Here is a 72,089-nt window from a genome sequence, read left to right on the forward strand (position 1 = left end):
AAAAAGGTTCAGTGCATTCAGTTCTGTCTCTATTGCTCTCCTCTCCCGTTGTCTCTCTGTTACTGTCCTGTTGTCTGTCTCTCTGTTACTGTCCTGTTGTCTGTCTCTCTGTTGCTGTCCTGTTGTCCGTCTCTCTGTTGCTCCCCTCAGCTCTAAATGACAGAAATGAATTAGCTAATTAGTTGGCATGTAAACATATAGTTAGGGTTGGGTACAGTTTGGCTTTTATTCGATACCGGTGACAAATCGATACTTTAAAAACGGTACCGGTACCGAAACATCATCCTCATCCTCAAATCCCAACATATCCTGACGCTACAGCTGCAGGCTACTCATTTCACCACATCAACAGCCCCACATGAAACAACAGCTATAAAAGCGATAGTCACACATGTATCTCGGCCAATAATTGTGTTATTTTTGCTATACAGAAGGAGCGAAAAATACATTAGGTTAGTACACTAGGTTAGTAAAAAGTAAAAGCCACCTTACCTTTACGGAGACAAGATAGACCAAAGTGGTCTGTTTTCAGTAGGCTGCGGTCGCGGTAGTAGTAGCAGTAACAGTAGTAGCAGCAGGGCTAACGTTAGGTGTCATAGCAGGTTTCTTTGATAAAAACCCGAAATGTTCTAGGCTTGATGACCCGGTCGGCAGCAGTGGCCTTTTTTTGGCGTCATGGTAGCTACTGTATGTATATACTCCTGTATAGCTAATGAATGAATGTTTGCTTCTCAATAATAGGCTAGGTGCACGATCTCACTACTTCCTGAAAGGCAACTGGTGTCTCACTCTATTGGTTTAATTGATTAATCAGCTGTGCACTGTGTGTTCCAACGGTTTACCGCACAGCTGATTAATCAACCTTTTGCTGTTGCACAATATTCTACTGCGCCCCATGGTGTCTTGGTGGTGAAGTGCAGGCAGTCAAAGGCATACTGTCATTCACAGGAGATTAATGGTGCGCGTAGTTCTTTTGGAAAACTTGTTTATTTTACAATATTTATAATATAAATTAAATAATATTCATTACATTGACATTTTGATCAAATAATAGTTGTGGTAATGTATTATTAGCGACCCCCACAGATTTTAGATTTTACTGCCTTCATCGGAGCTCTGAGAGCCTCAGACCATCTCTATGGGAGCTCAGCTCCCATTGGCTCCCACATAACTCGAACCCTGGTCGTTGCTAAAGTGACGGCACATAAGAATCGTTTTTTGACTTGCTAATGTCTGCTAACGTAGCACTTGAAACTGGCGCCGTTCTCTGGACTGCAGCTGCTCCCGCGTTAGCATTAGCATCCATCTTTTCTTCTCCCTTCTCACCGTCACGAGCTCAAATGACACTTGTCGGCCGATCTAACTCTTAACACTCACTTACAGGACTTCTGACACCATGTCGTGTTATTCTATTAAACATACACGTGAGTCCTTCTGTATTTCAATGTAAGTGTCTTTATTTTAACTCGCTCTGTAAGCTCTACAATACCGGTCTCTTGTTGTCTCGTCGTAACCTGCCCACCTGACCTGTAGGGTATTCCATCAACGTCGCTAAAGGAAAATCCTGGCTTATTTTTGATAACTCTCGCGAGACCTATCAGAATATGCCTGGATATTTTTAAGAACTCTCGCGAGATTTATCAGACTAAACCTGGATTTTCCCTTTAGCGATGTTGATGGAATACCCCCCTGATGTCACTACGGTGGCCTGTACACAATAACAATAATACCACAGTTCACATTTAGACCAATCAGGAGCCCTTGTGTCACGTCGTCAACTGAATGTCATTAATCTGATTTTGGATCAGCGGTTAGAGAGAGATGGGCGTGGATTTAGGTGCACTTTTAGTCAACATCCATTATAGCGCTGATCTAGGATCAGATATATTTTAATCAGCTAAAAAAAAAAAAAAACTTTTTTTTTTTTTGAACTTTTTGTTTTGTTTTTTGTGGACTGAATCAATTCGTGGCGGAGGAAATTCATTCGTGGCGGCCCGCCACCAATAAATGCATGTAGAGGAAACACTGTTATAGGGGTCCTTTGTGAGGAGAACCTCCCACAGCTCAGCATAGCTTTTGTCGCTGAAGTTCTCGCTTACGAGTACTTTCAGCCCTTCCCATTCCTGTTGCAGGGCAGGAATATCACACCCCGCTCTGAAGGATAGAAGAGAGCAATTGGGTTAGCACATATGCAACTAGTGTCTCACGTCTGTCAATGCAATGTCTTAAAATGCATTCTTACCCTGTCAGAGGCTCATGGAAATGCCTTGCCAGATCTGCAACGCTCTCATTTCCATAAGTGAGTAGGCTGGCTTGGTCTTTTGGCCAGGCATCAGGGTTGAAGACTTTGAAAGAGTCCAGCGTAGACTTGACGCCCTCATCTGACACCAAACTACCAAACCTAAAAAAGAAGATTTATTGCGATGTCAACACAATCGATTTGTGATTTACCTTGGTGTGATGCTTTTAAAAACAAAAGAGAGCACAGAGCTCCTTTAGTGTTTGTTGCCCATACCTCGCTTTGATAGCATCCATGCTGATGTCAATGGCAGCATCCACATGTCGCTTCAGCTGTGGATGTGTGAGGCCGTTCATGTTCCCCTTCAGGGTCATTCCCTTCAAAAGACACACACACACACACACACACACACACACACACACACAAAATCTTGGTTGTGACCATAGCAGTATTTCATCCTCAAACTCTCTCAACCCTGCATAATCCTCAAGATGATCAATGTTAAACCCTGACATCACAAACACTGACTTATCCTAAACTAACCTGGAATCTCATCTCATTTCCCTGCTGCTGTGCGAATGTGGCCAGGATTCTCTCAAACAAGCCACCTTCCTTTGGCTGTGTCTTGAGTGCCTGAAGCTTGGTTAACGTTTTTCTTATTTCTGAAGTGGCTGTGGGGAGGATTAAACTGTTCCTCTGCAGTGTGAGGCTGAGGCTGGCTAGCAGGCCAAACAGGTCACAGAGAAAGTGGCAGAATACACAGAAAAGTGTAGTCTCCATTTCCTTCTTTATCTGTTGAGTAGTTGAGTAAATGGATACGATAAAAAATGGTTAGCTGTTGAAAATAAACTTAACCATCTAACAACTTGATGACAGTAGTGTTTGCGTTTTTAACCTATTCTTTAAAGCCTAACTTTAGTTTATTTATTCATAGTGGTCAACACAAGAAAACTGACCTTTTTGGCCCGTCCTTGCACTTCCACAGAAGTGGACTGTGAGGCTGCCAGATGCTCCATATGTTGGAGAACCACAGAGTATTGATCAGGATCACTGGCAAGGTCCTTCCCCTCTCCATACTGCAGGAATACCTTCAGCGACCGGTGAATGTGGGGGATCCACCGAGTTCCCTTAATAATAGTTATTATTATTAAGTGTTTTACAGGGTAAAACATCTGAATCATGTCCATAACAAAACAACATTCCAGATAAGTATTAAATACAACACCTTGACACTGCTGGGATTGTGGACATCCACTCCAAGCTCCTGTCCAAGAGCACAGAGCTCTCGTTTAGATTTTCCACTGTAGTGGTAGGTCTTCCAGATGAGGTGCAGGAGATCATAGACTATCGACACCTTTGGCTCTGTCTTCTGTAGAGTGAGTATGGCAAGCTCCAATCTGTGTAAGAAGCAGACATATTCTTCCAACACAAGAGACTCAAACAAATGTGTTGCCACTTAATTAAAAATGTTTTCAAGGTTAAGAGTATGGAGATTGTAATGCAACTATGAATGGTTGTGTTCATGAGTATTTATTTAAAGTGTAGTATTTATTAAGTGTATAGTATTTATAGTGTACAGTATTTATGTATATGGTAGTGTTATCATAGGCTTATTTATTTAGTGCATAGTATTTATAGTTTACAGTAGGTAGTAATTATTTATGTATAGTGTAGCGTTATGCATTTACACTCACCTGTGTGGCATACAATGGATGGGTATGATGTGAGGCCCTGCCTCTCGCTGAAGATGGGCTATCACCCCCCCTGCCTGCCCATGTTCACTGTGGCCCCATCAGCACCAAACGACACACACTTCTGCATCCATGCCGCTCCATCACCTTCACAAACAGCTGCAAAGGCAGCCTTTGTGGCCTTCAGAACCCCTTTACAGAAAAAAACACAATTAGAAAAACACAATAGTCTCCAAAACCAAATAGACTAATTACAACTTACATAAATTAAGACTATTAAAAAAAAACTTACCAATGGCATGGGCATGTTCGAGGGCTTGTTGTCCCACCAGAAGGTTCACAGGCTTCCCGTTGTCAAGAAGACGTACATATACAATCTCACACTCTGTGTTCGTGATGTCCGTGTCCCCGTCTATCAGTACGGCGAGATAGTGTGCGGAATTGATCTTCACAGCAAGGTCTTCTCTCATGGCATCCGCTATCTGCCCGATCATGTCAGCGCATCGTTTGTCATTACTATAGGTTGGATTTAATTCAACGCCATTTTTCTTGTGAAGGGCGAATAATTTGTGGAATTTAATAAATGGGATCTCTTCTTTTGCCACGTAGTAAGCGATGTTAAACTTTAACTTGAGCTGTCTTTTAATTTCCTCACTGGAGCTAGCCTTCTGGCGTCCAACAGCTTTCTCAAGTGGCTTGTTCTGAGCTGACATGAAAGCTTCCCTGCATTTCACATGTTTGCGAGACAGACCATGTTTTTTCACTGTGTCGCGTTTCAGCTGTGCGTCTCCTGACACAAACGCGGTCTTTCCAGCTAACTTCATGTGGGCGACACACCACTTGCAATACATCTTCCCTTCCTTCAGCAACAGCCACGGGAAAGATGTTTGCCACTCGGCACTGTACCTGTAGACCTTTGTCACTTTTGTCAGACCAGACTTCGCGTTGGCAGTGGCACCGCCATTATCACCGCGCGGATAATGACCTTCCCCCTCCCCTGACACACTTTCTGACCGGGCGCTCTCATCCTCGCTTTCCCCGTCTCTGTTTTCTTCGTCCCTCTCGTCTCCAGCTGTAATGTTGACTCCACTACCCCCCTCTACCTCCTCTCTGTCTGGAACGCTGCTAACATTAGCCTTGCTAAAGTATGCCGTAATCGGATTCATTTTAACAGCGGTCTTTTTCTGACAGGATTTTCAAATGTAAAAGCTTGTTGTGCTTGCGGGTCACGTGTCTGTCACGTGTCTGTTGCATTGGTTTAGATGCGCTGTGATCTTATTAACGAACATAAGATTGACTGCGCATGACAGTAGTTCAGCTTTTTTTTTTGGGCGCACTGGTGCGATTGAATGCATTTCCAAGTCGCACAGAAATATATTCACTCGCAAATGCGACCAAAACAGTCGCACTGTCGAACCCTGCACTGAGCTACAAAATCCAATAGCTATTTCGTTTTGATATAGCTAGAAACAATTTAGCACTCAGCAAATGCTAGCAACATGCTAACGTAATTATGCTAAGCTAACCGCTTGCCGCGATGAGCTCTACAGTCAAATATAACATACTACAACGAGTAGATGTAGCTTATAAACAAACACCAGGCATATGTATTTACCTCTGGTAGCTTCAATGTGTACCAACATCCAAAGGAATAACTGTTCGTTGATTCCCGAATTGTTACACACAGCATACAGGTCTTACTTCACTCGAAGATGTCCTCAATCATTCTGACACGTTACTTAGTGCAACCTATCGCTATTAGTACAAAGTCCCGCCCCCTCTATCTCAGCATACATTACAGTTGGCTAGCTCTTCCCGATGGACCAATGAAATAAAGAAATGAATGAATGACATTCATATCACGTAGTATAACCAATGAGCGAACTTACATTAGAGCTTGTAAACAAGTACACATTATAAACGTATAACAATGTTAATAACCGTGTACATAACCATGAAATGATGCTTATTTATTAAATTGACTTATTTATTTAACTTATTAAATGGACTTATGTTATGAAATGCTCATAGCTCATTTTAGTAGCTGGGCTACATGTATATCGGCACTCATGGAATGCCTCTTGTCCAATCAAATTACTTGGTCGGAACTAACTGTTGTATAATAGATAATTATTAAGTACAATCAAATACAATGAGTCAAATCTAGTTAGTTGTTCCTAGCAATTCACAATGGGGGTTTTCGTAACAACTAGTGGACAACAACAGAGCAGTACTATTCCATGTAAGATAGATAAATGGCACAAACTTTTCAGTTTTTTCATACTAATATTTTGTAGTGGATTTATTACAATTCACTGATTATCCTCTGGTGTTCAGGCTGTGATACGCGTCATGGTCAGATTTAACCAAACAACAGACAGACTAGGGATGCCCCCATACCGTTTTTTTGCACTGATATTGATCATCTATAATCTATGAGCAATATCGACCGATATAGGCTACTGCCCATACCGATCAAATAATAGCCTAATACTAATAGACTAATAAATAAATATGAATCAAAATAAAAACTAAAATGAGTGTGGATGAGACATTTAACATTTAGAGTATCTGATAAAGAAAGGCCTCGACCTAAATGTTTTAAGAGTCTTTTTTTAAAATGTCCACAAACCTTTTGATGGCTGATAGACCTTTTGATACATTACCTCTACCCTGGGCTTACTGTCAAATCGATCTGTTTGTCAGTATTGTGTTTGTGTTTGCTCAAACGTTACCTAGCGTGTTGACGCTTCACTCACCCAAGCCTCTGCTACCGCTGTTCGGTGAACGTAACGTCTGCCAGTTCATCATGTGGATCTACAATCTCGCTGTGAGCTTTATGCTCCTGTGGACTGTCCTGTCCTTCTTGATATATCCAGCGTCAACTCTGATCCAATACATGAGTGCGGAGCTCCACCAACTCCGTTCCTACCAATCTGCTCCCCCGTCTGTGCTGCATCGTTTTCCGGACGTCGCTCGCCTTCCCCGTCGGAGGTACATCCATCGCGGAGCCGGACGAAGCTACCACATTGACGACTCCACTGCAATAAGCTCCATCTGGTCCTCCACCCGCCGCCACCCTCCGAGAAACACCTGCAGGAGAGTGGACCGTGGCGCGCTGGCTGGCCTGGGCAGGTCGGCTAGCGTTGGGTTCTCCAACCAGCACTCCGATCTCAAATTTGGTTTATTTAACATCCGCTCCCTCACTGGCAAGGGACAACTACTGCAGGACCCCCTCCTCGACCACAAATATGACTTTCTTTGTTTAACAGAGACTTGGCAACAACCTAATGACTTCTCTCAGATGAACGAGTCTACTCCACCTGGGTTTGTTTACAACTGCCAACCCCGTCTCACCGGCAGAGGGGGGGGTCTCGCGATAATCCACCGCGAGTCCTGGAAGGTCTCTTCTGTCACTCTGCCAGTGTCTCATTCTTTTGAGTCTGTGGCTCTACAACTAAATGGACCTACCCCAACTGTTTTAGTTAATATCTACCGCCCACCCAAACCAAACAAGGATTTCTTTGATGAATTCAACACATTTCTCACCCACATCTATTCACTCTCATCCAACATAATTCTGTTAGGTGATTTAAATATTCACATGGATAATACTAATCATGCTCTCACTAAGGACTTCATCTCTTGCCTGGACAGTTTTGGTCTCCAACAATATATTGATTTCCCTACCCATTCTAAAGGTCATATTTTGGACTTGGTCTGTTGCTCAGGTGTCACTCCCCTCAACTGTTCTGCTGTTGACCTCCCCATCTCTGACCACATGCTTGTTTCATTTAATTTAAGTTTGTCTCTATCCAAAACCAAACAGTCACGTACTATGTCCTTCCGCAACATCAGACACATTAATTTATCAGACCTCACAACAGGCATCGACACTTTCCCCATCATCACCCCCCCATGCACCCCTGATCAGCTCGTCTCTCATTATAATGATGGACTCCAAACTCTGCTGGACTCACTCGCGCCCCTCAAAACCCGGACTGTCTCATTCCCCCATTCTGCCCCCTGGTTTTCCCCTCACCTACGTCTGCTGAAAGCCAAAGGACGTCAGCTGGAGCGGCTTTCAAGAAAAACCGGTCTCACTGTTCACAAACAGATGCACCATGCCCACATCCTCCTTTACAAAGACGCCCTCTCCTCAGCCAAATCCCAATATCTTACAGACAAAATCACTGCTGGTGCTGGGAACACCAGGGCCCAGTTCTCAGTGGTCAACAACTCACTCCGCCCCCCCGACTCCCTTCCCCCACACTTCTACTCCACTGACCACTGTAACTCCCTGATGTCATTTTTCAACTAAAAAATAGCCAACATCCACCAGCAACTGACCCCTCTTATGTCCAGTTGTCCATCTCCCCTATCTCCCCATCCCCCCCTCTCTGTACCTCTCTCCTGCTTCCATCTCCCCTCTGCTGCCGATTTATCTAAACTCATCCGGAAATCCAAGCCATCCACCTGCCAACTTGACCCCCTGCCCTCCTCCCTGGTCATAGCCTCCCTCCCCTCTCTCCTGCCCCTGATAACTACAATCATCCATTCCTCCCTCACCTCTGGTTCTGTCCCATCATCTCTCAAATCCGCAGCCGTAACACCAATTCTGAAGAAACCTGGTTCAGACCCCAACATCTTCAATAACCTCCGTCCCATCTCCAACCTGCCTCCGTCCCATCTCCAACCTGCCAAATCTTGGAAAAAGTGGTGGCTTTACAGATTCATACTCATCTCTCTAACAATAACCTCTATGAACAGTTCCAGTCTGGCTTCCGCCCCCTTCACAGCACAGAAACAGCCCTCCTCAAAATCACAAATGACCTCCTGATGGCAGCTGACTCCGGACTCATATCCATCCTCATCCTACTCGATCTGAGCGCCACTTTCGATACTATATCGCACTCCACCCTCCTTAACCGTTTAGCCTCCATTGGTATATCTGACACCCCTCTACACTGGTTCCATTCCTATCTCTCTGGCCGCACTCAGTTTATACAGTTAAAATCATTCACATCCTATCCGTCCCCCCTCTCCTCTGGTGTTCCCCAGGGCTCTGTCCTTGGCCCTATCCTCTTCATCATCGACCTCCTCCCACTTGGTCTGATTTTCCGTAAATACAACATCCATTTCCACTGTTATGCGGACGACACCCAGCTCTACGTTTCCTCCAAACCCACTTCCACCCTCCCTCCCTCCTCCCTCTGTGCCTGTCTACATAAACTTAAATCCTGGTTCACTTCAAATCTCCTCAAACTAAACAGTAATAAAACAGTGGTAATTCTCATTGGCTCCAAATCCACACTCACCAAGCACCCCAGTTTCACCCTCAACAAAGACAACTCCTTGGTTTCCCCCTCCCCCCAGGTTAAGAGCCTGGGTGTCGTCCTCGACAACACCCTTTCATTCCACTCCCACGTCAACAACACCATCCGTTCTGCTTACTTCCATCTTCGTAATATCAACCGCCTCCGCCCTTCACTCACTCCAAACAGCGCCGCAATCCTGGTCCACTCCCTCGTCACTTCCCGCCTGGATTACTGTAACTCCCTTCTCTTTGGTCTCCCCCACAAACTGCTCCACAAGATCCAACTGGTCCAGAACGCTGCTGCCCGTATTGTCACCAGAACCCCTGTCATCAGTCACATCACCCCCATTCTACACCAACTCCACTGGCTCCCCATCAAACACCGCATCGATTACAAAATCCTTCTCCATACTTTCAAGGCCATCCATAACCTCGCCCCTCCATACCTGTCCGACCTCCTCCACATCAACATTCCCACCCGGTCCCTCAGGTCTGCCTCCTCCATCAACCTGACCGTCCCCCCAGCCCGTCTGTCCACCATGGGGTTTAGAGCCTTCAGCCGCTCCGCCCCTCGCCTCTGGAACTCCCTCCCCCCCGACATCAGGAACATTGATTCAATCTCCTCATTTAAAACCCACCTCAAAACCCACCTGTTTACGCAGGCATATCCGTGTTGACTTACTGTTCCCGTGCTGCTCTGCTGCTGTTTATGTTTTATACTGTGTATTTTGTATTTTACATTTTGTGGTTGTTTTTAGATTTGTTGTTGTACGGAGTTGTTGTACCTTGAGTGCCATGAAAGGCGCCTTATAAAATAAATGTATTATTATTATTATTATTATTATTATTTCTTCACTCTTGTTTTAATATTTTGATCATCTTTATTCGTAGGATTCCCTGCACTGTGAACTCTCCATCTGGGCAGAGAGATGGATGCTTCTGCTTATTCAGTGTCAGAGAGCCAGAGGACACACCTTGGGTCCCCTGATGCAGAGACAGAAGGACAGAACCACCGGAAGGACAATCTTATTAGGCTCCAGCCACCACCACTACCACCACCTCCCACCCACAGTAGGAACCATCACTCTCCCAACATTAAAGACGAGTATGACACACCGTGGGATAGGTTTTTACGGGACTACATCAAAAACCAAAAGGCCAAAGATGAGATGCTCAGCACAAATGCCTCAGGGCAAGATGCACATGCTCTTAAAGAGAGGCATCGACTCTCTGAAGCACCGAATTACATGGATAGTGACAGTAATGACATGGATAGTGACAGTAACGCCAGTTCAGAGGTCAAGACGAGAGGTCAAGAGGTCAAGATCGAAGAGTGCTATGGTAGGAATTCCTCTCAACAAAGGCCAACCACAGGCCGCGCTAGAGCTGACCAATCACATCCTGGATGTGAGTCAGGTGGTCACAAGAGCAGCTCAGTGATTGGATTACAGGAACAGCAGAGAAGGACAGCGGCAGGGCAAATCTCTGGGCAAACGAAACATGGTTGTGGTCATGACGACATGCGCCAGTGCTACGTCCAGTGTGGGAAGAAAGTAAACATGGCGGATATTGTGACAATACAGCAGCAAATTAGAAGACGAGAGCAACACCCTTGTGCTCCAACTGATCAGTAAGTCACACACATGCTGTGAATCCTGTCCACAAGTATTGTGTTCAATAATTCACCATAGGGTGCCAGGTGTCAAGTATGCAAATGGTGGTCATTGAATTGATATGGTGAATAATACTGCCAGTTGCATGACTAATAAGTTGATTTGTAATTGAATTAGCTCAGTAACACATTTCAACAGTAGCTAAACAGTTGGTAATTAAAGGGCAGAACTATAAGCACATCTAATAGATGAATGTCATGTATGATATCGCAGCAAGCTAGCTTGAAAGGGAGCTGCCAGTCAAGCGTGCAAAGTCCACAACCATACAGCCCTCGGAACTGTCTGACCAGGAAGTTGAGCCTAACAAGAAGCTTATTTCCATAGTTTATTTTGTGTTAACATTTTTCCTGGACACAAAATACAATTGGAACCATTTAATGTCTACTTTCCAGACCCTTTAATTACAACAAATGCAATCAGTAATCCATAGATTATTGCATTTGCAGGACGTGTCCTGTCAGTCTAGATGGGAGTTCAGTGAACTGTTTGTCTGTCATTTCTAATCGACCCTGCGTTGTTTGTGCCTCCAGTGTTTCTAGCCGCAGGTCCTCTTCAGCTCATGTAACCATGTATGAACCAGAATGCACCGAGTCCCCCGGATCTGGCTGTGGTTCTCCAGCCCTGAAAAGCCCACAGTGGGGTCCAGAGATGGTGGCAGTGAAGCTGGAGGAAGAAGATGTAGAGGAGAATGGTGTGATGGTAAAAGAAGAGGATGGAGGAGACCAAATGAGAGAGGAGGGAGTGATGGTAAAAGAAGAGGACAGAGGAAGAGTGGAGATGAAAGACAGTGAGATGGATGGTAAGTCTTTGTTATTGGTGAGTGTAATTGCCCTGTTGTAAAATCAGTGCTACCAGTGTATGGAAGCATATAGTGGACTAAATTCAAATGTTAATGCAATTTGAGATTGCAATTGCATGTTCCACTTTTGCACGCATTCTTCCGGTCAATATTCAAAATCAAATGCAATCATATTATTTGCATTTGCATTTTCATGTAGCTGGTATGCAAGTTCATTCTGAAAAAAGTTCATTCTGAACTGAAAATTACTATGCAATCCCACAATAGCATTTTCCACTCTTTCCTGCATTACTTGAGTCAATATGACAATTGTAATGCAATAATGTGATTAGCGTTTGCATTTCCATGTTCTAGTAAACACATCCACTTCGTAGCTGACAACATTAAAATGTTGACCATTTCATGCAATAATGGTATTGCATGAAACACACGCTTATAGGTAGGGATGCACGATATGCATTTTTTCCAACCGATAACTGATATTTACCCGCTTCTCGTGGCCGATAACCGATATATTAAAGTGGGAAAAAATCCTGTGCCTGAAACTTTTTCTTGGGGAGGGGGGTCACAGTTTGAGATATTGGGAGAGCGGGTACAGAAGACAGCTTCTTGTCTCAATGTTTAAATGCATTAATACTATTTTATAGTCAATACAAAATATATGTCTCAATGTTAAAATGCATTAATACTGTTTTATACTCAATACAAAATAAAATAATATATTTAGATGTCTTTAAAAGAACAAACTGATTAAATCACTTAAGGCCAAACTGATTGCATCACTTATTAAGCCACTATCACTGTAACAATAGATCAATAGATCTACATCAAGTAGAATACTGATTACTAATGACCAGTCAAGACCATTGGACTCCAGGATATCTTTGAGCTCCTGCATGAGGGCTGACGAGTTGGCGATGTTTACTTTCCTGCTGACTAGGTGTTGTGTTACTTTGGCCAGATCATCATCAAAAAATCGAACAAGGACATTGAGGATTTTGTCCATGTTAAGATTAGTAGCTTCGTCGATATTAATTGAAAACGTTGCTTTTTTAAGCTTTTCACACAGCCGTTTTTTCAATTCCGGGACAAAGGCCATGTGTGTTTAAATAGCTGGCGTGCTGATTGGAAACGGACAGCTTTGTCAGTGCATTTTTGTCTTCTGATAGCTTCTTGCACAAATCGACGAGTGGCTGAGCCATTGTGAAAGACAGATCATGTTCAGCTATAAACGCGCACACTCTGATCTTTTGCTCGCAATCTCGGTCGGCCATTGAAGATGAAGTGGTAGGCTACCTGTAGCCGTCGCTCCCGGCAAGGTTGTTGTATGAGCAAGGTTTAAGAAACTTGGCTTCCATTTTAATAGACTTACTAAAGTTAGCGAGATAGCGGGGCTGCTAAAAGCGAACGTCTCTACAAGCTAACATTACACTCAATCAAACTTCTTAAGGCCCGCCCCACTACTCTGCCTCCGATTGGCTAGAAGTCGTTGGTTGGCTTGAGCAATGTGATACCATTGGTAGGCGGAACTGTCTCTTTGCTGAAGATGACTCTTTAAATTACGATGTAAATAAATAGCATGTGATTTTATTTTATTTTATTGCTCAAAATTCCCCCGTGCCGGAAATCCGGCACCATGCCGGAGAACTTTAAGCCCTGCATCACTATTGTTAACACAACAAAGATAACACTTCTGACTCTTCAAATGTTCATTTATTTTTTAAAAAGGAAATACATTTCAACATTGTTGAAAATCACATCACACTCGCTAGTCAAGCCAAACTATTGCAATGCATGGATTGGGTGAGTAATCCCCACTGCTATCTAGTTAACTAGAACACTACTTTACCTTGTTACCTAGTTAACTAGAACACTACTTTACATTGTTAGCGGGCTCACAAAACAAGCTGTGTTAGTTGACTAGCGACGTGTCATTCATTTTCAACAACGCTTAGCTCGCGCTTTTATTTTGAAATCGCGAAAACGAAAACAGAAGTCAATGTCGGAATGAGCCTCTCCTTGTTGTTCAGAGAACAGATGCCAAACTACCGACATGTTTGACATGTTAGTAGAAAGCCATCAGTCAATAGCTCGTCTCATTCACAGAACAGCATGGGTTGCCTGCACTGTTTGATTGCGTATTTTAGAGCAGACTACAGAGATGGTGAACATTAGCACTAGCTAACATTGGCTATCTATTTACCTTAGCTTACCGTTAATTGACTGCATGGCTGTACGCAGGCGCAGCATCATGAGCGCGACAACCGGAACCGGAAATATTTCCGGCTTATCGGCTCTATATCGGCAAAAATTTAATAAAACCGCTAAATATTTAATAACATTAATTTCCCAATATCGGGCCGATAATATCGTGCATCCCTACTTATAGGCTAATATATTAGAATATATTATTCAAATGATCCCATTCTCATATTCTACCGGCCTGTCAGTCATTCTCTGATGCTCATGACAGAATAGAACTAAAATTGAAAATGTAGCTGAATTCTCTGCGATCATGAATAATGATAATCAGACTACATGCACAATCACTTCACTTCTACTAATAAGGCTGGTTAGCTTCCGGTCCAGCGCTGTTCTCCACCAGCTGTTTACAGGAGCTCCGCAAAGTTTTTTTTTTTTTTCACAGCGGACAGTCAACCAGCTTTTTTTTATTTATTTTTATTTTTTATTTAACCAGGCAAACATGTAAGAACAAATTCTTATTTGCAAATGCAGCCTGACCAAAAAGCAATGGCTCTTTGGGGGGGGGGGGGGGGGGGGGGGATGGGAAGCTAGAAATAAAACAAGGTTAAGTAATACAATAAATAATAAAACACTGGCAAATACAGATGCAAACTGAAAAGTTTTCAGTAGCATGTATGCTGTCAAATTAAATTATTAATATTATTTGCTCTAGCTCTCGACTTTGGAAGTACAGAATGCCTGAGAGCCTTATATTGCATTATATTTTAAATGGTCATCTGGTGCCTGAATATTGTGTTTTCCTTTACATAAATAATGACATTTCCACCATAAATTGATGCAAAAAAGGCACAAATTGGTGCATATCAATTCACCAGAATATAAGAAATGAAGTGTTTGACGCTCGTGTGAGGACCCCCAGACAGCCCCGCTTCATGGGTCCCCCCCATGTCAAACGCCTGTGGTACCACCTCCGCCTCATTTTGAGCCAGGAAAAACCCTGTAAACGTACCGTAGCTACAAACAAAGCTAGCGTAGCTAACAAACAAAAGCTTTGGCTAGCTAAGTGCACACTGAACATAGTGGTTTCAGCTCACACTCACAACGCTAGCTAGTTAGTAGGGGTGTAACGGTACACGTATTTGCACTGAAATTGGACTAAGTCGTTCAGTTCTGTACGCGTGTGTACTGACATATAAACAACTTTGGCTACTTGTTCCCCAAAACACCAGCAGCTGTTACACATGTCAAAACATCTTTCGATGTGCAAGCTGTGAGCAGTGGAGGTTAAATTTAGTGGAAACACCACAAATCTACGGAACCACTTATTGAGGCATCACCCTGACGTGAAACATCCACGCCTGCGCCCCCCAGTACCTAACTGACCTCCTCCCCCAACATACCCCTTCCCGGAACCTGCGGTCCGCAGACATGGGCCTGCTGTCCACCTCCCGCACCAACCTACGGCCCTTTGGGGACAGAGCCTTCAGCGTGGCCGCACCTACTCTCTGGAACTCCCTCCCCTCAGTGATTCTCTTAATCCTGTATCAGGGCTAGGGCTGTCCCAAACGACAATTTTTCTAACGATTAATCTAGCGATTATTTTTTCGATTAGTCGATTACTCTAACGACTAATTTAACGATTAGTCTAACGGTTATTATTTTTACTGTTCGATTAATGTATCACTTAATTTAAAAAAAAATAATGGCTGTATTGTCTCTCTCTGTTTAACAGTGTCTTTATAAAGCACTCTGGGTAATAGCTGCTGCTCTTATAAAACAAAGCAGCGTGTGACATGCACATTACTCAGACGGCCGCCCCTTTAAATGATCAGCTGATGTATGGGGGCTGTCTGTGGGCCCGCAATTAAACACACACCTTTAATTCGGCGACCTGCTACTACTACTACTACTACTACTACTACTACTACTACTGTAACTGCCTCTGTCAAACAGCCCCAGACACAGGGCAGACTCACTGCTATGTTTAGCCAACTTGAATGCCAACATGGCCATCAGGGTTTTTCCTGGCTCAAAATGAGGCGGAGGTGGTACCAGTGGTGTTTGACATCGGGGGGGACCCATGAAGCAGGGCTGTCTGGGGGTCAAACACTTAATTTCTTGCATTCTGGTGAATTGATATGCACCAATTTGTGCCCTTTCTGCATCAATTTATGGTGGAAATGTCATTATTTATGTAAAGGAAAACACAATATTCAGGCACCAGATGACTATTCAAAATATAATGTAATATAATGCAATATAAGGCTCTCAGGCATTCTGTACTTTCAAATATGTATTCTCCTTGAGCAGTCAACATACTATCAGCTATTTCGCTAGCAAAAACGAAAGCTAACTTATTTGCGAAACAGCGCCCCCGCCACCATTTCGGCGCAGTGCCGCAATTGCAGTTAGATTATTTTTATTTTATTTTATTTGCGACGCACATTACGCAAGTCGACGTATTGACATAGTCGATTACGTCGACGTGTCGTCCCAGCCCTAATCAGGGCACTTGTACAAGGTTTTTTCTTACTATCCTCCTCTTGCTGTATTTTTTTTAATGCTGTATGTAAAGCGCTTTGAATTGCCCCTGTTGTATCAAATGTGCTATACAAATCAACTTGCCTAGCCTAAACATATATTAAAGTTAAACTTGCCTATGTAACCCTGTATATGTTCCTATTCTTACAGACCAGAAGAGCTCCAACCCAGGTTCAAACAGCGTGCCCAGCTCCACCACATCAGGAAACCATAAACAACACAGGAGCTCAAGGCGGAAGAATCACCATAAAACACACCCACAGACTTACACAGGAGAGAAGACCTACCTTTGCCCACTGTGTGGAAATAGTTTTAGTAAAGCAGGAGACCTGAAGAAGCATCAGAGAATACACACAGGAGAGAAACCATACCAGTGCTCCCAGTGTGGGAAGAGTTTCAGTCAAGCAGGAGACCTGAAGAAGCACCAGAGAATACACACAGGAGAGAAACCATACCAGTGCTCCCAGTGTGGGAAGAGTTCTAGTCAAGCAGAACACCTGAAGATTCATCAGAGAATACACACAGGAGAGAAACCATACCAGTGCTCCCAGTGTGGGAAGAGTTTCAGTCAAGCAGGAGACCTGAAGAAGCACCAGAGAATACACACAGGAGAGAAACCATACCAGTGCTCCCAGTGTGGGAAGAGTTTCAGTAAAGCAGAAAGCCTGAAGATTCATCAGAGAATACACACAGGAGAGAAACCATACCAGTGCTCCCAGTGTGGGAAGAGTTTCAGTCAAATAGGAAACCTCAATGATCATCAGAGAATACACACAGGAGAGAAACCATACCAGTGCTCCCAGTGTGGGAAGAGTTTCAGTCAAGCAGGAGACCTGAAGAAGCACCAGAGAATACACACAGGAGAGAAACCATACCAGTGCTCCCAGTGTGGGAAGAGTTTCAGTCAAGCAGGAGACCTGAAGAAGCACCAGAGAATACACACAGGAGAGAAACCATACCAGTGCTCCCAGTGTGGGAAGAGTTTCAGTAAAGCAGAAAGCCTGAAGATTCATCAGAGAATACACACAGGAGAGAAACCATACCAGTGCTCCCAGTGTGGGAAGAGTTTCCGTCACGCAGATTCCCTGAAGAAGCACCAGAGAATACACACAGGAGAGAAACCATACCAGTGCTCCCAGTGTGGGAAGAGTTTCAGACAAGCAGGAAGCCTGAAGAAGCACCAGAGAATACACACAGGAGAGAAACCATACCAGTGTGGGAAGAGTTTTAGTCGTAGTTAGTTAGTAGTTTTAAGTAATTGTTTGATTAATTTGTATAGGCTCGTTGTCCATACAAAGCTTTTGCTGTGCATATAGTATGATATGCATTGTATTTTTTTGCAGGGCTCCCCACATGGTTTGTTCTCATCTCTTACTTTGTGTATTGGATAAATCACTTTGAACAGTCACAAGCTTGCTTTTCCAACAGTGGATGTCCTACCCATGTGCTTTGCTTTTGTTCTGCATTAAGTCCAATTGCTGTTCAGGTTCCACAGCTTCTGTTTAATGGAAACTTGCTGTGGATTTGGGTGATTAATGGAAGTCAAGCTGAAGCCTATGAGCCAGTGGAGTGAGGTCAGGATGGGTGTGATGTGGTCACGCTGCAGTTGGCGGAGCAGAGACTGGTCGATGCCAACATACAGGGAGTTGCAGGAATCCAGCCGGGTTGTTATGAAGGCATGGATCCCTTTCTCTTGGTCCTTCTCCGGAAGATAGGCCCTTGTCTTAGCGAGGAGTCTGAGGTGAAAAAAGTTTTATTTTACCACAGAGCAGACCTGCTTGGTGAAGTCATTGTCAAAAATCACTGTGTTGTCTACCCTGAATGAATAGTCATTGAAATGTTGCTCGATTGTTATTAAAATGATCATCTGTAATGAAAAAATACAATAACTTATATTCGAAAAAGATACTTTTCTTTGTGTGGTTTTGTATTCAAATGTAAACCCATAATGCATTACCGTTACGTCATCAAATTACTGTAGCTTTTAATACTGTGAATATTAGCTTCTGAATGGGCTATCCAAGTGGTTGCATATTTGCAAATACTCCAAATACTGATCCTGTGACTGTAGTTAGGGAGATTTACTTATATTTACATGTTTTATTGATCTAATGTTTTATTTGATCTAACGCGACTTGCATTTACAAATAAATACATTTTTCTAAGTAAGTGAATTGTCTATCAATCAGCATCACAAGACAAAAACATCTCTGCTCGGGCCAGGGGCCATTGGCAGTCATAATGCTGGAGGAAGGAAGATTTGTTTTAATGATTACAGTAGAGAAACTGTACAGGGGGGTTTGGGCAGGGTCCCACACTAAGGCTTGTTAGTGCATTTTATGTTCGGACAAGTGAAATTCCTCCTGCAGTTGTCTGACGAATGTAAAAACAAAAAGAAATCAATGTGGTGGCAGCTGGTCTTTGGAGCTACAGGCGCAGAATATAAAGTGGTCAAATCGGTCGGATCGGTTTTTTAAAACTGTTTCACGATAATTATATATGTGAACTTGATCAGCAAAATAAGCTTCTTTTTAGCCTGATTTGTCCCGGCTTGGGGGAGGGGGTGAATGGTTTCATTGTTTTGTTTCATTGGTCGATAGATGTGTGTACGGCTGACCTATAGGAGGCAGCAGGCAGCATGCTCTTCGTTTACTCTGACTCCACAAAGAAAGTTTCTACCAACGGCGATCTCATAAGGTAAGGGTCTTCTATGTATCTACATAGCGCCTTTGTTAGTTAGTTGAAACCAGTGTGTTCGTGTATTTAGACATTTCTTTATTATTTACCCACTAGCAAGTAATTGAAACCACAATGTTCAGTCTGGACTAAGCTAGGCAATGCATTGTTTGTTAGCTATGCTAGCATTGTTGTAGCTACGGTACGATTGTGGTAAAGTATGTCTACGTTGTAAAAGTTGCGTGAGCGCATTTATATGACATCAGGACCAGACCATGCTGCGAAAATCGCTTATGGGGATCACCGATTTAGGGATCACGGGATCACCGATTTAGTGCAGCTGTTGGTTGAGTACTGTGTTTTCAATCATGTTCATTGGAGACTCGCGACCGGCGGCAGTAACTCGGTTTCCTGAGAACGAAAGAGGTAAGCGGCCAATTTTCAGCTGTCACCCAGCCTAGACAGGTGCCTTGCTCTCTATGTTATTCTGATACCACCTAATTGACTTAACCGGTAACATGACATGGAGGTCGACATGATCCATTTTAAAATATTAATACAATGAGTAGGACTAGGCCAGTTATACACAATGAGGCAATTTCATGTTTTGACAAGTTTTCTGAATTTAATTTAGCACCTGCCATGTTGAGATCTGACAACTAGTGAAAAGACAGATCTATCCAGGGGCCGCGGGTGTAATTTCACTTTAATTCCTTTGGGTTATTTTCGTATCGAAGGGGCCCCATGGCGATTCAATCAAAAAATAATATCTTAAATGTAACAGCCCAAATAAATGTAATTAGAGGAAACGTGTTAGCCTATGTGGCATACAGAAATGTTAGATACCTAGTCGTAACACGGTAATAACTGTTTGACAACGCCACCCTCACACTGTAGGGGTGAGGGACCCTCAAGTTCCCCACTAGGACGGGTCCGGTATTAACTGAACCAGAGGCTGGTGTACCCAAAATACAATTAGTTTATTACAAGATTATAACAATAAACCAAGGCACAATAATCACTCTCAAATGGTGAAGGCCTATAAAAACAGGGCTACTAGAAGGGGGGGGGGGGGACCTGTGGGTGGACTCTATCCTTAAAGGCAGACAAACGTGAACCGTTGCTTAAAAGGTGCATGCAAACACAGCAAATAGTGTAGGCTAGGAATTCTTAGTGGGCAATACACGGCACACAGTGAGTTCAAAAGACAACCATAAAATGAGGGCTCTAAGTATCACGGCACACAAGCAACCTTTAGTATAAAAGCACAGCAAACTGGGAAAAGTAGATAAGGGAACACGTCCGCTCTACACTCCAACAGGTCAGGGATAGTTCAATATCAAACTGCTCTAAAACCACTGCAAGACTAAAAACATAATGGCACAAGGGTAGGAAAAAAACAATGGATAGGACAAGGTAGCGTGGACCTCCTATAGAAAGCATAATATTACATTAGTCACATTAGTTAAACCCACAGAATATTACAATAACAATGGACTATAAATATACCTTTGAATTTAAACATACCTTGATACTCTGAGGCTCTATGCCTGAAGCATCAATAAAAGTTTGGCTGAGTGACCATGTGGCTTCCAAACAAATGGGTGCAGAGAATCCTTCCTCACCAACCACGACTAGGTCTGTGGGAAATACATTAGCACTTTAGACAGGATTCCTCCTCTAGTCATCAAACATTGTGTGAAAGGTTTGGATTAAAACATACCGCAATAATCTGGAAACAATGCTTGAAGCAGTGACCATGTGGCTTCCAAACAAGAAGGTGCAGAGAATGAGTCTGAGGTACCCACCCCCCTATATCTCCTTCCAGTCACCACTGGTGCTGGGTCCTAGTGCTATACCGGTCACACCTATGAAAAACGTGTAACTGCATGAAAAAAGGTGTGTATTAAAAAACAACAACAAGACACTTGACAGAACTGTTGTTCGGGATGTAGTTTCCGCCTGTGAGACATTTTTGACACACATCTTACTTAACCTCATCTTATCCACCTCATTTTTCTGGTTTTCTGCTCGAAATGACATGCCCACAGTGAATATAGACAGGGGTGCACATAACTTTTTGGGGCCAGTGCTCAGAGGAGCACCTAGGGATGCTGCTTGGTGCTCCCCGAGCTCGCGAGTCACGACCCGTCCCACAGGATGGATAAAAAAGGGATACATGGATAACTTATATTAGCAAAACGTCATTTATTCATAAATAAAGATGAACGAACAAATGATTGTGTGCAAAACAAAATAAACAAATGCAAAATCAAATGACTGCTCTTTAAGCATGAAAGTCTGTCAGACTCCTTTAAACACAATGAAATCAACTGACATCTCTTTAAGCACTAACTGAATGTCTGTTCTTTAAACACAATGAAATCAACTGACATCTCTTTAAGCACTGCTCTGTTCTGTAAACACTGAAATCAACTTTTCAACAAAAAGTTACAGCCTAAGCATTTATTTATGCTACAAGCTTAATCATCATCATCACTGCTCTCTTGACTGCTGTAAATTATCACTGTCCTCAATTTCAACCATGGTAGAGGATGTTGTAGGGCAGGCCATCACTTTAAATAGCTCATTATTTTGATTGTGCAACAAAGTCTTTTTTTTCTTCTTTCTTTTAATAGAATTCCAAACCATATTCCCTGGGTCAGGGGTCTAGGTGCGATAATGAAGCTGTAAAACAAACGTCTGAACGTTTGAAAGCTTCAGAGAAAAGAAACGTGAAGTCCCTTGGTGTTGTTTTTCCTTTTAGCGACGAGTCATTCGGGACTGAATTTTCACGTGTCGGCGTGATAACCATGCGATACGCGATACGCGGTACGCGGAATGAAAGTACTAGTTACGATACTTTCCGAATGTTTTCGTGAGGGGAGTCGCCGTGGTCGTCGTGATGGATTACTCGTCGGGCCTTCGGCTGAGGGGACGGCAAATAGTTACTTACTTGGTGGGGCTTGCTTCTTGGACCCAGCTGTTGGTGCGCAAAAGCGCTGATCTGCCGCTGATCTGCCGCGCAGCATGCATTTTGGCGACGCATGCGCACTGGCGCACCAGTTATGTGCACCCCTGAATATAGAATATCTCCACAATCACAAGGGCCTTCATAATGATATTGTTATCAAATGAAAGCTAACACCTGTGGGGTGGCTGTAGAAGTGTCAGAATCAAAATCTATGTTACTGTGTCAGAGCAAATAGAGCTAGAACATTATAAAACATCTCAAATTCAGTCTCCGCCTAAAAAAACAACAGCTTTTACAGTGAATATCACCTTGGAAACCTGATGAATAAGCCCAAATCATCTAGGAATCAGTACTCCAGGGTCTTATTAGTACTTGTGCCAAAGTCGATGCTAGTAATGTGAGCAAATGCAACTTTGTACCTGTTTTAGTACAGGTATGTTTAGGTGGACACCTATATGTTTAGGCCATTTGGAGATATGTTGGCACCATCTTTGACCTTTGACCTTTCTCATGTATCAGATTTCTTTTTTCTTTTTTGGGGGGGGGGGATTTTTTTGGGTTGGCCGACCAATGGTATGGAAATTCGGCGTTGAAACCGGACATGACACATTCTCCAGTTGGAGAAAACTGGATGTGACTTAGGCCGTGTTTACCGTCTCTGTAAAAAAATGGTGGCATCGTATAGCATGCAAAGTTGTGAATTTTTTTTGATATCTTTGAAGAGAATTGATCGAGGTAAACTCTTTATATCACTTCGGATGCCCATGGGGGTCCGTTGGCTCCTATGAGGTTAAACCAGACCGTAAAACCTGGTCGCTACCAGGTTTGTTCTCAAGGATTGGTTGCAACCAAGCAGTAAATTATTTGAGCCACATTCATGGAACGGAACTCGAGCTGAAATTATCGCGAATTATCATCTTAGCTCTAATCGTGCTTGGAGGAACAGCCCCTAGTCCGGGGGAAAGCTGGGCTTTTACGCGGCCCAGGAGAGTCTTCTCCAAGACCTCCATGGGGCCGGATGTGAGCAAAGTTAAGAAGGGCAGTTTGGTTATTTTTTGACAGCAGAGGCTTCTTCCTAGCAACCCTCCCACGAATGCCATTTTGATTCATGTTCTTCTCATTGTTTAAGCATGCACAGTTATCTGAGATGCAGCAAAATATTATGTTTGGGTTGGTTTTTACCAGATTTTTGGGGGTTCTGTGGCTCTTGGGGATATTTTGGAAGGGTGTCCACTTCTAGGCCGAGTTGCTGTCATGTTAAATGCTCCCCATTTGTAAATGATTTACCTCACAGTGGATTTGCCTCACAGATATGGAGTTCATATCTTATATAGCTTTCCGCAGACTGATGTGCTCGTTCTAACCTCTTCCTGATGTCCTCTGAGATCTCCTTTCCTCTCGGCATGGTGTGTTTTGCCTGTATGGGTAACACAAAACTGACCAGGTTTCTTATCTCTATTTATCAGAGTCCCACCCAAACTCTTTCCTAAAGATCTCTCCTTCAACTGGTTCATTTGGTACCCAATTATTTACCCACCAGATTCTACTTACCTACTTGATTTAACACTAGAACAGCCGTGCCTTTTTACCTGCTTAAAGAACCGCCTCTTTAAAATGCTATCCTGCTATTTGGACTAAGCCAGGGGTCGGCAACCCTAAATGTTGAAAGAGACATATTGGACCAAAGAAACAAAAAACTAATCTGTCTGGAGCCGCAAAAAATGAAAAGCCTTATATAAGCCTTATAATGAAGGCAACACATGCTGTAAGTGTCTATATAAGCTATATTAGCCTACTATCAAAATTACTAAGTAGGCTACAAATACATAAGCCTTAGCACATATGCATACAACCGAATGCAAACGCTTTACAAAAGTTAAACACTAGGATAGCGTAAAGGGGGTCTGGGGGGTTCCCCCCCCCCAATTTTTTTAACAGAGTAGATGCAATTTCGTGTATTCCGGTGCCTTTTAACAGGTGGGTTGATACTTTTATCTGGCTATACTAGCATGAGAAAAAATATGGATAAGTTTGTAATTTCATCCGGAGGAAGTGAGCAAACCAAGAGATCAGCCAAAAAATAGGCAAATCTACAGACTGTAGACTACAGTACCAAATGAAAACTAGCCTCCCTCGTCCTCTTTTCACTATTTACTATCTAAACCCTCTCAGACCCACAGGAGCGCCGGCGCTCCCAAATATCATACCTTCTTTAGAAGTTCATAATTCGGAAACGGTTTGAGCTAAAGACAAGCCGATTTTTGCATTTAAAAGTAGGCAAATAGCGCTCCCTGGGAAGCTCCCGTTCATCGATGTGCGTCGCCGATGTCCGTCTATAAATCTAGCCACAAAGTTGTAGACAATGTGGATAGTTTCTTTCTTTGCCTGCCGCAGTACTTCGTCAATCCCTGTGGATATAGGTCTACTCTTGAAAAAGAAACGTCACATCCAGTCTCGTGTTGGGTCCAGTCAAAATGTATAATACTAGTCATGTGCCAACATATCCGAATCCTATTGGCCCACGTACAACATTACAGCGTAAGCAGGGAGTTGTAGTTCAAGGAGAGAGACCGCGGCAACGTAAAAAATAAATAATCGTTGTTAATTTCCATATAATTTGTGGTCAAAGCCACAGTTTGATTGTTCTATTCAATAAATGATCTCGCTACAGGTGTCATATAACCCTAACCCATATCCTGTCATATAAAAGTACCTTATTGAATCTCCAGGTAATGTATTTCTGACATCCATCACTTTTGCTGTCGTTAAGATCAGGGATCTCAAGTCTCACGCATTGGGCGTAAGACACACGCGGCGTGTGAGCGTGTGAAAGACTTGAGAGCCCTGAGTTAAGATACTTTATTTTTCTGTTTGGTAGTCTGTCCAATGTGACACTTGCCCTCCTCCACCGGCCCTAGTTTTGGATCTAGCTTGCTGTTCATTATTTTCATGATAAATCGTAGCTAGCTAGCTATAACATCTTCATATACACCATACAGGCTAAATACTGATTAACAGTAATCACCCTAACCCTACTTTGGCAAATGCCCATTGAACAGATTTATTCATTATCCTATCTTAAGAAAACGAATGTAACACTCTCATCTGGGGATTTACACGGCAAATCAAATGAAGAACTACACATCCCTGATGACAGGGAGATGACGTATGACTGCTCTGATGAATCAACCCCTATTTCATTAATTGTCTCTATATAACGACGTCGATCATTGATCGGCAACGACACTATATAATAGTTTGCCTAACTGGCCATCGGATTTGGGCTCCTAATATCTAAAAAGCACTACAGTTTTCTTATTTTATCGGATTAAAGTAGCAAAGACCAGACATTTCCATTGACCACCAGTCAAACTTCTACACTTCTATCACACAAAAAGGGGCGTGGACATGACGGGAGAGCAAAGTACCCGGATGCGTTGCTCTTATGAATTCGGATGGGAGGGATTAGAATCGGTGCTCTATTATTCTACCTAGCCCAGAGTCCCCGGATGAGTGCCTCTAAAACTGAATTGTATTTTGAGTAAAACTGAATTGTATTTAAAGAAAAACCGAATTGTATTTTGAGTAAAACTGAATTGTATTTAGAGAACTGAATTGTATTTAGAGAAACTGAATTTGAAAACTGAATGGAAATAATGAAAACTGAATTGAATACAATTCAATCTGTCGAATACAATTCAGTTTGTGCTCAGATTCAATTCAATCTGTCAAATACAATTCAGATCTGTGAAATACAATTCAATTTGTGCTCATATTCAATTCAATCTGTCAAATACAATTCAATTTCTGCTGGCACTAAAATAGCTCTATACACGTGTTACTGAGGTGCCACATCTACTAATGGAACAGTATCTAAAATGCAAATGCAGTTTTGGCATGACATGCGTCAATACAGCTAATAGCCAACAGTAGACATGTATAACAGCAAAGACCTGTTGTTGGACATCGGATCAGTCACATGATCATCAGCCCATGATGGGAACGGTTTGAGTGCAGCAACAGTAGCTTAGCAAGGTGGCTAGCTAACTAGCAAGCTAGCAGATGAAGTGTGATGGTTTTCGCCACCATGCATGTCAATCGACCAGAGAGGAACAAGGCAAGCTAAACGTTACAAAAACAACCTACTAAATTAAACTTACAGATTCAGTCGTAGCCTCCTGCTCATCAACTGCCAACGCCCAAGGGTAAGTAGCCATAATGTATTGTTGGGAGTGTATGTTACTCTTGTCTAACGGGTCTAATGTTTCAGAAGTTTTAATTTGGCCGTCGAAAGTGATATGCTCTGTCTCCACCTTTTGGCGCGCGAGCCGGGTTGTCAAGGGAACGCAGCTGCGTTGGTTACGTCACTTCACAGACGCTGAGATACATCCCGCTTGAATATTGAAACTGAAATGGAAAATTGATAATTAGCTGTTTTTCCTCTAAATGCAAGCAAGGTATGCGGGATGTTTCAGTTTGTTAGAGTTCTTATCTTGCAAGATTGGTATTTTTATTGGCAAAAATGTTCAGTTTAGCTGGCTGTTTTAACCACGAATCAACAACAAGTGAGGCTCGGAGGGGTAACTACTGTACTAGCTAGCATGGCTCTAGACTAGCCAAGGATGTAATAAGATACTCATAATAATGTCATCGTATTACATTCCTTGGCTTTAGCCAACAACTATGTCAACAGCTGTAAAGTAACGTCAGCATGACATCTTGGGCATCATTGCTGGCCATTAGTGGCAACTTGACTATATTCGATGCTTTTTGCTTTTCTGAATTTTGCTTTTCTGCTTTTCTGAATCCAGAATCCAGAATTCCAGAATAATTTCTAAACAGTTGGGTCTTTTTGATGAATTATAAGGTTTGATTTGATTTAAAGAAGTAAGTGCGACTCACTGACCAGGTCTGAAATAATGTCACAGGTAAACCCATTTCTATTTCTCTAAATGTTTATACCCCCCATCTATAGATTAAGAGGAATAATCTGGACTCTGCCTTGACAACGGCTAAAGACCTACGAGATTGGAGTTCAGTGGAGAAGCATGCATTTGACCAGGCCAAAATCCTCTAAACGGCGTAACCGTAGTAAACCCACCCACGACCTGCATATGGATGCCTCCCAAAATAGACCGGTGACCCCTATGCCTCCCAGGATGATGGGTTATGACAGGTCAGACCGCTGTCTCCGCTCCCACACTCTCCTCAGACAGAACAGCCAGCTGAGTGCAGACCAAGTCACAGATCTCCTGCAGTCTGTTCCTGCAGTACCTTCACTGTCATTGAATAAGTACAAGCCCCTCCCCTCCATTGAGAAGAAGCCATCAAAGGATGACTCCTCGAGAGGCATGGAGGAGAAGACTTCCAAGCTCAGTCTGTCTGACAACCTCATTGTTCAGGCTCGGCGTGAACACTGTCTCTCCTCCGTGAGTCTCCAGCCAGCGTCCCGTAGCAATCCTGAGATGGATAATGTGTCTGAGGTCCACTGCACGGTCTGCCCCAAACCTCTAGACCCAGGTGTGACGATCAGAGAGACAGAGAACCCTTCTGTGTTCCCCCCTGGCGGTCAGCCAGGTTTGCTTCTTGCCATCCGAGTCCCATGTGGGAGGAGGTTTCAACAAGACTTCCTACCTACAGACACCTTACTGACGGTGAGAGCCACTGCAGAGGCCAGATTTGGGACACTGTATGAGCATGGTATCATTGAAACTATGGATGTCCCCCGCAGGACCTTCAAAGACCTGAACCTGACTTTGGCCCAATGTGATATCTTGAACAGGTCATTACTGTGCGTCTCTCAAGAGGACAGCTCAATGGATTCTACTTAAACTCAGATGGATGACATAATTAGTCTGACATTAAACATTTTATTCTAAATTCTATTTTGCTGAAAAAATATGTATATTAAACATTTATTCTTTTTTGCAATCTAGAAAATAACATTTTCATTGTTCAAGACAAATCTGACTCAATCAACAGTGGGAATGTGTGTTTTGCCTAATTAATCCTTTTAACTGTACTACCACAGTATCTCAGGGTTTAGTTGACATTTGATCACCAATATCACTGTAAGCTTTTTACTTGAATATTACTGTTCTGTAAGCATTTCCCACATACCGTACTGTACTGTACTATAGGTTGGTATCAAATAGGTCTACATTCTCTTTTCGCTTTTTTTGTGGTAAATAATAACTAAACCTGTTGTCTCTGTTATTTCTTTTTATTGAAACCAACAAAGGGTAAAGAAAACTATACAAGAGGCAGAGATAGTAGTCAATCTTTATTATAACAAGTACCATTAGCAAAGAACTATAAAACAAAAAAGTGCAGAATGTAAGTGAATAGTTTCAGGAGCTACTATTTATTTGTTTCATAGCCAATAACTCCCTTCGACTAGTTTAGTTCAAGCACGGTCCAAAATATTGCATATTCACTGTGGTACAACAAAACAATATAGTATTTTGGTCAATAAAGCTTTTCTCAAATATATCTTATTCCTAACAATTTAGGTACATTTCTTACAATCTTATTTTTTATTCTTGGTAAAAGTGTCTTCTGTCAGTTAACAGAATAAGATGGTTGATTGGAAAGATTTTCCTATTTTGACTCAAACCTTCTTGTCAGTGTCAAGCTTATTGAATGTGACAGAACATACTTTCACTGTGAGTGAGAAACAACCTCTCATCAAATATGATATTAGCAAAGCACTAGCAGCGAAAACAAAAACAAAATTGTAGAGCAACAGCTCTATCTTCACAGTATTCACACAATACAATTGGATTATCATTAAACATATCCAACTATCAAGAATGTATTTAGTGTTTTGTGATCCTGAAATTCTTTGGTTAATCACTTGAGGATTGTTAGTCTAGCGACTAGATAATGGTCAATTGCCTTATTGTTACTTAACATAAGACAATTCTCCAGTGTGGTTGACCATTTAAGTTACCCAATGTCGTCTTACATATCTTTCCATTCTTATCATTCTATATGATAAAGGGTTTTAAATCAACACAGCAAACATATAATCCTCATAAATAATGAAATGATGAGTGTTTAATGTTTGGAGCCACTTCAGTTGTGATTTTTCTCGAATTGCTCAAGATCCTCAGCATCATGCTTCTCTATTTTCTTGTCTGTGGAGGGGGAAAAGTGTAAACAGTTAGTGTGAACCCTCTCTTTTGGATGCATCAATATGTCAAATCTTGAGTGCTCAATCTAGACAAAGAAACAAACATACTGAAATGTTTTTCGATTCTGTTGAGAATGTTCATGCTGTGTTTGCTGAAATGTAGGAGAATTTCCTATTCGGTGTCAATGAATCACTCTGGTAATGTGGATGATTAAATCCAACTGTGGAATGACAAAAGACAAGGAATACAATAGGTTGAATGCAAGAAACACATTTAGTTAATTAGATAGATGCAGAGATAGATTCAGGTGTGGTCTTTCTTGAGGCCTTCTTGAAGGGCTTACACAGGCCCTTGCAGACGGCCGCTAGAGACAAGAGAGAGAGAGAGAGAGATAATGTGAGAGAGAGAGAGAGAGAGAGAGAGAAAACGTGAGAGAGAGAGAGAAAGAGATAACGTGAGAGCGAAAGACAGAGAGAGAGAGAGAGACAAAGAGAGAGAGAGAGAGAGAGAGAGAGAGAGAGAGAGAGAGACAAAGAGACAGACAGAGAGAGAGACAGAGAGACACAGAGAGAGAGACACAGGGTTCGAGTTATGTGGGAGCCAATGGGAGCTGAGCTCCCATAGAGATGGTCTGAGACTCTCTGAGCTCCCATGAAGGCAGTAAAATCAAAAATCTGTGGGGGTCGCTAATAATACATTACCACAACTATTATTTGATCAAAATGTCAATGTAATGAATATTATTTAATTTATATTATAAATATTGTAAAATAAACACGTTTTCCAAAAGAGCTACGCGCACCATTAATCTCCTGTGAATGACAGTAGGCCTTTGACTGCCTGCACTTCACCACCAAGACACCATGGGGCGCAGTAGAATATTGTGCAACAGCAAAAGGTTGATTAATCAGCTGTGCGGTAAACCGTTGGAACACACAGTGCACAGCTGATTAATCAATTAAACCAATAGAGTGAGACAGGATATGTTCATATACCAGTTGCCTTTCAGGAAGTAGTGAGATCGTGCACCTAGCCTATTATTGAGAAGCAAACATTCATTCATTAGCTATACAGGAGTATATACATACAGTAGCTACCATGCCGCCCAAAAAAAGGCAATTTTTTGACCCTCTCCCGTTCATCCAATCTTGGATAAAGAAAGGACATCGGACGTCAGCATCATGGGTTCCAGGACCGCGACCGCAGCCTACTGAAAACAGACCAAACAGGTCTATCTTGTCTCCGTAAAGGTAAGGTGGCTTTTACTTTTTACTAACCTAGTGTACATGTATTTTTCGCTCCTTCTGTATAGCAAAAATAACACAATTATTGGCCGAGATACATGTGTGACTATCGCTTTTATAGCTGTTGTTTCATGTGGGGCTGTTGATGTGGTGAAATGAGTAGCCTGCAGCTGTAGCGTCAGGATATGTTGGTATTTGAGGAGGAGGATGAGGATGATGTTTCGGTACCGGTACCGTTTTTAAAGTATCGATTTGTCACCGGTATCGAATAAAACCCAAACTGTACCCAACCCTAACTATATGTTTACATGCCAACTAATTAGCTAATTCATTTCTGTCATTTAGAGCTGAGGGGAGCAACAGAGAGACGGACAACAGGACAGTAAAAGAGAGACAACGGGAGAGGAGAGCAATAGAGACAGAACTGAATGCACTGAACTTTTTATTTTATTTTTTGCATTATTAACACTGTTGTGTTATTGTGTTATTAAAGTGTTTAAGTGTTTTATGGTAAAGCATTATGAGTGGTGTGTGTGCAGGGTGCTCGTGAGTTGTATATTTTGGGGAGGGGGGAGGCTTGTGTATGGGGGCGGGGGGTCCTCACACAAAGGAGTAGCCTAGGGCCACTGACCACCTTAATCCGCTACTGCCTATAGCTAATTAAAACTTGTAAGTCCCATCGCTGTGTGGGCATGATTCGCACGTGCATGAGAACATTTCGCACTGTTATTTTGGAGACCCCCACAGAGATCAGCTTATAACTCGAACCCTGGAGAGACATTAACTTGTCACAGAATTCTTGGTTTTTCAAGGATTACATTTAGTCTCCTAGTGTATTGATGCTTGTAGTAATGTTGAGGATTAGCTGGTTCATGCAGTATCAACCCTACAGAAGAAGGGTCTTCCTGTCAGCAGACTTACAGAAGCAGCCTCCAGCCTTGGGCTCCTCTTCTTCCTCTGGGGCCGGGCTGTCCTCCGTCTGACTCTTCTTGGAGCTCTGTGAAAGAAACAAGCGTTACAAAACAAAGTAACAAGTTTACATGATAAGCCTATCTTTAATCAATGGAATTGGTAAGACACCATGGGCCCTATTATGCACTTCTTAACTTGCCGTCTTAAGTCTTAATTAAGACGCACCGCCAGGTTAAGACCTACCGCCACCCTTATTATGCGCTTCATACGCGCTACTGCTATTATGCAGGTGTCGATAGGCGCCCACACATAAGACGTAATACTCCTGTGCAGAGGCGGATTTAGGATTGTAGGAGATCCGGGGCTTAGCCCAGATGGAGAATATAATGTGCGCGCGGAGCGCGCCGGAAAAATTTGCCTTCAACTTACCACCACCTTAAAGCGGACAAAAGGCTGTATTACAAAATAGACAGTAAACACACACACACACACACACACACGTCAGTCACCATCATTTATATTTGTATAGAATTACAGAATTGATGGGCTGAGGCTAGTTATGTTACAGTATGTATATCAGGGCAGACTCTGTGCTCACCACTTATATTGTATTTAGAGTCTTGTCCTGTGTTATATGACGATATATTACATGTATTGTTGGCCTGTGTATAGTACTGTGAAATAAAATCCCCCCTGGGACATTAAACAAACTTAGTTAGTTAGCGTTACATCTTAGGATAGATTTGAGTCATGTTCTGTATACATACATACTACCATAAGGGCATACTTAATGTGGTTACTCCATGTTTACTAGCTGTAACATTAACGTTACATCATTCTTTTTCACTTGTTACTCAGTCAACCAGAGTGCAGATATCAAAGACTATCAGCCTGTTATTCACTTTATTTGTATAAGTATTATCCTTTGTTTGATTTCTTACCATGTACCGTAACAGTACCTTGCTATGTTTCATTTTCATTATAACATAACGTTATGTTATGATAGCCAGCTAGCATTAGCAAACCGGAAAAGTAGTGTCAGTGAGTCAGTCACCTTTCTAATAAGATTCACAAACCTGAAACATCATCTATGTCTGGGGTCGGCAATTAGGTTTGGCCTCGGGCCAAAATTTTTTTGAGCCACTAGATGGCGGGCCCGAACATAATTTAAGTAATTGATTGTTTCAAAATGTGACACGTTCTAATGCTTTGACTTTTCTTTCGACTGTACACATCGCTAGTCAACTAACAGCTTGTTTTGTGAACCTGCTAACAATGTAAAGTAGTGTTCTAGTTAACTAGGTAGCTGTCCAATCCATTATGTTGCAGTATTTTGGCTTGACTAGCGAGTTTGTGTTGTGATTCTCAACAACGTTGAAACGTAGTTTCACACTTTTCCATATTTTTGAATAATAAATGTGTGGACTGACGATGTAGCGTAGCCTAACTTATTCTAATAATTATGTAACATAGTTTGATTCTGATAATTATTCCCCCCTCCTCCCAGACAAGGTCACATTATTATTATTGGATTGGTTGTTTGCGTGCCGGGTGAAGTTAGCCAAACATTTAACCTGCTAGCAAGAGAAACATAATGTCACTCTCCAAAGGTCTAAAGAGGAAAGTTGACGGTGGAAACAGGGCATTTAAAGAGGAATGGACAGCGAACTATACGTTCATCCTACCTGGTTTCATCAATGCAAAGCCGTTGTGAGAGACATTTTCCGTGCTCACAATGTTCCCTTTCTATACATGCGAGTCGTCCTTTTCGTCAATGAATGCGATAAAGACGCACGAGAGGAATCGATGGATGCATAAAAACCATGAGAACTGCCTGTGGATTAAAGTGACGTCAATATCACCAGATATCAAGCAAATACTGACCGATGGGAGATGCTTTTTGTTTGCGCCGATTTTGTTTTCAATGTTTTTCAGAAAATTAAACAGAATTTGCGTTGTTACTGTTCATATGTGTGTTGCAGTCACATATACGTAAACATTACGTTTGAATGGCTTACTGAGCTCGTGTTATTTTGTTCAAACCACACACGGTATGTCGGCTATTTCAGCACCGTGACGCGTTGTCCACCTGCTTATGATTCACTCTGAGGGGTTCAGCGTCAGTGCGCTTCGGTGCACCTTGCTGCCTGATTGTCTGTCCCTGTGTCATTCACTCTCAACATGGATAAAAGTACAATAAGCATTATTCAGGTGGAGTTCGATTCTCTATTCGGACATTATAGGCGCTATATGTGGGACTGTCGGTCCGATATTATTATAATAAAATAAAAAAAAATAAAAAAAAGAGTGGATTCTCAAAATAATCTGCTGGGCCAAATATGATTGGTGACGGGCCAGCAATGGCCCACGGGCCGCCTATTGCCGACCCCTGATCTACGTCATCACTGCTGGTGATGTCATTGTAGTCAGCTGCTGATACTGCTGCTGCAACAGTTCTTGGCGCTTGTTTTGTTGAAAAAAACTTTAGGATATCCATCCTTACAATTGAAAACTGATTGAGATCACTTCTTCTTCAGGGCAGGGCAGGCTACGCAGTACGCAGGCTAATGTCGCGCAGCTGCTGCCTCTCTGTTGGACTCCGGTACTGCACGTTACTCACGAGAGTTTTTTTTTTTTTTTTTTTTTTTTTTTTTGGAAAAGTAAAACATTCGGGGCTTTTCAGAAAACATCCGGGGCTTGAGCCCAAGTAGCCACCCCCTAGCGCCGCCCCTGCTCCCGTGCATATATTACTCATTGTGGGAGTGTTCATATGTTAATGAAGTGCAGTAGGCGCCCCTGCTATTATGCGATCTGACTTTGCTCCTAGCGCTAAGAAGTGGTTTGAAAAGTTCTTAAGTTTAGACTTCATGCACGTTTTGAAACACGAGCGCGCCTCCGCGGTTTGCGCATGCATGTGGGCACACATGAACACGCACGTGGCTCCACGGCAAGACGTCAATACGGTCACAGTATAAATGCTTTATTTCAGAAGGGAGAGGCAGAGAAGCGCGCTGACCTCCTTCTTAGGACTTCCATAATAGCATAGCGCTAATGACTCAACGCAGCCGGTTCTTAAAGGGAATGGCACCTGGCACGCTGATTGGGTTGATTGAGAAGACGCCCAAAACACACCCATGACTAATTTCTTTGCTTAGCGCCGGGTTTTAGGCGCCCACTACCGCAAGCATAATAGCAAAGTGGCCTTGACCACGCCTCCACGTCTTACGTTTAGATCTACCACCTCGTCTTATTGCTTAAGACTTATGAAGTGCATAATAGGGCCCCATAACTCCTAAAACACAGTGTATGAGAGGAGAGATTGTGTATATAGATGACAGATAACATTGAACGGCCAATCTTTCATCTCATTAGTAACATAGACTAGGTCGATGCCAAAAAATAGCATCTTACGGCAAGAAAGTGAAAGTCCTCTGTGTGTCCAAAGTCCTATGTGTGTGTGTGTGTGTGTGTGTGTGTGTGTGTGTGTGTGTTTGTGTGTGTGTGTGTGTGTGTGTGTGTGTGTGTGTCTAAGTGACATCAATTAGGGCTGAAGGTCTTATCTCTTTAAAATATGTCTGATGAGACCTGGGGCCTCATTTATAAAGCTTGCGTACGCACACTAAGGTGCGTAAGCACATTTTCCCGCAATTCTGGGATTCATAAAAACTGTGCGCACCTCTAGGCTACGCACACTGTGATCCATGCGTACGCATAGAAACTCGAGAAATGTCAACTGCGACTCCGCTGGCAGAAGGATGAAACAGGAGAAACGCTTTGAAATGGATACCATTTCCACCAACATAAATCGAAATATTACCTCACATATTATGTGAGTGCACACAAAGAATATATGTGCACACTGCACATATTGTATATTATTCTCCCTTGTCCTGTACCCATCACAATGTAACCTACATATATCTTTGTTCGTATATAGATATTCATGCAAATATATTAACTTTTTATATTCATATTCATTGCACATAGCGCGAGGCTGGACAAGTTGAGCACCGTTCCTGATTCACTGTTCCCGAGTGCTCAGTGGGTACACAGTACATTTGAAAGTGTTAAATCAACACTTTAAGTGTTACATTTAACACTGACAGCAAGTACATATGGTCCCACCCTACACAGTGTAAAAAGTACACTGATCAAAGTGTTACATTTCTAGTGTTGATTTAACACCAAATAGTGGGAAAAAAAATACACTGCACTACACTGGCCGGTGTTGATCACATTTAACACTAAGGGGTAATCAACACTTTAGAGTGTTATATTGACACTCACTAGTGCTGATCTGAGATGACTCTTACTAGTGTAAAATGGGTTTTAACTCTGTCCAGTGTTAATGTAATTACTCACTAGTGCTGATCTGGGGCGACTCTTATTAGTGTAAAAATGGGTTTTTAACTCTGTCCAGTGTTAATGTAATTACTCACTAGTGTTGATCTGGGGTGACTCTTATTAGTGTAAACATGTGTTTTAACTCTGTCCAGTGTAGTAAAATGTAATTACTATCTCCCTTGTGAATGGAAATCAAAGCACTTGGAATTCACAATACATTCAAGAAAAATGTTTAAAACATTAACATATGTTCTTAAAATGTTTATTTAAGAACAAACAATTCAAACATAACATTTGACCTATACAAATCGCACCGACCAATTTAAAAGTAAATAAAATAACAATTTTGGTTTCTATGGACAGACAAAAAAAAAAAGTAAAAGAAAGAATTTGTCCATAGTAGACCTACAGCTTTTAGCCAGGGCTGAAACACAGGATGTCTACCTTTTACTTGAACAAGACACATGCAGGAGACTGTTTAACCTTTAAACTGTTATCAACTGACAGTAGGGGACAATGTAGTCAAAAGAATGCCTTGCTCCATATGACATGAGCAGATCAAAAGGTTTGTGGTACATGATGTCACTCACATGAAATACCTTGCATGGTGGACTTTGCTTCAAAACAACTTTAAATGCATGCATATGATCATCAAAACATATGGTTTCAAGAGCTGACCCAACCAAAAAAACAGTCTCCTCTTTCACAACAATATCCTTAATTTTGTAAAATACTGGCATTTCACTGACAAATTCACCACATGACCAAATCAAGACGATATTCTGTACCATGGTACTTCACCCATTTAACTGACAAAACATGTGTGTGCACATTCAGAGACATTCAACTTGACAGCAATCGGGTCATTGACCCTTGACATCTTTCCTGGACCTATAGTTAATCTATCCTGGCTGAATGTTTCCCAATTATATGCCATGTAATTTTGGTGTTTGTTGGCTAAGGTCATAGTGACATTCTTAAAACTCTTCAGTTGCTTTTTAAAGAAATAGTGTTTAGCCTCATAGTGCATACACCATGAGTGAAGAATGGGCCCAATATTCCGTATACAACGAGGATAATGTATCATGAAGTGGTGTTTCTGTAAGAGATTTCTATCAGGAAACAAATACTTGAAAAGCCTATGATGTTCAGCTATTAAGTGTTTAAGATAGATAGTCATACCCTCTGTTAGAACAGGAGAAAAATTGGACAGTCTCCTGCATGTGTCTTGTTCAAATGCTTCCTAAAGCCTGAAAAGGTAACAAATACACGACAACTATTCTGCTTGACCACATTTTAGTCTAAGAGTTCTACCAGGGCACATTCCATGTACCAACTTGAGATGCCTCACAAGCAAGTTGGTACTTCCATGAGTAGCATGGCAAATAAAACATATAACAGGCATCAGTGCAGTTTACCTCTAAGGCATTAGTGCAGGAGTTTGGCTCTAAGCTCAGCACCCCTTGGAGTTTCCTTCACCTTCCCTATGTCTATGTTGTACACAGTTGTCTGGATAAAGGTGTACATGCTGCGCAGAGATGTATTGTAAGCAGTACAAAAAACGAAGTGAGTCTTGAACAGCTCATCAAAGGCACCAAGAGCACTTGTTGACTTGCACGGTAAGGCTCGCTGTCCAGGATGATGAAGTACGCATGGATGATGCTCCTCCTGGTCCCCACTGCTAGAAGATAATGGTTGCTGGCTCTGGTCAATCGCATCAAGGTGCTGCTGGATACTGGTTCCTGCCTGAAGATGACAAACATGAAGACCATCATTAGTTCATAATAACGGCAGCAGCACGACCTATCTATCTATCTATAAGAATGGCAACACAAACCTTTTGGAATTTTACAAGATGCTGCTCAGCTTGGGATGCAGACATCTTTCCTGGTCTTTTGCGGCCTTGTGATGCAGGAGGAATCAAATGGAGCAGGAGAAGGATAGAGGAAAGGTCACCGTCCCATCCTAAACAAAGAAGATATCCTGAGTAAAATGGTTCATTCCCATCATCAGTGACATTAACATTAACATTTCAGAGTCATTTAAAATAATAATATAAATGATAATTTTTTTATCATCTAACCATCAGCATTTGTGTCAGCTCCCTCATCAACTGTAGATTCAGCCATCTCGATCAGCTCCTGAAGTTCAGCTCCCTGACTGGCAAGGGTCTTGCTTAGCGTGACGATCTTTTGCTTGAATGTAGTTGGCCACCTCTCCAAAAACTTGGCTGATGTCTCCTCTCCAAACAGCAGCACAAAATTCTGTTCAATCTGAAAAAAATCAGGTGGTGAAGTAAGCAGTACAGGCTCTACTCGCCTTCTGCTGTTCTGCAACAGTATTGCCATGCTACGAACGGACAGAGATGGACACATGACACGTATAGAAGCAGCTGCACCGCATAAAAATAAGACAAGACAACAAACAAAACATTCGTTTTGAGTTTCAAGTCAATTTCTTTCTCACAAAATATTTTACTTTTTCTCAAACACCGTTTTGGAGGCCAATCACCAGGATACACATGAATCGAACAATTACTATTACTACTATTACAACTACTATTATTTTGTTTACATTTACTGGCCAACCTGAATGGGCATCTAGAGATTAAACGCAATGTATACAATTAAAAAAAGTCTTACCAAGCCCTTCACATCCAGAAAGCGTGGAAATTCGGTTAGGATGGTGGAGCATTTAATCGGGTCGTGGGTCATCTTCTTCCTGTACTCAAAGGTCGATTTCATCTTCTGTTTGACCGTTTCTTCATCAGAAGAATGCTTCATAAGAGAAATGGCCTCTCTGCACTGGTCTTCACTCAGGGTAACCGAAGTGGATGGACTGGACTCCCTTTCAGCAGTTGGCCCTCCGGAGTATGGTTGAGTGGGTCGTTTCTCAGATGAAGCCGATTTCCTCTGAATGGTTTTGATTCTATTTGCGAGGTATCCATCTCCACTCTTGGGGTCGAAATAATGTTCCTTAAGAAGATGAACGTGGTTACTAATCTTAAAGAAAAAGTTAACCAAGTCTCATTTGCTCAGATACCATACCAGACAAATTAAACACAGATGCTCTTTATCAGTTGTAATATATACTTACATATCCATTTTCGGTGTAGGGATCCTTCAAGTATGGGAACAAGGAGACGATGCCTCGTGCAAACGTTTCCCTCACACTGCGCGGTGGTGCTGTCCTGAAATGAATATACACAAGCAGCATTCCTACTCTGTCAGCTAAATATCAGGAGTGATTTTAGAAGCTGTATCATGCCAATCGAGTTTGATACAAGAGAAATCTTCTCCCAATAGCAGTGGATGGCCAGCAGTAGCCTAACCAATTATTTGACTGAGATACTGATACAGAAATCATTCTTAACAAACAGCAGAGCAAGTACTGCTCTACAATTTTCATTATTTATGTTTCCTTTAAACTTACCCATGAGTCTCTGTCATCTCTGAAACAAGAATGTTGATCATCCTTCGTCTGGTGCTGTCAGTGAGGCTTTTAGATTTGGAGTATTCCTTGATGACAACCTCTCCACCAGGTTTCTTATTGAGTATGCTCTCTATCAGCTGTAAGAAAACAGCAGTGTTGAAGGGTTAGTTTACTATTTTGAACGTTAGACCCCATTTGCGGTCCCTCTATGAACCTGAAACAAAGAGAGCTTTTCTGCAGGGCTACAATAGAAGTCAATGGTAGCAGTAGCAGCCATGTCAGGAAACTCACCGAGTGGTCACTGGTGTCCGTTGATGTTCTGACCAAAAAAGTATGCTTCTTATCAGGTTTTATGTATCATTTAGCATTCAGTCGCAGTACAGCCATATGCTTCCACTGAAAATAGTTCCATGCTAAATGATACATAAAACCTGATAAGAAGCATACTTTGCGGAGATCTTTTTTGTCAGGACATCAACGGACACCAGTGACCACTCTGAGTTTCGTGACTTTGAAAACGAGAGTTTAATTTTGAGTTTGGTAGTGGCTGCTACTGGTACCATTGACTTCTATTGTAGCCCTGCAGAAAAGCTGTTGCTAGCTCAATAATGGAGCGATCAGTGAAATGATGGTCTCTATGTTTCAGGTTCATGGTAGAGGAACCGCAAATAGGGTCTAATGTTCAAAATAGTGAACTAACCCTTTAAAATCCATTTTCTGGCACATGAATTGCAGAATGAATTACAAACATACGTTTTTTGCTTCGACATCTTTGACCTTTTCTTGAAGGGCTTCCAACCTCGCTCAAAATGATTGTATCATCCGACTCAAGGCCTGAGGCATTCATCTCAGAACCGGCAGAGGAAGGACTCATCAGGGGAGATGCTAAAATACACAATACACACAAATGTTATATTGAAAGTAATGCCACAAGTGACCAAGACTTGAAAACATAGATGGTTCCCACCCTATAGTTCCAACCACTATATCCTGATTTTACAGTTCATACATTTATGTAGTTTGAACTTCACACACTACACTGAACCGGCACCACCATAGCCCTGGACGTGATGCTGCAGAAGCTAGACAGGGAGAGGAAGGTGGGCATCGCTACCTTCATACGCACGATAAGACTGAGTCGTCCCCTGGTGGTTCAGACTGAGGTAAAGACTGACTCCAGACTTAACCTCTATCAGACTGATAAAGACTGACTCTAACCCCTACCAGACTGAGGTAAAGACTGACTCCAGACTTAACCCCTATCAGACTGATAAAGACTGACTCTAACCCCTACCAGACTGAGGTAAAGACTGACTCCAGACTAACCCCTATCAGACTGACTCTAACCCCTACCAGACTGAGGTAAAGACTGACTCCAGACTCACCTCTATCAGACCAGCACATGCCTTCATTGCCCAGTGTGAGCTTGAACACACAAGATCTGGCTCTTTCACCACCTCCTCAAACACATCCCCATCAACTTCAGTTCCAGATCCATCATACAGCTTTGCATCTGATAAACTGGTAACTGGGATTCCAAATTTCAGGAAAGCTGTGACAAACATTAAAGCCAACTCCCCACACGTGCACGTTGTTAACGTATTTTACTGGAATCGAGAGACATTACAAAAAAGACAACACAATCACCCCTCTACACTCTGTTAAGAACGTTAACTTTACCTCTACTGACATTGTCTAGTTAGACGTTAGCTAACTTGCCTTAATTATCTTAATGTGAACACTCGCACATGGTCGGTGACGTCAGCCCTTTGGAAACCAGTATTTTAAGATATAAGATCAGCTGGAGTGTACGGTGAACAACAATATAAAGTTATTCTAAAATGCTGCTTCTATTGAAATGCCAAAGTATCCGTTTAATTAATAGATGATTAGGAGACACTTACCGCAGTTGTTCGAAGTCACTCGAAAATGGCATTCAGTGAATTGGCGCTGTGAAAATTCTGCTCGGCTTGAAGAAACCACGTGGAACTGATTGAAAAATGATGGGCGGGGCTTTCCAGAGTACGTCTAACAGCGTGTCAATTAACTCTTTGAATTATCACCAACACTGGAGGGAATATTACTCTAGCTGTTGTTGTAATATCTCGGAAAGAGTCAATGTATTTTTACACTGCATATTTAACACTGGGGAATTTACTGTGTAGTGTTAAGCATGCACAGTTACCTGAGATGCAGCAAAATATTATGTTTGGGTTGGTTTTTACCAGATTTTGGGGGGGGTTTTGTGGCTCTTGGGGATATTTTGGAAGGGTGTCGACTTCTAGGCCGAGTTGCTGTCATGTTAAATGCTCCCCATTTGTAAATGATTTGCCTCACAGTGGATTTGCCTCACAGATATGGAGTTCATATCTTATATAGCTTTCCGCAGACTGATGTGCTCGTTCTAACCTCTTCCTGATGTCCTCTGAGATCTCCTTTCCTCTCGGCATGGTGTGTTTTGCCTGTATGGATAACACAAAACTGACCAGGTTTCTTATCTCTATTTATCAGAGTCCCACCCAAACTCTTTCCTAAAGATCTCTCCTTCAACTGGTTCATTTGGTACCCAATTATTTACCCACCAGATTCTACTTACCTACTTGATTTAACACTAGAACAGCCGTGCCTTTTTACCTGCTTAAAGAACCGCCTCTTTAAAATGCTATCCTGCTATTTACACACAACGACCACTAGTTGGCCGCTTGTAAATTAGCCTGCTTCCTACACAGAAAAACTGCAAAATAGCTAGCTTATCCTGAAGTGATATTGAAAGTGATATTGAAAATGTAAAGGAGGATACTGGGTGGTAGAACTCACATATCTAGGGAAAGTCATGAAAGGAGGGTCCTGAAATATGATGGAGTGCAAAGATATAAACATTTATTTTACTCACAAGCTGATTAAGTGTTAACCAATGCAACCTGGGTATCACTTATTTTTGCACCTGCACTTATTTCTTTATAATTTAGTTTTTTTACTACTGTCACGACCCAACAGCAATGTGCGTACATTGATAGTCAATGGGCTCGTTCCCACACAGGGCCGAGGCCGGACACAGGTGTATAGCCAGGGGTGCACATAACTTTTTGGGGCCAGTGCTCAGAGGAGCACCTAGGGATGCTGCTTGGTGCTCCCCGAGCTCGTGAGTCACGACCCGTCCCACAGGATGGATAAAAAAGGGATACATGGATAACTTATATTAGCAAAACGACATTTATTAATAAATAAAGATGAACGAACAAATGATTGTGTGCAAAACAAAATAAACAAATGCAAAATCAAATGACTGCTCTTTAAGCATGAAAGTCTGTCAGACTCCTTTAAACACAATTAAATCAACTGACATCTCTTTAAGCACTAACTGAATGTCTGTTCTTTAAACACACTGAAATAAACGGACATCTCTTTAAGCACTGCTCTGTTCTGTAAACACTGACCTCAACTTTTCAACAAAAAGTTACAGCCTAAGCATTTATTTATGCTACAAGCTTAATCATCATCATCACTGCTCTCTTGACTGCTGTTATCACTGTCTCAATTTCAACCATGGTAGTGGATGTTGTAGGCTATCACTTTAAATAGGTCATTATTTTGATTGTGCAACAAAGTATTTATTTTTTTTCTAATAGAATTCCCAACCATATTCCCTGGGTCAGGGGTCGAGGTGCGATAATGAAGCTGTAAAACAAACGTCTGAACGTTTGAAAGCTTCAGAGAAAAGAAACGTGTCCCTTGGTGTTGTTTTTCCTTTTAGCGACGAGTCGTTCGGGACTGAATTTTCACGTGGCGGTGTGATAACCTTGCGATACGCGATACGCGGAATGAAAGTACGAGTTACGATACTTTCCGAATGTTTTCGTGAGGGGAGTCGCTGTGGTCGTCGTCGGTCGACTGTTGTGATGGATTACTCGTCGGGCCTTCGGCTGAGGGAATGGCAAATAGTTACTTAGTGGGGCTTGCAGTGATGCAGCAGTCAGCAATCAGCAGTTGGATTTTGAGGAAGTAAATTCCTCTCCCAGCGGTTCCAGCTGTTGGTGCGCAAGAGCGCCTTTATGCGGCTGATCTACCGCGCAGCATGTATTTTGGCGACGCATGCGCACTGGCGCACCAGTTATGTGCACCCCTGTGTATAGCTTAGCTCAGGGTTAGCTGACAGCACCCAGGTAGATGTTAAGGGGAAATGGCTTACCTGGCTCCGATGTATCGTGGCGTGGTCCGCGGGGATACTGAACAGCCCGCACGTTCGTTCAGTCGGGTGTTCCTTCCCATTCAGTATTGACATATAACAGAACAAACAAAACCGGACACGACACAACACGACCTCGGGGGTAATCCACTATTCCACACAGTAATAGTCTTGATAATAATTGTCCAAGGGGTTCTCTTCTAGGTAAGGTGTCTCAATCAGTATTTCTCTTCTCCGGTAACTCCACTCTCAACTCTCTCGACTCTCTCGACTCTCAGGTAACAAATGAGCACCTGTCATATGCCTTTCGAGAGAACCGCCAACAGGCAAGCCACTCCCCCATGTACCCTGGGTAGCCAATCAACACCCCCTGAGCTTACCATGACAACTAGGAACAGTTGGATCGTGACTGTAATGATGCGTTTTTGTGTGACTACATGCCAAACTTGTGTGCCTATCGAATATTGCAATACTCATTGTTTAACCTTAAACATACTTTAAGTGTGCCCACTCTCAGTAGTAAACAACATTCTTAGGAGCAGGCATATACCATATCAAGTAACAGTGAGACCAGTTTAACTCTAAGGACATAGGAGCCTTACCCCAGTGGTCAGCAGAGCAGAACAGCATGAACACAGGATAGCCATGTATGGGAACTAATGTCAGTATTGTAAGTTACGAGGTAAAAGCTATTTCCCTCTCTGAGAACTGTATATAAGCTGTAACAAACATCAGTACTTTGCTTGGCATCTCTTTATGCCACAGCCAGGCTCGGCACCAGCCGTAGCCAAGCTCGACATCTCCTATGTCGTAGCCATGCTTGAAGCTTGGACTTAACAGAGCATGCTGCCTTGGAAACATCTGTACAAGAGAATGCAACCCAGAACTGCCTAATACAATGATTACAATTCAACCTTCTCTCTGAGTCATCAATATATCATTTCCGGCCACCTGACCAAGAAAGATCTCCATATATCAGTGACATTCCTCCCCCCATAAACAAAAACACATGTACACAATTAACTTTTTCTTCATTTTGTGTTTGTTTTCTCTTTTTTCTTGTTTTCTTATTTTCTTTACACACACACACACACACACACACACACATATTATCTACTTCTAAAATAACACATATAAGCTTTTATTCTAGTACTCTAGATTCTAAGCTTGCCATAAATCAGTATGTTTGTCTGTTCTTAAGTGAGGTAACGTTTACGCTAGCCTGGAACTAAGAACACAGAAAATGAGGAGTTCACAAATAATTAGAAAATCTGATCTAACTCCTGTAGGAAAATCCATTAATCTAACATATACTGTCATTTCAACCTCTAGAGAGAGCATCAGCGATGACATTGTCCTTGCCCGCTATATGTTTAACCACCAGGTTGTACGGTTGTAACACTAGTCCCCAACGAAACACTCTGGCGTTAGCACTACGGAACTTGGCCAAGAATGCCAAGGGGTTATGGTCGGAGTACACAACCACTGACTGCTCACTTCCAGCTATATAGACCTCAAAATGTCTAACTGCCAAGACCAAAGCCAGAGCCTCCTTCTCAATAGTAGAATACACCCTTTGATGTTGATTGAGTTTCTTTGAGAAGTACGCCACCGGTCTCTCATAACCGTCATCTCCAGCCTGTAGAAGGACCGCTCCTACTCCTGCATCACAGGCATCAACCGCGAGAGCAAATGGCCTCTCAAAGTCTGGCGTTTTGAGAACAGGGGCACTAGACAATATGGTCTTAACCTGAGACAATGCTTCCTGGCACCCATCTGTCCAGATCCATTTAATATCCTTCCTCAATAAGTTTGTTAGAGGAGCTGTGACTGCCGCAAAGTTAGGTACAAACCGGCGATAAAAGCCACACATCCCCAAAATCCTCCTCAACTGAGTGTGAGTGCGCGGTGCTGGAAAATCAACAATGGCCTGCACTTTAGCTGATCGAGGCTGCACTACACCACATCCCACTTGATGACCAAGGTATGTCACTGTTCCTTTCCCAAACTCACATTTGGACAGGTTAACAACAAGCCCTGCGTCAGACAACCGTTCAAACAAGGCCTTGACATGTCCTACATGTTCTTCCCACGTATCACTGAACACTACCACATCATCTAGATATGTGACTGTATTTCCCAAGCCGTGGGTAATAGTGTTCATCAGCCGTTGGAAGGTTGCTGGAGCATTCTTCATGCCAAAGGGCAATACTTTGAAGCGATAAAGCCCATTCGGTGTAACAAACGCCGACACTTCACTTGCTCTCTCTGTTAAGGGGACTTGAAAATAACCTTTCAGGAGGTCAATTTTAGTCACAAACCTCTTCTGTCCAACCTGATCAATACAATCCTCTAACCGAGGAAGAGAGAAAGCATCTCCTTTCGTGACACAGTTAACACGTCGATAATCAATACAGAACCTATCTGCTCTGCCTTCCTGAGGGACCAAGACCACTGGGGAGCTCCATGCACTGTCTGAAGGCTCAATAACTCCGATATGGGTCATATAGTCTACCTCCTCTTGTACTACCAACTTCTTCGATGGGGGAAGCCTATATGGATGCTGCTTCACAGGGTCAGCGTTCCCTGTTTCCACATCATGTACAGCCTTAGTTGTTCTACCAGGAGTATCTCGTTTCAGTGATGGGAAAGAGTCAATGAGGTGTACTATATCCCCCCGTTGTGAGACAGTAAGGTACCCTAACTTCTCTTCCAACTCTGCACGAGCCTGGCTATTATACAGCCTAACATTAACAATGTCAGGGGGTGAGTCCCCAGCACTGGGCTCCTCTCCAATATCTGGTAGGTCACGTTGTACACAAGCTACCACCGTCTTAGGTATTTCTCCCTCATATGCTTTCATGGCATTTATGTGACATAAGCGGGTCTTAGACCGCCTCTCTGGGGTACTGACTACATAATTGAGGTTTCCAACCTTCCTCAAGACTCTGTAAGGCCCAGCAAACATAGGCTCCAACGGTCCGTGGGGTCCTGCACCTAAAACCAAGACTAAATCGCCTGGATCAAATAGGCGACACACTGCCTTCTGGTCATACCTGGCCTTCATTCGAGCTTTAGCCCCTGTTAAATTCTTCGAGGCAACCTCACACGCCAAGTGCAACCGGGCCTTCATCAATGACACATACTCTAGCACGTCACCAGGGGGTGCTGGTCTAACTATTTTCTCCTTCAAGAGCTGTAATGGCCCTCGAACCTCATGACCAAAGACTAATTCGAAAGGGCTAAAACCCAAGGACTCAGTAGGAGCATCCCTGATTGCAAACAGCAAAAACGGGATAGCCTCATCCCACTCTTTAGGCTGACCCTCAACAAAAGCACGGATCATGTTTTTCAATGTCCCATGAAACCTTTCTATGGCTCCCTGTGATTGAGGATGATACGGTGAGGAATGCTTTACTGCTACATTCAACCCAGACAAAACTTGATGATACAGTTTGGCTGTGAAGTTGGAACCGCGATCAGACTGAATAGAGCGTGGTAAACCTACAGAGGAAAAGAACTTCAACAAATGTTCAATTATAACCTTCGTTCTTATGCTACGAAGTGGAATGGCTTCCGGATACCGGGTGCCGATGTCTAAGATAGTCAATAAGTATTCATTTCCCTTCTTTGTTTTGGGTAAGGGGCCTACGCAATCTATCACGATTTCTGAGAACGGCTCTTGCACCACAGGTAAAGGTTGTAACGGAGAAACTGGCGGTTTACGGCCCTGTTTCCCCACCACCTGACAAGTGTGACAAGACCGACAAAACCCCTTTACGTCATTGCGTAGCCCTGGCCAATAGAATTGCCTGCTAATCTTAGCTATGGTCTTTTTGAAACCCAAATGACCACCGTACACTGACCCATGTGCCAAACGGAGCACTTCTCCACGGTAACACTGAGGTAGCACTATCTGCTCATAACTAGACCAGTCCTCACTAGCTGGCCTACTGGCTGGTCTCCATTTTCTAAAGAGAATACCCCCTCTTACAAAGTATCCCATTGCCACTTCCTTACTCTCTCTAGCGGAGGTTGCCACTTTCACTGCATATCCCAAGGTAGGGTCCTGTTTCTGTTCTCTAACTAGATCAAGTTGATTCAGGACAGGAGCTCCAGACGCTTCAGAATGGCTAACAGCCTCACTCACGTCTAACTCTCCACCATTATCAACCCCACTCTCATCAAAGACAACCCCCTCTGTCTCTTCCGCTAGCTGTAAAGCCTGGGGTGGCACTACATCAGCAGCGGGGATGTCAGTAATAGACTCCCTCCTTTCCTCTACACTCCCAGTGGTCACCAACTGAGGGAAAATGGTATCACTAAGATCCACCATTGGCTCCTCTATGAACCCTTTCCTCCATTGCTTCTCTATGAACCCTTTCCTTTTCGTCGTTCTGCCGCTCAGTCTCTATAATCTGTCTTTGCTCAGACCACATGTCCTCCAAGTGCAAAACCTGAGTCAACAGTGCTACAATTGCCGGTTTACGGATATCTTTCGCTAGTTGTATATCCTCCACTCTAGCTAGTTCAATTAACTGCTCCTTGGTTAACCTCCTAAACTTATCACGCGTCAAACCCCCTACACCTTGTGATATATCAATCTGTGTATCTGCCATACTGATATAATACACAATGATACAATAACACAGAACACGCTTGCACCTACAGCGCAATACACAAGACTACTGTCTAATATCAACAACAACAACAAAGCTGAACCACTGAAACACAGTAATTAGCTACTGACGTTGTTCTTTGCATTCCTACCCTGTCTATTAGCTGCCGCTTTATCCTAACCGATAGATTCAAATGAATGTTACCCGAAACTGTTGGTTTGCGTTAGCTACTTGACACAAACAGCTAACCTGTTTTTAATGACATACACCCCTCTACAGTGGCGGACTCAGGCTGTTTGAAGGGCAGGGGCGAGAAGAAAAAAAGGGCACCTACTGCACGACATGGGACCCCATCAGCGAGGAAAAAGCTATGATGCGTCATGTATGGATTAAGATTAACATTATGTAGTCTAGGCAATCCAGATTAAAAGTATACACCTCTATGATAAAAACACATAGGGAACAATACACCTTTAAAATGTTTATTTCACAAACACCTCCAAAGATTATTTTTTTGTTATTTTCATGCTATATGTTAACCTGTTTATATCCATTCTATTTTTATTTATTTTTTTCTGCTCACATGGGCTTTCATAATGCTCTTGCTATCAAATGAAAGCTAACACCTGTGGGGTGGCAGAATCAAAGTGTCAAAATCATCTACTGTGTCAGAGAGTAAATAGAGCTAGAACATTGTGAAACATCTCAAATTCACTCTCTGCCTAAAAAAACGACAGCTTTTAGAGTGAATATCGGCTTGGAAACCTGAGCTGGTAGCCCAAATCATCTAGGAATCAGTACTCCATGGTCTGATGAGTACTTACGCCAAATTAGATGCTAGTAATGTGAGCCAGTGCAACTTTGTACCTGTTTTAGTACAGGTATGTTTAGGCGGACAACCAAATTGTGCCATTTGGAGACATTTTGGCACCATCAGTGCCATTTGACCTTTCTCATCTTATTTTCTTTTGTAAAACTAATTATATTTCACTGACACATCACTATAGGTATAAATTCCATTCAAATTCAACAGTTCTCACTTGTTTTGAAAATTAACCCATTCACCTCTGTACATTTGCCCACTCAAAGAAAAATATATAGAAAATGAAGTTTGACTCAGATTTATTGTCAAACTGAGAGCATACAGAATTACAATAATAGCAAACTTTGAAATATTAGAACATTTAAAATGCAATCAAGCACACAATAAAACCAAACCTTGAAAATTGTCAAAACAAATCAGAACTAGAAAACCATATACAATGTCTGCCACTCAGTCATTTGCACCTGCATTTCAACTAATGCTTCACAAACAAAACAATGAACCGAGGCTCTCCCATCCCCCTAGCCTCCCACCATAATAAACAGCCCATCCCCCCAGCCTAGGCTCAAGTTACCTACCTATGGACAGGACTATCTTCAACAGATCAAGAAATAAAGAAATATATGATAAAGACCATCTGCAATGTTCTATCTGTTACAAACTACACAAAAGAAACAAGACAATTATATGAAAAAATATGATTTTAAGACCCAACATTAGATTACATGACTGTTACTGTAACTGGAAATAAACAATATTGTCATGAGTGTCTCATTTTGAAAATCACTCTGCATGTCCAAACAAAGGTGCATATTGGTTGGGCGCTTGCTGCAGGAGAAGCATGGACAGATGCCATAGCTGCAACGGAAGGGAGATGGTGGGTAGTGGAGTCATAGCAGAATTCTTCTTTGGGCCATGTGTTTATATATGTCTATGACTTCATTACGATCAATTGGGATATCCCTCTCAATTGAAAGCAGCATGAGATCAGAGAGCCTTTTTTCCCCACATCGGTTTCTGAGCTGGGTTTTGATCAGCTTCAGTTTTGAGAATGATCGCTCTACTGAAGCAGTTGTCACTGGGATAGTAGCATAAGTTTTGAGGAGCATAGTTAGATTTGGGAAAACTGATTCCACATTATTGTCTTTAAGGCACTTAAGCGCAGCTGTGACATTGTTGGAGGGGAGAGCATATGAAGAGTGGAATACCTTCAGTTCGCTGACAACATTCTCTTCTTCTGCATCATAAAACTGGCACACATCTCTGACAGATAGAGCAGCTCTGTCATTTGTCATGCCCTTCCAGTGACTTGAGATGGTAAGGCAGAGAAGACCTGTTAGGATTGACCTAGTAGGCGTGTCATCCATCCCCTTGAATCTACGGTGTAGCTCATGCGAGAGTATGTCAAGAAAGGTAAAGAACACCTTGCCCCGGTAGTGTTCCTCCAAGTCTTGGGCTTGGTACTCCTCCGTAACAGATTCAGAGCTATACCTGTACCTTTGAGGTACCTTGCTCCGTCTGGTTTGTCCAGGTATTTCTTCTGGCACCTCAATGCCTGCTGCCTCTGATTGTCCCTTTGCATTTGAAAAAAGCACCTTGAACTCTTCATCCTTCCTCATTGCTGTCACTCTTTGTATGACCCCCTCCACAATGGTGTATGATAATGACAAGTCGAGGTCTTTTCTCTGAAGCGAAGCAGATGCGATGGCAGTCTCATTGAAGACGGGTGTGGCAATCTCCATGCATAGAATACATTCAAAATCTATGCTACGCAAGAGCATCCGGGCATCACCTGCTGCAGAGTCTGGTGGATCACTATCAGCCATGTTCTGAAGCAGCTTCACCACAGCAGTAAGGACCTTCTTCAGGGATCTCAGAGCATCTTCTCTACATGCCCACCGTGTGTCAGACAGCCTTTTCAACTCACAGACTCTTTGGTCAGGGTACATGGTCTGTTGCATTTTCACGAACGCAGCGTGGCGTTTTGGAGATCTGGCTATGAAGGTGTACAGACTTTCAACTAAGTTGAAAAACCGAACAAAATGCTGGCTTGATTTGGCACTCTCCACCAAGACCAGGTTGAGACAGTGGGCATGGCAGTGCACGTATAAAGATTTCTTATTGTGGCTCTGAATTCGTGACTGCAGACCGTAGTAGCTTCCGCTCATATTTGCGGCTCCATCGTAGCCTTGGCCCCTGATGTCTTCCACTTTTAATCTATTCTCCTCAAGGACTGTCATCACAACATTTTCCAAATATTTTGCTGTTGTTCCGCTCACGTCACAAACTTGTAAAAATCTCTCCTTGATTTCCATCTGATGGACAAAGCGAACAACAAAGGACACTTGTTCGACATGAGAAGCATCAGTTGTCTCATCCAAGAGAATGGAGAATATTTTGGACTCATCCATTTCTTTGAGAATTACTCTTCTGACATAGGTGGCAAGGGCATTGATTATGTCATTCTGTGTCTTATAGGACAACAGTGATGTCTGTGGTTTTTTCTGTTGAGACTGGATGTGGTTGATGTTATCAAGGTGCATTTTGATGGTGGAGTCATATTTTGCAAGTAGCTGTACAAGTTCAAGGAAATTTCCTTTGTTCAAAGATGTACTACTTTCATCATGACCCCTGAACGCCCCATCTTGCCGTGCAAGATACAATGTGATGTCTACCAGTCTTGTCATTATCTCCCTGTTTCGTTGTTGTTCCTGTTCTCTTTTGGCTTGGCCTTCTATGTCTGCCCTCCTGAAAGCCTCTTCCAGTGGTCTCTGTTTGAAGTTGCTCCATCTTACCATGCTTACCATATGTGCTTCTGTTTGTTTATGCTCATTAATTTTGTCTGTGCCTTTTTTCCAATTGTTAACTCCCCCTGTACTCCAAGCTACTTTATTCTCATACTTTTCCTCTTTCAAGAAAAGTCGGCAACCAAAACAAAACATAGAATCACTTTCCATAGAATATTCTAGCCAGGGATTATCTTGATACCACTCCCTGTGGAATGAACGCCCCTCTGTTTTTGGATAACTTGCAACTGGTTGACAAGGTCCAATAGAGCAACAAAACTCTGTGATGACTGCCTACTGCCAAGTCATATAATTACAGCAAACATGTCGGCAGTTTAGCATTTCTGTTCTCTGAAAGACAACAAGAGGCACTATATGACATTATAGTCTTCTGTTCTCATTTTCGCAACTTCTAAATAAAAGCGCGAGCTAAACGTTGAAAATCAATGACACATCGCTAGTCAACCCACAGCTTGTTTTGTGAGCCTGCTAACAATGTAAAGTAGTGTTAGTTAACTAGGTAGCAGTGAGGATTACAAAGGGTGTCCTTTTTCCAGGTTAGAGCAGACTGCATTAAAAGCCCTCTCTGACATCATCTGAACATTTGAGAGGGGGTGTGTCTAAAACTGAAATGGATGGAATAGTATGTTTTCAACAATGGGATTGGGAATGAGTATTTTAAAGGTTATTGTTTCATCATTGGCAACAATTAATTTTGTCAGTGCAGAACAGTGCAGATCGAGAAACATCTAAATGTTAGCTAGATATTAGCCCATCGGCCCCATGCAAAAACGCAGAAAATATTTGCTGATGGCCATATAATGTGTTTTGAATGTAAGCAGGGTTTAACTATTTGGCAACGCCCCTAGACTGTCGTCACTTTGGGAAAGCCTGCCCTAGTAAGCTGCATCACATTGTATCCACTAACAGAGCACTCATTAAGACACGTTATTTAATTTTCTTGCTATGTTTTCCCATTGGAAGGGCAGCCAATAGGGCACGTCCTCTCAATTTCTCCACTCAAAAGGGCACTTTAGCGTGACGTTTTCAACTATGGGGGCACATGGTCAAGTTTAGACCATGTGAAGGGCAGCCAATAGGGCACGTCCTCTCAATTTCTGCACTCAAAAGGGCACTTTAGCGCGACGTTTTCAACTATGGGGGCACATGGTCAAGTTTAGACCATGTGAAGGGCAGCCAATAGGGCACGTCCTCTCAATTTCTCCACTCAAAAGGGCACTTTAGCGTGCCGTTTTCAACTATGGGGGCACATGGTCAAGTTTAGACCATTGGAAGGGCAGCCAATAGGGCATGTCCTCTCAATTTCTCCACTCAAAAGGGCACTAGCGAGAATTTCTCCACTCAAAAGGGCACTTTAGCGCGACGTTTTCATCCGTGGGCGCACCAGGGGTGGCGGTCGCCCCCCCTGCCCCCCCCCCCCCTTGAGTCCGCCAGTGCCCCTCTATCTAATTCCTGGCGGTGAATATCATTTACCAAGCCAAATGTGACTCCTCTGCTTTCACTTCACAAACCACACACTTCCGTAGCTAACCCTAACTTAGCTAATAGGACTAGCATTGGTGTTTAGCTAGCCTATTGCTCCCTAGCCTAAAGCTAATGCGGTTAACTCAGTTATCAAACAAACACATTCACAAATCATTAAATCGTTCAAATCCCGGAGGAGCGCCCCAATTATGTCACGACCCAACAGCAATGTGCGTACATTGATAGTCAATGGGCTCGTTCCCACACAGGGCCGAGGCCGGACACAGGTGTATGTATAGCTTAGCTCAGGGTTAGCTGACAGCACCCAGTTAGATGTTAAGGGGAAATGGTTTACCTGGCTCCGATGTATCGTGGCGTGGTCCGCGGGGATACTGAACACACACACACACACTCACCCAGTGGCGTGCAGTCAGGTGAGGCAGGGTAGGCAGTGCCTCACCCAGGCATTTAAGAAAGAAAAAGAATATCAGTCTTTTTTTTAAATGTATCTCAAAAATATATATTTTATTTATTTTACTCATTATTCTTAACTTTAATGTGTTAAAATGTTGTTAAAATAAAAATAAATGATGTAAAATGTGTTGTTTTATAAATATAATGCATGCCCTGGCACCAGGAGAGTTTGCTCCCAAAGCGAGCTGATTGCTGGCGAGAGGCTGAAGCAGACTGTGCTTGTGCCTCTGTGCTATGCGAAGTGATAGACCAACAGTTTCGTAGGTTTGCGCATGCGTAGTCTGTTCTCACATTGTCTTCATTGACGGACGTTGAGGCACCGTGCCACGCTGCTTCTGACAGCATGATTGACAGTTTGCGTTTGGCTTGTTTGGCTTGCCGTAGCGGCATCCTCTGCTGTTCGCGCCGCGGTTCTACATTTCCATACAGGCTGTTGCGCTACGCTGTGAGATAACAATACATGACATTTTTGACCAGCTATTTGATAGTATAGTATATATGGGCTATGTGATTGACTTTATAGTATAGTATATTAGCCTACATTACATTACAGTCATTTAGTCGACGCTAAAGCGACTTCAATAATTGCATTTAACGTAGGAGTGTACTGCTTTTTTAAGGCAAAATGAAGAATAGCAAACTAACAATACAATAGGTGCTTAAGAGGATTCTGGTAGTAGGCCTACTTCTTGAAGAAGTGAGTTTTGAGCCTGCGTTAAAAGATATAAGGGCTATTGATTGCCTTTATAGTATGCGCTATGCCATTTGAAGTCTGTCTGCTGCGTTAATCAAATGATTTTTTTTAATAGCTCACTGCCTACCCAGCCAATGACCTCACTGCACGTTACTGCACTCACCTATCTACACACACACACACACACCTACCTACACACACATACACTCACCTACCTACACACACACACACACACACACACACACACACACACACACACACACACTCACCTACCTACCTACCTACCTACCTACCCACACACACATACACCTACACACACACACACACACACACACACTCACACACACCTAGGCAAGGCAAGTTTATTTGTATAGCACATGTCATACAGGGGCAATTGAAAGTGCTTTACATGCATTATTTAAAAATACAGAAAAAGAAGGATGGAAAGAAAAAGAAAAAAAAAGACAATGAATAAAAAGATCAAAGTGTTGTTTCTCCAGCTGTATTCAGCCGCTGCCCTTCCCGATACGGTGTGTGAGACGGCAGTACTGCGTCTGTGTTTAGCTGCTATCTGGCACGATACGGTGTGTGAGATGGCAGTACTGCGTCTGTGTTTAGCTGCTATCTGGCACGATACGGTGTGTGAGACGGCAGTACTGCGTCTGTGTTTAGCTGCTATCTGGCACGATACAGTGTGTGAGATGGCAGTGTAAAATGACACGTTAGCAAACACTGCTAGCCTATATTTGCAGCGAATTTATAGCGCTTGGATGATGGATCATAAAACTCATAACTGCTGCTGAACCCCCTGACCCCCTACCACACCCTCTAACTCCCTACCACACCCTCTAACCCCCTACCACACCCTCTAACCCCCTACCACACCCTCTAACCCCCTACCACACCCTCTAACCCCCTACCACACCCTCTAACCCCCTACCACACCCTCCCTAACCCCCTACCACACCCTCTAACCCCCTACCACACCCTCTAACCCCCTACCACACCCTCTAACCCCCTACCACACCCCCTAACCCCCTACCACACCCTCTAACCCCCTACCACACCCTCTAACCCCCTACCACACCCCCTAACCCCCTACCACACCCCCTAACCCCCTACCACACCCTCTAAGCCCCTACCACACCCTCTAACCCCCTACCACACCCTCTAACCCCCTACCACACCCTCTAACCCCCTACCACACCCCCTAACCCCCTACCACACCCTCTAACCCCCTACCACACCCCCTAACCCCCTACCACACCCTCTAACCCCCTACCACACCCTCTAACCCCCTACCACACCCCCTAACCCCCTACCACACCCTCTAACCCCCTACCACACCCTCTAACCCCCTACCACACCCTCTAACCCCCTACCTACGTGAAAGCACGTTCGTTCAGTCGGGTGTTCCTTCCCATTCAGTATTGACATATAACATAAGGGTATCATGGGAAACGAAAGAGTAGACAAACTAGCTAAACCAGCGGTACAAAAAGAAAACATAGACACAGACATCCAAATATCAAAATCAGAGGGAAAAAGTATTGTGTGGAGGGAAGCAAATACAAATTGGCAGCAACAGTGGGACCAGGAGACAAGGGGATGACAATGATATGCATTACAAAACAGAGTGGGTGGTGTGAGAATCAAGGGAGGGAATAGAAAAGAGGAGGTGGTAATGTCCAGACTAAGAATAGGGCATAGTAATCTGAATGGAACTCTACACAATATAGGAAAACACCCGACAGGTTTATGTGACTATTGTCCTGTAATAGAAACAGTAGAGCATGTTCTTATTAACTGCAGGAAATATGCGTCAGAAAGACAGGAAATGATGGAGGGATTGAGCAGATGGGGACTGACGAGAGAAGGTGTGGAGTGTGGTGGGAGTGGACAGGGCAGGAAGTGTCTGGTCACATTTCTCATGAGAACTGGCCTGATAGGGAGACTGTGACGAGATGGACAATGTAGGAATTGGATAAATCCAGAAGATGGCAGTAGTGCAACGCGAAGGATGCAAGCTGCCGTTAAACCCAACAGAAGAAGAAGAAGGAACCGGATGTGAAACAAAGATGGTGGATCAGTAAACGCACACAGTGCTGAGACCGAAGACAACACGAGTCATTTATTACGTTTATAACTGTGCCAGAGGGCAAACATTACAGTATGTTCACTTATTACACAAAGACTGGGAAAGCGACACTAGCTTGAACAACAACGGAGGCGCCGACCTGACGGTAGGAGTTGGAGTGATTGATGAATGAAGCAGAGAGCTGCTAGATACAATAGTCCTTGGGCCAAACAATTTTTCATTACCAAATTCTGGGCAAATCCTAGATGTGATTTTCTTATTCCTATACATCCCTAGATTATGTTTTGATATGATAGACCTTTTGGTTTGGCAGCTTATTAGTAGTTATCACCTCGTAAAGGTACGGAGTGCTGCCTAGAAAAGTCCCCTGCCATATATTGCTCCCCTTCGTATGATTCGCGCCTAGCTGTGGTGTGGTTGTGATAGAGACCTGAGCCTTTTCATGTTCTTTATGCGCCTGAAGGGCTCTGCACACAGCGTGCGATTTCTGTTGCGCGACAGCATTCCATTGCAACGCACACGGCGTGCGATGCGATTTTGTTGCACCGCAAAATTCCATTTTCAACTCACACCATTGAAGTCTATGAGAAAAGCATAAAAAATCGCATTGTGATAAAATATGTGGGTCCCCTGAAAATGAAATGATAATGTTGTACTGTACATCATAAACCCTTCATGTACCGTAGGTGTATGTACTATATCAGACCTTTTGGGTCAGACCTTTAACTTCTTTCAAAAAAGGAGACAGTCAAAAATGTATGCTCCAGTCTCTCTCCCCGTTATGAGTGACTCAATTAATTTAGATAGACCAGTTGAAGTTTTCCCAATTGTCCCATTGTGATCAGTGGCGGACTGGCCACCGGGCAAGCCTGGCAAATGCCAGGAGGGCCGTGAGCAGGGTTCGAGTTATAAGCTGATCTCTGTGGGGGTCTCCAAAATAACAGTGTGAAATGTTCTCATGCACGCGCGAATCATGCCCACACAGCGATGGGACTTACAAGTTTTAATTAGCTATAGGCAGTAGCGGATTAAGGTGGTCAGTGGCCCTAGGCTACTCCTTTGTGTGAGGACCCCCCGCCCCCATACACAAGCCTCCCCCCTCCCCAAAATATACAACTCACGAGCACCCTGCATACACACCACTCATAATGCTTTACCATAAAACACTTAAACACTTTAATAACACAATAACACAACAGTGTTAATAATGCAAAGAATTTAAAAAAAAGTTCCGTGCATTCAGTTCTGTCTCTATTGCTCTCCTCTCCCGTTGTCTCTCTGTTACTGTCCTGTTGTCCGTCTCTCTGTTGCTCCCCTCAGCTCTAAATGACAGAAATGAATTAGCTAATTAGTTGGCATATAAACATATAGTTAGGGTTGGGTACAGTTTGGGTTTTATTCGATACCGGTGACAAATCGATACTTTAAAAACGGTACCGGTACCGAAACATCATCCTCATCCTCATCCTCCTCCTCAAATACCAACATATCCTGACGCTACAGCTGCAGGCTACTCATTTCACCACATCAACAGCCCCACATGAAACAACAGCTATAAAAGCGATAGTCACACATGTATCTCGGCCAATAATTGTGTTATTTTTGCTATACAGAAGGAGCGAAAAATACATGTACACTAGGTTAGTAAAAAGTAAAAGCCACCTTACCTTTACGGAGACAAGATAGACCTGTTTGGTCTGTTTTCAGTAGGCTGCGGTCGCGGTCCTGGAACCCATGATGCTGACGTCCGATGTTCTTTCTTTATCCAAGATTGGATGAACGGGAGAGGGTCAAAAAATTGCCTTTTTTTGGGCGGCATGGTAGCTACTGTATGTATATACTCCTGTATAGCTAATGAATGAATGTTTGCTTCTCAATAATAGGCTAGGTGCACGATCTCACTACTTCCTGCAAGGCAACTGGTATATGAACATATCCTGTCTCACTCTATTGGTTTAATTGATTAATCAGCTGTGCACTGTGTGTTCCAACGGTTTACCGCACAGCTGATTAATAAACCTTTTGCTGTTGCACAATATTCTACTGCGCCCCATGGTGTCTTGGTGGTGAAGTGCAGGCAGTCAAAGGCCTACTGTCATTCACAGGAGATTAATGGTGCGCGTAGCTCTTTTGGAAAACGTGTTTATTTTACAATATTTATAATATAAATTAAATAATATTCATTACATTGACATTTTGATCAAATAATAGTTGTGGTAATGTATTATTAGCGACCCCCACAGATTTTTGATTTTACTGCCTTCATGGGAGCTCAGAGAGTCTCAGACCATCTCTATGGGAGCTCAGCTCCCATTGGCTCCCACATAACTCGAACCCTGGCCGTGAGACTCTGGGCCGCTCAGAATGTATTTTATTAAAAATATATATATATATATTTGTAATTTTGTCTCTGGTGATTTTCATTGAAAATAACTTATTTCAGCAGACCAAAACATTTTATATCGGCCGGGCCATCCATGCAGTTCTGCGAGTATGCCCAGGGCCCTAAACCAATAGGAGCAGAGCTCCCCTATGGGGCGGAGCTCCACGATATAGAAGGATAGTTATGGAGATATACTCCAGTTCTATGAGTGGAGCGGAGCCCCATAGGGCTGCTGGCCCACTTCGACTTGTTCAAACCCGGCTGTATTGTATGTTTGGGAGAATGAGGGAACGGAGGACGCCCGTTTTATAGCACCCCAGGGCGGGCGCGGACATCGAACTGGAGTATATCTCCATAACTATCGTAGTCAGCTCTATATCGCCAGTGGACACGCACCTCATGTCATCATTCCGTTCATAACAGCAGTTAACGTTACACTGCTTTCATTTTCAGAATGGGGGAATTTGACGAGAGCGATGCAGTTAATGTGCAACAACTGGATGCAGGGAGCAAGTGTAGTTGGAAGTAGGAATGCACCGAAATTCGCATGTATTGGGCCGAAAATAGCACAAAAATGTACATTCGGTGTGAAAAGGCTATTGAAAGAGATATTGACTGATGACTGCCTACTGATAATACATATAATTACAGCAAACATGTTGGTAGTTTGGCATCTGTCCTCTGAGTTTTTATGTTAACAATCCGTGTTGCGTTTGGAAATAGGGCTGTTGTGTCGCAAATGCCAGGGCTGTTTTTTGATTCCAGTCCGCCCCTGATTGTGATGCAATAATCCGTCGCACCACAAACTTTTACAACATTTGCAAAATTTGACAGTGCGACAAAACTCGCACGCCATGTGCTTTGTCCCATTCAAAATGAATGGAATCGAATTTTCGCTGTGCGATTAAAATCGGGGCCGTGTGTGTTGAGATGCGATGTTCTCATAGACTTCCATTCAAACTTCAAAATGGAATGTTGTCGTGCAACAGAAATCGCACGCTGTGTGCATTGGCCTTGAGTCTCCTAAACACGTAGAGACCAACCCCGAGTCGATCAATGATTCCTACGATGAGCTATGGTAACTTTACCGCACCTACCCCCTACCGATGAATGCCTAATTTTTGCGGTTTTCCGGAGGTATTGTGCGGTAGGTGCGGGAAAGTTACCATAGCTCAGCGTAGGAAGCTCTGATCGACTCGGGGTTGGTCTCTACTAGGGATGCACCGAAATGAAAATTCTTGGCCGAGGCCGAAGCCGTATTTAAGGAAACACTTGGCCGAATACCGAATACCGAATGTGTATCGGCAGTTTTTAATTTTATCATTGCATAAACTAAATACATTTTGCTTTTTATTCATGCTTCTCAAAGAAAGAAATTGAGATTGAAAAAAAATAACTTTTATATATAACTTATTATAACTAATTATCGTGGGATTTAATCTCTACTGCTTTCCAGGGTTCAAGTTAATGATATTCATGATTTGTCTCTACATAGGCTTCAGAAAGTATTTAGACCCCTTCACTTTTTTCACATTTTTGAATAGATTTGCCATCAATCCACACACAGTACCCCATAATCTAAGTAAAAACGTTTTTTAATGTTTGCAAATGTATTAAAATGTAAATACAGAAATACCTCATGTACATAAGTATTCAGACCCTTTGTCACTCTTAAAATTAGGTCAAATGCTAAATGTCTTCAACAAGTCATTCAACAAGTTGAATTGAGTCCACCTGAGTGTAAGGATAATAGTTCATGTTATTTCAGAATGAATATCTTTTGTTTTTATAGTCTCTGGTTTGCATAGAAACCACCGCATGATACAGCTGCATGTCATAAACTCGTGTAGAACAGCTGGGGAGTCTGATTATGTTTTCAACAAGGCAACAACTCTGCTTTAAATTGAGCTACGACTGCTAAGCTAACTAGCTAGATGAGTGTAAGGTTGCGTTCGTAAAGTCGCTCTGAGAGCGCTGGAGCGCACACTGGGCCCGACGTCATAGAGAAACCGAGTCATTTGATTGGACGAGAGGCATTCCACGAGTGCTGATCGGATTTCCTGAGTGAATTTACGAACGCAGCCAGTTTTGAAAGCGCGTCGCCTCGCGCCGCGCGCCTGTTGAGAGTTATATTTAATTGTATTGCGTCATCAAAACACGGCCACTATTCGGTGGTAAACATTCGGTGTTTTCACACATTCGGCCGAATACCGAATGTGCTTTATTTTGCGATATTCGGCCGAATACATTCGGTGGCCGAATGTTCGATGCATCCCTAGTCTCTACGTGTTTAGGAGACCCAGGCGCATAAAGCTAACCTGGCTCATGTCTAGGGCTGGGTATCGCCACTGATTTCCCAAAACGATTCGATTCCGATTCACAGCTCCCGATTCGATTCACGATTCGATTCGATTCCGATTCGATCTAGTTACAATATACATTTTTTGCTTGAATATGAAAGAGATTCTCCGAACTAATGCTATAAATGGTTCAAGGAACCCTATAACATGTAGCATTGTTAAACATATCAATGAATTGACTCCAAAGCAGTTACATGAATGTACTTTTTATTTACATATGACTTTGCTTTTGTCCAGCTCATCTCTATCGTCACATTTTTAAAATCCAAAATGCACCCAGACATCTGACTTTAAGCCTGGTGGTGACTTGAGTGTCCCTGCCATCGCCATGTTTTTAGATTTTAGTGTTGAGACCTCACGTTGCGTGAGATATGATAAATTCTTGTAGCGCGAGATCTGGCCACGAGAACTCGTTGCGGGTTGAAGCTGCAAGCAAAAAAATAAATAAAAATAAAATAATGAAAGATCGATCTCGGGATTTATGAATTGATAATCGCTCATTTAATGAAGATCGATTCAGAATCGGGAAATCGATTTTTTGAACCCAGCCCTACTCATGTCTCTATCACAACCACAGCCCGAGCTATGCGCGACTGACGCGAAGGGGAGCAAAATATGGCAGGGGACTTTTTTAATGGGTAAAACATTTTATGATAGATATCACCATGAAACTTCCCCAGTTGATTACTTACATTGAGACAATAATTTTTAGTATTACAGAAATGTTAGTTTAAAATGTATTTAGCCCACAAGGCAGTGAAAGGTGTAGGTGTATGGAGTCCTGTGGTTGGTGGGGGAAGCCCTGGGGCAGTGGTGCACAGCAGACCAGGGGAGGTGAAGGTCCTGTGGACAGAGTAGAATACACAGTAAGGCAGGAGTGCAACCACCGACAGAGATCACAATATGAAACACTAGGAATTAGGGATGTCCCGATCCGATACTGATATCGGATATCGACCCGATATTGGTCCTGAATGCTGGATCGGGGATCGCACCAGAAAAAAAAAAGGCTCCGATCCGATCCTACTGTCATCCGCAGTCAAACTTATGTGTATAAGCGATGAGGGAATAAAAACAGTGAACAGAAACACGTGTCGCAGAAATGCTTCACGCGAGTCCTATATGCGCTTAAAATGCGCATAGCGCTTCACGCGAGTCCTATATGCGCTTAAAATGCGCATAGCGCTGCGCTGTGTGCTTCCGGTTTCATTACAAAGAGGTTAACCCTATATGTGCCTGATGTCTAACAACATTCAAATGACTCTAACTTCATATTTTTTCGGATTTCAATGTATGACACATCATTTGAAAGCTTATGATCCGTAGTTCCAATCCACAACACGTCGCATTTGTTGCTTTAATAAAGGCTGGCAGTCTTTAATTTAACTGTTGTTGGTGTGGACTATATACTGGGGAGGTATTTGTTATTATTCAGGGGTCAAAAAATGTATACAAATATCGGATCGGTATCGGTATCGCCGATACCCGAAGCCCAGGTATCGGTATCGGTATCGGTAGTGAAAAAGTGGGATCGGGACATCCCTACTAGGAATACATTACCATGGGATGAAGGTGGGAGTGTATTTCAGGTCAGATCATCATCTGCATCTTCATCCACATCTGAGTCTGTCAGATGTGCAGCAGGCTCTTCCTCACTGTGTTGGTTGGCACAGGTTTGTAGTTTGCACAGGTTTGTACACTTCAGGCCATTGTTGATACATGTGCACTGTGGTGGTTTGCATGACCTCACACACTTGCAGGAGAGCAACTGCAAGACAGCATCTGGTGCTGGGGAACCGAGCATCCACTGGATTTCCAGCTGTCCCTGATCGTCTGTGGTCCACCCGTGCTCCTTGGGGCTTGGTACAGATGGCTGGGTTTGAAGAGACCGTCTCCAGATTGCAGCCTGATAGTTGGCACGAATGGAATGCATGAATAGACAATCCTCACAAGGTGGAAGCTGGCTCGACTCAACCTCCCCACGTCTGGTGCAGAACAGTTGGTACCGAAGAAGGTTGACAGATGTAGTTTTTGTAGAGGGTACATACATGCGACATGTGATTTCTTGCAGCTTCTTGAAGAGCTCATTGGAGACATCCCAAGTACGACCCAGCTAGGCTTGTCACGATACTAGAATTTTTACTTCGATACCGATACCCAGTTCAGTATCGATACTCGATACCATTTCGATACCACACGGAACAAATTAAAGCACAGACTTTTTTTACTTTGCTGTAAAACTTTTTTTTTTTATTGTCAAAAACTTACTGTATCATTAATACTGCAGGGTGGAGTGTACTCCCGACCGCTAGGGGGCGATAGTATTGGTTTATGTGTTTAGTACTCTCTGTTAAGAGGTTAGAGTTAGGAGAAGTTGTGGTGGCCATTGTGGATGCCAGGTGGTCCGAGGATACACGCTGTTTCTCCTTTCTCTTTAGGACGTGTTTGCCTGTTATACGTAAGTCTGTTATTAGTTATATGTATCTTATTATCAGATTGTGGTTAACAGTAATCGTTCATGTTTGTTTATATCTTGTTATGTATGTCTTGTTTTGGTAATTGTATTTACTCATACCTGTATTCCCACCCACAGGGTGTTGACATCTTTGTCTGAATAAATAGTATAAACCGACATTGAGGAGTCTTCTTCATGTCAACACCATGAAGGTGGAATGCCCCTTCCCCGGCTGCGACTTCGAGACCGGAGACGTGTCCGAAGCACTCGCCATCGTCTTGCTGACAAACCATGGACATTTCCATCGAGGTGCGGCGGTTCAGACCCCAGCTCCCCGAGGCCCGAGGATGGAGCGGCCTAGGGTTGACACCGGCATCTCAACGGAGGAGTGGAACGTGTTCGTCCGGCGGTGGGAGGTCTTCCGGGCGGGGTCGGGCATTGGAGCCGCCCAGGCCCCGTTCCAGCTGTTTCAGTGCGCGGGGATCGAACTTGGAGACAGCCTGTTGAAAGCGGACCCGGACGTCGCCTCTGGGGCTCTAGAGGAACTACTTGCTGCTATGCGCTTGCTGGCCGTTGTCCCGGTCGCCACATGCGTCCTGCGCACAGAGCTGCTTCAGCTGCGCCAGGAACGCGATGAGACATTCCGCGCCTTTACTGCCAGAGTGCGTGGGAAGGCGGAGACGTGCTCTTACGTGGCTGTCTGCGAGTGTGGCAAGAGTGTGAGCTACACTGATCACATCATCCGCGATGTCCTTGTTAATGGGATCTACGACCCGGACATACGCCGCGAGGCGTTAGGGACGCCTGACATTCTTCTGAAGCCCGTTAATGATGTGGTCGCGCTCGTCGAGGGCAAGGAGATGGCTCGTAACGCCCTTCCATCATCCGCCCTGTCGGTTGTCTCCTCATTCCAGCGCTTGAGGAAGGACCCACAGCCAAGCCCACAGCGGAGCCCCTCCTTGGCCCCGAGTCCAGCTGATGTGGCAAAACGAGCCGTGTGCCCAGGGTGTCAGAACATGTTCCATGTCTTTACAGAGGGGTCTCGCGGATGGAACATCAGGCCTCACCAGCTCTGTGTCGACTGCTTCAAGGCCCGTCGACGCAAGCGGCGGCTGCCACCATTTGACGGTCAGCAGGCTACCATGGGATCCGAGGTGTGGCTGCGGACGCCGTCTAACGGTCAGCAGGCCGCCCTGGAGTCGGAGCCAATCTCCCAGCTCTCGGTCATTCAGTCTGAGGCGCGCCCAGATCGACACTACGGGAACCATCGTCGGCGCCGCACAACGGCACCTCTCAGACTTGAGCACCATATCTTCTCCAAGGGCGAATGGAGGCGGGCCAGGCTGAGGGAACACCCCCGGGCACTGATCTCCGTCTCGATTGACAATCCGGTGGGTCAGGGGGGCGGCGCCGGCTGTCGGCCCTCGGGGAACATGGTGGAGGTGTCCGCCATCGCAGACACAGGTGCGCAGTCGGACATTTGGTCGTTAGAGGAGTACCTGTCCTGCGGATTCTCGCGTGACGACCTGCGCCCTGTTAGCCTCAGCCTCTCGGCTGCAAATCGCTCCCCCATAGCCATTGATGGCGCATTCTTTGCTACACTCTCGGCGGTCTCCAACGGCGGCGAGGTGTCGTCCTGCCGCTCAATGGTGTATGTGAGCAGCTCGGTCCGGGGAATGTACCTCTCCTATGAGTCGCTGCTCAACCTCAGCCTCCTGCCTAAGGACTTCCCAACAGGTGGTGAGGGGCGACCCAGGGACACGCACGATCCTGCCCCCCCTTCTTCGCCGGGTCGGCCCTTGTCTGTGAATGCATTGAGGTCCGCCAACGGCGGCTGCGACGGCCCGAGCGACCCCCATGACGCCGGGTGCTCGTGTCCACAGCGTGCAGTCCCTCCGTCACGCCCCGCGGCGCTGCCATTCTCTTGCGAGCCTGAGAACAATAGCCGGATGAAGGGGTGGTTGATTGAGAGGTATGCCTCATCTACATTTAACACGTGCCCCCATCGGGCATTGCCGTGCATGGAGGGGCCGCCCGTCGAGATGCATGTGGACCCTGCTGCCGCGCCGAAAGCGTGCCACACCGCAGCCGGTGTGCCTCTCCACTGGCAGCAGAAGGTCCACGACGACCTTCTCCGGGACGAGGCCCTTGGTGTCATCGAGCGTGTGCCGTACGGCGAACCGGTTACATGGTGCCACCGGATGGTGGTTACCCGGAAGCACGACGGGTCCCCCCGCAGGACCGTGGACCTTTCCCCTCTCAATAAGTTCTGCCAGCGTGAGACGTTCGCCACTGAGTCCCCATTCCACCTCGCACGTCGTGTCCCGAAGGGCACCTGGAAGACAGTCACGGACGCTTGGAATGGTTATCACAGTGTGCCACTGCGCGAGTCTGACCGTCATCTGACAACGTTCATCACTCCCTTTGGCCGGTGGCGTTACACCAGGGCACCACAGGGTTTCCTCTCGTCGGGTGATGGCTACAACCGCCGTTTTGACGCTATCCTCTCAGACTTTGAACGCAAGGAACGGTGTGTGGATGACACGGTCCACTACGACACCGACTTGGAGCAGCACTGGTGGAGGACCATCGATTTCCTGACACGTGTCGGGCGGTCAGGCGTCGTGTTGAACCCGGGCAAGTTTCAGTTTGCGCAGAGGAGCGTGGACTTCGCTGGCTTCAGGGTGTCGGACGCTACCATCGAGCCACTTCCCAAATACCTGGACGCCATCCGGGACTTCCCCAGCCCGGTCTCCACGACAGATATCAGAAGCTGGTTCGGCCTTGTAAATCAAGTGACTAACTACGCCCAGTTGCGCGATACTATGGCTCCTTTCAAGCCCTTCCTCAGCCCACGCTGCAAGTTCGCATGGTCAACCGAGCTGGAGGAGGCCTTCCAGGCGTCTAAGCATGCCATAATTGGGGCCATTCGCGAAGGTGTAGAGATCTATGACATGCAGAAGCGCACCTGCCTCCGCCCCGACTGGTCCAGGCGAGGCATTGGCTACTTCCTTCTCCAACAGCATTGCAGCTGTGCCTCGGGCGTGCCGGACTGCTGCCCGGGAGGTTGGAGAATCACACTCGCTGGGTCTCGCTTCCTGTCCTCCGCGGAGCAGCGTTATGCGGCTATCGAAGGGGAGGCCCTGGCCGTGGCCTGGGGTCTGGAGCAGGCACGATACTTCACGCAGGGATGCGACGATCTCGTCGTGGTCACCGACCACAAGCCCCTGGTGAAGATCTTCGGGGACCGCACACTCGACGAGATCACAAACTCACGCTTGTTCAGGCTCAAACAGCGTACCCTCCCATGGCGTTTCGAGATTGTTTACCTCCCTGGCGTGAGCAACCATGCCGCTGACGCTGCCTCAAGGCACCCTTCCCCCTCGGGCTCGGCTAGCGGCCTCTCCCTGGAACCGCCAGGCGTGCCTGACACTGTTGAGTTGGCACTCATGGCTTCCATCTGCGTCGATGCTCAGGAGCTCGGCGCCGTCTCCTGGCCCCTCCTCGCGCAAGAGACAGCGGCTGACGCATGCCTCGGCCGCCTGCTGGACATGATTGAGCACGGGGACGGAGTGGACGCGCATGACCCTGCCGTGGTGAGTTTGTCGCCGGTCTGTGACTCCATCTATGCGCAGGACGGGGTCTTGCTGTATCAGGATCGCGTCGTGATTCCCCTATCCCTCCGCGGGAGAGTCCTTCGACACCTTCATGCTGCCCACCAGGGGGTTTCGGCGATGGAGCAGCACGCCCGGGCCATAGTCTACTGGCCTGGGATGTCTGGGGATATCCGCACTGTCAGGACCGGGTGCGCGGACTGCAACCGCAATGCTCCATCACAGGCAGCTACGCCCCCTCTGTCATCTCCGCCACCGTCCACCCCGTTCGAGGCAGTGTTTGCTGACTTCTTTGATTACGGGGGCCGCCACTACCTGGTCGTCGGGGATCGGCTCTCAGGCTGGGTGGAGGTCCTGGGCGCTGCGGCCGGGACTGATGCTGGAGGCGCAGCTGGCCTTGTTTGCCACCTCCGCTCATTCTTCCGGACCTTTGGGGTGCCTGAGGAGCTTTCAAGCGATGGCGGCCCAGAATTTATGGCAAGCCACACTCAGGACTTCTTCCGCCTATGGCAGATCAGGCATCGTGTGTCCTCCGTCAGTTTCCCACAGTCTAACGGGAGAGCGGAGGTCGCTGTTAAGACTGCGAAGCGGCTTCTGATGTCCAACAGTGGCCCGGCGGGCAGTCTCGACCAGGATCGCTTCTTGCGCGCGATGATACAGTTGCGTAACACACCCGACCCAGACTGCAACCTCTCACCAGCACAGATCATTTTCGGTCACCCCCTTCGAGGCTCGCTCTCCTTCGTTAACAGGCTGGAGAAGTTTTCGAACCCGCATATCCGTCCTCTCTGGCGTCAGGCATGGGCTGTGAAGGAGGATGCCCTTCGTACGCGGATGTCCCGTACCACCGAGTCTCTGGGGGTTCATTCAAGACCACTTCGCCCTCTGGCACTCGGTGAGAGGGTGTTCATCCAGAATCAGCAGGGCCCGAGCCCCAATAAGTGGGACAGGTCTGGGGTGGTGGTGGAGTCGCTTGGCCACGATCAGTATCGGGTGAGAGTTGATGGCTCAGGACGCCTGACGTTGCGCAACCGGCGGTTCCTCCGTGGCTACACGCCAGTCGCCCCATGTACCCAGCGGCTGCCGTCGCCGCCTCCCCTGCCTCCTCCCTCCCTGGACTCTCTGCCCCTAGCTACCCCCTCTGGTCCAGTGGTGCCCCAGGGTGACGCCCGGCTGGGGACGGATGGGCCCCGTGTTGCTGTTCTGGGCCCCTCTCTGCTAGGGCCTTCAGGCGGGGCGTCGTCTCTCCCCGCGCCCCTAGTTCCCGCTGGTGTGGCTCCCGCTACACCTCTTCCTGCGCCGTCGCCACTGCGGCCCGCCCGGCCGGCCCGTGCTAGGAGGCCACCTAAGCGATATGAAGCTGAGTCTGGCCAGTGGATTTGAGCCCGTGGACCCACGTGGATTCGTGGCTCCCCGGTCTGGGGGGGATGCAGGGTGGAGTGTACTCCCGACCGCTAGGGGGCGATAGTATTGGTTTATGTGTTTAGTACTCTCTGTTAAGAGGTTAGAGTTAGGAGAAGTTGTGGTGGCCATTGTGGATGCCAGGTGGTCCGAGGATACACGCTGTTTCTCCTTTCTCTTTAGGACGTGTTTGCCTGTTATACGTAAGTCTGTTATTAGTTATATGTATCTTATTATCAGATTGTGGTTAACAGTAATCGTTCATGTTTGTTTATATCTTGTTATGTATGTCTTGTTTTGGTAATTGTATTTACTCATACCTGTATTCCCACCCACAGGGTGTTGACATCTTTGTCTGAATAAATAGTATAAACCGACATTGAGGAGTCTTCTTCAAATACAATATTTTTAAAAGTTGTATAAGGTAGTGCAAAACAAAAAAGTACAACTTCAGTATTTAACCTCAATGACATTGACAACCCTCTTTATGTTGTCTGAGCTAGTGCCCACAGCCAAAAAATAACCTGGAACCAATGACACATTTGACACAAGTTGTCTGGGGTAGTGCAAAACATAGGAAATACAACCACCTTACTGTAGCATACCATGTTTTCAAGTTCTCTGAGGTAGTGCAAAAGAACAAAACAAAAAAACTATGTTATCAATCTGTAAATTGTCTGAGCTAGTGCAAAAAAAATAACCATACCAGTGTTTCCTCCAGGAATTTTTACAATGGTGGCGGGTAGCGTTGACGGCGCGCGTGCACGCGCGCTCAAAACAACGGCGTAATTTCAGCCAAAACTCGAGGATGGCCCAAAAAAATAAAATGTTTTCCCGTACGTCTCTTATTGTCTGTGTCTGCATGTTTTTCCAGCATGTAATTCCGTTGTCAATAAAAAATTCGTCTCCCCTTCTTTTCATTATCATTATGGAGGCTTTATGGTTGTTGTAACTATTATGGGAAGCGGTTGACACAGTAGCCGCTTTTCGTGTACGCTGCAGTGGATCCCTTCACAACGCAGAAGAAAGAGGAGAGAGAAAACATTGTCAATGTGCAGGGAAGAATCATGTATCAGCAGGGTTCAACAGTAACGCTTGCCTGGGGCAAGTAAAAAAATTCGCCGGGTTTGTTTGCGCGAGCCCGAAGACGCTGCTGGATCCTGGATCTGTTTACCTGTGTGCAGGAAGAAAAACAGACGGAGCAGGCGCCAGACCAGACTAGATGATTGTGGAGTGAAGAGATTATTAAAGCGTACGCGATGCGACGGGTGATCGACAAACACGTACACTTTCATAATATCTTCACTCCACGATCATCTAGTCTGGTCTGGCGCCTGCTCCGTGTTCTTCCTAAACACCGATGCACAGATCCAGGATCCAGCACCGTCGTCGCGCATATTGTAACATTTGAAGTAGTTTGTCTACACGCAGCCTAGATGTATTCGACCAATCACAAAACAGTTTTGCAAGCGCGTCGCTTCGCGCTTGTGGGTGTGTCTAAAAGAAAAAGCGGCCTAAATTTTTTATTTTTTTTTTTTTGAGAAATCTGCATGGTGGCGGAGGAAATTCCATCGTGGCGGTGCGCCACGATGAAATGCATGTAGAGGAAACACTGCATACTGTGTAACAGCAATGACACCTGATTTTCAAGTTGTCTGAGGTAGTCAAAAAAAAATAACACCCACCACTTACAGTAACATCAATTGACATATCTGTAAGTTGTCTGAGTATCTAGACCTTTTTACATGTTTATGCAATATGCATTAAGGCAAGCCAACAAGTCACAGACAATAATACTACTACTAATAAAAATAAAATAAATTAACTAAAATACTTTCAGTTCTTGGCTATCCCTAGAAAGAACAGTAGCAACTAATTAACATCCAAATCTTTGGAAAACAGTATTCGTATACCAGCTACACCTTTTCAAAAAGCCTGGCTGACACTGCAAAGTGCAGAGAAAAATATTAAAACGTACATAAGGGCACACTTTGTGTGCTCACTCAGAATGCTCTGTCTAAAAGCTGTATGACCTCACTGGCCCAGGGGCTCACTGCTACCCTGAATTTGCTTTGCTAGTTTCAGATTTTTTGCTGTAAACACAAGCATGTTAATGTGGTCCTCTGTAAGTCGCGCCCTTTTTGGGCTGCAAATAATCCCTGAAGTACTAAACACACGCTCTGAAGCACAACTTGTAGCAGCTATGCACAAGTATTTCTTGGCACATTGGGCAAGGTGTGGCAAAGTGCTCTGATGTGTTTTCCACCATGTTAGTGGGTCCCCCTTTTCAGCATCCAGCTCAGGCAGCTTTTCATACACCGTGAACTCGCTCCTGATCCCAACTTCTGCTTCATCATCATCATCATCATCATCATCATCTCCCTGACCATGTTGTCTCTTTTTTTCGCCCTGAATGTTTGTTAAAAGTCCCTTCAGATCTTTTCTTGTTTTCTTTGCGGGTTGGCTGGCAGCCGGAGGTGATGGTTGTGGAGCGACTCTCAACTCCACCTGATTCTCCACAAGATCTTGTCTAACTTCCTCTTTTAATGTAGGAAAACTGTCCTTGAATCGTGGGTCTAGATAAGTGGCTGTGTTCAGTAGCAGCTGCAGATACCTGTCCTTATACCTACTTTGAAAGTCCTCCCTAATTATGTCTTTCAGCTGGCATTTTAGGTTGCTATCACTAACCTTAACTGTCAAAGCTGAATTTAGCATCCAGGTTAGAGGTAGGACTGAGGAGAGAGTGGTATGTTTTTCTCCACTAAGAGCATCGGTGAAATCGCTTATTGGGCTCAATACCTCTTTTACAGACTCAAGTATTGTTATATCTGAATCTTTTGGCATGAGGTGCCACTTCTTCCTGTCATCTGCTAAAACTGCACAGACTGGCTGTTGCTGTTCTAGAAACCTGTCCACCATTTCAAAAGACGAATCCCACCGGGTTGGCTCATCATGGATCAGCATGTGAATGAAATCTTTCCCCAGTAATTCTACTTGTTTCTTTTTGAGCTGTCTGACCATCTTTGGTGATCTGCTGAAACTTGCTATTGTCTTTCTCAATCGAGATAATGCTCCAGCGACACGTTCTATCTCCAGGCCCTTGTTAATGGCCAAATGGAGGTTGTGCCCAAAGCAGGGGACCCATGTTAAATTCTCCTTAAATGCTTTTATATTATTTGAAGCATTGTCTGTAGTTATTCCTGCCATATGTGAAATATCTAGCTTCCATATGTCCTGTATAGTTTCCTCCATCGCCTCCCTTATGTTTTCCCCTGAGTGATCTGTTTGCAGCCCTACACAACCCAAACACCAGCTCTGCATGTCCCAAGACTCTGTTATAAACTGCAAGGTTACTGCCATGTATGAAGCTGCTGCTCTGCTGGTCCAAAGGTCTGTTGTGCAAGAATAGTACGGTTTCTCTGAAAGCTGATCCATGATCAGTTGTTTTGTTGCATGGTATAATGCAGGAATTTCAGTGCTCATGAAATAATTACGTGAAGGAAGGTCATACCTTGGATTTAGCTGTTT

General features: G+C 44.1%; 1 protein-coding gene across 1 annotated transcript; it reads left to right on the forward strand.

Annotated features, from left to right (window-relative positions):
* Positions 1-27,262: 27,262 nt before the first annotated feature.
* Positions 27,263-27,946, forward strand: LOC308160544 (UBX domain-containing protein 10-like; the record flags this gene model as incomplete). The annotated part of the gene is made up of 1 exon (XM_080534485.1): positions 27,263-27,946. One exon carries the CDS (start codon positions 27,263-27,265, stop codon positions 27,944-27,946), a length of 684 nt encoding a protein of 227 aa, XP_080390611.1.
* Between the last annotated feature and the right edge of the window lie 44,143 nt (positions 27,947-72,089).

The sequence above is a fragment of the Nansenia antarctica genome (assembly GCF_963989245.1).
Source record: "Nansenia antarctica genome assembly, chromosome: 6".
In the NCBI taxonomy this organism is placed as follows: domain Eukaryota; kingdom Metazoa; phylum Chordata; class Actinopteri; order Argentiniformes; family Microstomatidae; genus Nansenia; species Nansenia antarctica.